The sequence below is a fragment of the Dromiciops gliroides genome, chromosome 4 (assembly GCF_019393635.1).
Source record: "Dromiciops gliroides isolate mDroGli1 chromosome 4, mDroGli1.pri, whole genome shotgun sequence".
Classification (NCBI taxonomy): domain Eukaryota; kingdom Metazoa; phylum Chordata; class Mammalia; order Microbiotheria; family Microbiotheriidae; genus Dromiciops; species Dromiciops gliroides.
The window spans coordinates 86,724,694-86,796,782 of NC_057864.1; positions in this window are offsets into that span (position 1 = coordinate 86,724,694).

Below are 72,089 nucleotides of genomic sequence, written 5' to 3' on the forward strand. Positions count from 1 at the left end.
CTTCGTGATCTATATTTTTAATCTTTTATGCTGATGGCAAATAAACTGATTCTTCATACTTTCAAATAAATTCCTTAAGAACTATAAGGACTTTTAAGAAGAGCAATTGAGTAGGCTTTGTGCAGAGAACTATAACTGTTAAACTTTTGAGTGCATTTTAAGTGTTTATTTTTGCCAGTAACTAAAAGATTCTAACTGGTTTCATGTAATTAACCTTCATTCTTCAAGCCCATGTTCTTCTGTTAGCATAATTTATGAGAAAATAAATGTAATCTGCATTTCTCTAATGCCAATTAGAAAGGTCAGAGACACAGGCCAGTGTTTCTCAGAGTCAAGAAAAGCTCTGTTGCCTAAGGAATACACAAGCCTGCTTTTACTGATTAGGATTCTTAGTTTCCTTTCCCTTTCAATCTGTTGGGTAAGACATTTGTTTTTCAGCTACCTTTTTTTAAATAAGTTGCTGCTTGAGTATCCAATACATCCATTGCCTCTTCCCCACATATATTCCTAAGAATAGCTACTGATACAACATTATATGTATCTGTGTGTATGCATATTTATACATATATATGCATATGTATGTGTGTATATGTGTGTTCATACATATATGTAGATATATTTACCTATATATGCATTTTTCTGGTAAATTAAAATACAAAAATTAAATTGAACTGTGTGCTTTTATTAAGAAAGTGGTGATATATATTTTTCACAAGGTTAGCAACAAGATTTTTTCCATTAAAGTGATTGTGATTATCAATGCTGTAGGAACTGTTAAAGAAAAATGCCTGTGAACTTTTACAGAAGCAACCCCAGACACAAAAAGAGGAATCTGGAATGAACCAGAGTCCAATTTTAGTCAACACTGATAATAAATGCACTTATTGCCCAAGAATAAGCTTGCAAGCTGGAACAATGTCTGTTCTGACATGTTCAAAGCCTAGTTGGAAAGAGTGATATATTTATATATTTCAAACAAAGGGAGCCAGAGCATTTGTGGAGAAACATGGGAAATAATCTCCTTTCCCAAGGGAGGGGAGATCTAGGAGGAGGAGTAAGGAATTCCAGATGTCAGATATGTGTTGCTTTGATACACAAATAGGCCTGACTTGAGCACAGATCAGCCAGGCTTGAGCATAAGCAATAAGATAATGGGACACAAAACAGGATATGTCCTAGAGCCCTATAACCAACAATGAGGGAACTCTCTGAAGATAAGGATGTCTCTTGAAGGTCCATAACCAAATGGCTCAGGGTCTACTTCAAAGTTGGGATGAACTTAATTGTCTTCATAGTTGCTGATTTTCTTCATATTCAGCTAGGTTTACTCTTGGTATGTATGCAAAGGATTTTTGGTATGTCAAGCCAATACAACCAGTCCTCATATAGTTCTTCAGGTAACCTGGATAATTGGGGGTGGGGGTGGGTTGAGGTTTAAGCTAATCAAGATATTCATTTTCATTTAACCAATCCTTGCTAGTCATATATAAGTTAAACAACTTGGAAACAAGTGGCGCTTCCATTAATGCAGATAACCAATTAAAAATATAATATACAACTCTATCAGTAATTTTGAATTAAATTACAAATCAAAATATGTGTTAAACAAATTAGGAACCCTTATAGCTAAAAGTACAAAAAAAAAAACCCATAATTGAGACCCTAACCTGAGGCCATTTGCTTCGAAATTCTTGATGATAGAGTTGTTTATCAATTTTTTTTTTTTTTGCACTAGTATGGACCCTTGTGTTCCCACCCTTGCACTTGTGTTAGATCAAGAGCAGTGCTGATTAGTTGATGGAGATTGCTGGACAGAGAGAGCATCATGACCATTTAGATGCCTAAGATCACCCTATTTCCAATCATATAAGAAAGGAACTATTGGAATATCTAAGGTGACAGATTAGTTATTTTGTTTTCAGGTATTTGAGTGCTTTGATTAATAGTTTGGTTGCATTCATTGAGAAACATTATTCTCATTAGTGTTTCATTCATGCCTATTAGCATATATAACAGTAAACTGTCTATACTTGAGTACCATATGTTACAATAGAATGTATTTATATAGAATTTTAAGATTTACAAAACACTTTATCAGTATTACCTCATTTGAACCTCCACACCCTGAGGGACAGATGCTCTTATTTTCTACCACCCCATTTTACAGAGGAGGGAACCCAGATAGAGAGAGATCAAAGGACTTGTCTAGCAATACACTACTTGTACATGTCTGAGGCAAGATTTTAATTGAAATCTTTCTACCTTGGAGTCTAATGTTCTGTTCACTAAGGCTTATTTGTTCATGCCCATTGTGCCTAATATGGAGACCCTCCCTGCCTCAACCTTTGGAGCATGTCCAGATTGCTTAACATGGAGGTTCTGGACCCCGTAGCATGGGGGTGTTGCCAGTGTTCTTAAAACTGGTGAGACTGAGATTGTCACTCCCTTGGTCCCAGTTCACTTGCAGCATGGGCACTGTGATCTGAAACAGTGAGGGAGTAAAGACTCCCTCTCCCTGCTCTCCCTCTTTTATCCAGGCTTTGAAGAAATAGGTCTGGTGGTGGTTTGATTCTATTGTGCATTGTTTGTCCTCAGTTTCAGGTACCTAAAAAAATTCCCTTGAAACCTAGGAGTTCAAGTCATGATGACCTTGGAGCCAGGACTGCAGGCAGGATGGTGCAGGCAGCCAGTCCAGAAGGAAATCCTTAAAAAGCCATGGAGTCTGCGACTTAAGCCTGAGGAAGGCTTAGGGTTTGGAATTAAGACTGGACTCTATAGGAATCTGGCTAAACTGTGAACCTAATCTCTTCCATTTCCAGAGGCTGCTGGGAGGAGGATTATTTATTGGGGTAGTAAGTTTATATATTTGTAATTATGACTTTGTAGTAAATGTTTCTTTGTAAAAGCTAGTCAGACCTTGAGTGACTAATGGAACTTGAGGACAGGGGATCAACCCCTACATACAAGTGAGGGAACACCATCAGTGGGGGACTGTCTAGACTAGGGCTTCTTAAACTTTTTCCACTCTTGACCCCTTTTTGCCCAAGAAATTTTTACACGACCCCGGGTATATAGATATATAAAATAGGTACATATAAACTTTTACTGTTGCCAAATATTTCAGGATCCCTACATTCAGTTATGTGACCTGATTTGGGGTCTGAGACCTACAGTTTAAGCAGCTAGGGTATGGGGCAGCTAGGTGGCGCAGTGGATAGAGCACCGGCCCTGGAGTCAGGAGGACCTGAGTTCAAATATGACCTCAGACACTTACTGGCTATGTGACCCTAGGCAAGTCACTTAACCCCAATTGCCTCACAAAAAAAGGAGAGAAGAAGAAGCAGCAGCAGCAGCTTAGGTCTAGATACTCCCAAATGAATGCTTAGACACTCCCAGAAACCCTGGGTGTGGAGTGAGATGTTTCATTCCTGGCCTTCTGGCTGTGGGGGCCAAGGTAGAAAGTGTTACATATGCATTGTCTTACAACTTCTTTCATCTCTAAAACATTTTCTTTGTGCAATAAGCCCCCCTTTTGCTAATGCTAATGTATAGAATGTAAGCTGCTGGAGGGAAGAAGTTGTTAGGTTTGTGTCTTTGCACTTCCAGGGCATAGTTTAGAGTCTTAATCCTAATAAATAGTAAAGCAGAGAAATTAGGCATAAAATACTTATGCACAACTTGCTATCCTTTCAAATATATAACAAAATTATCATGTAAATATCTTTTTATTTTTATTTTTTTCCTTCCCTCCACATGGCTACCATTAGACAAAAATAGGTACACATACACAGACACACAGCCACATACTTCTATTTATTAGTTCTTTCTCTGGGTGCAGATAACTTCTTTCTACATGTAGCCTCTATAGTTATTTTGGGATTTTGTAATAGTTGAAAGAATTTATAAAAAGCATTTTATTTTTATTTAAAATTTTTTTTTTGGTGGGGCAATGAGGGTTAAGTGACTTGCCCAGGGTCACACAGCTAGTAAGTGTCAAGTGTCAGAGGCCAAATTTGAACCCAGGTCCTCCTGAATCCAGGACTGGTACCTTATCCACTGTGCCACCTAGCTGCCCCTATAAAAAGCATTTTAAAAATCTAGGAGTTTTTCTCTTTTTCTTTTTTGATACTCTTTATGAAGAAATTATCCTTTTGAATGGATTGTATTTTGAGGTTCAATTTTAGCTGGTTTTAGTAAAAGAATCCCCTGAATCTGAAGGATGAATAGGACTAGGAATGAAGCTGAAAGAGAGAAAAGTGGATGGAATGTGCCTATTTGGATGGAGTGTGCTGGGCTCCACCATTTGCCTGGAACAAACTGAGTGAGCCAAGTTAAACCAGGTGGAGGTCGTCAGAGGTCATTCAGGAAAGTAGTTCAAAAAAGGCCAGCTGGCAATTAGGAGGAGGTGGCCCACTTGGAGGGCAGTGAGAACTAGGAGCTGGAGTGAGTGGATTTGACCAGGAATAACAAATGTGAGTACGTAATTGTTCAAAAAGTCAAAGTTGAGGCTGGGAGGAAATGGTGTTTGAAATGAAGGGAGAGGGATATAAATTTCAAAAGGAGACAAGAAAACAAGTATTGCAATGAGACAATTGTTCAGCATGGCTGATGAGGAGCATTAGGCATTGTCAGCAAGCCATGAAGGCTTCCCAGACCCCTCTGTTCAACTTCAAAATGAAAACAAAAATAATAATAATAACATATATTCACACAGCTCTTTCCAGCTTATATTGAAAAGTGAATATTCACATAAATGCATGTCTATATTTGAATATACATAAGGCAAAGCAAAAACCAAAATCATGAACTAGTTACTGCAGTTAAAACCATTCCCACTTTATAGCTTAGGAAATCAGAACCAGAAAGGAACCTACTGCATGTCCCCATTGTTCTCTGATTTTTTCCTCTAGTATAGGAGTTTCATGGAGATTGAACCAAATACATTGAATTTGCCATCCCTCAAATCTTTGCTATTGGGACAGCCAGGTTAACCTACTTATTCTCTCTTTCTCTCTCTCTCTTTTTTTTCTTTTTGGGTGAGGCAATTGGGGTTAAGTGACTTGCCTAGGGTCACACAGCTAGGAAGTGTAAAGTGTCTGAAGTCGGATTTGAACTCAGGTCCTCCTGAATCCAGGGCTGGTGCTTTTTCCACTGCTCCACCTAGCTGCCCCCTTATTCTCTCTTAAAGAAATGTGCAACTAACCCACATGAAGCAGTGGATAGAATAATGGACCTAGAGTTAGGGAAACAAATTTATATATGCCCCTAGAAACTTAATTCTATGATCCAATGTCACTGACTTCTTTTCTAGTACCCAAATACAACACTCTATTTCCAGACTCTGTGTGTTTTGACTTCTCCTCATTCCCCACCTTCCATACCTAGAACTCTCTCCTTCCTCATATCTGCTCCCTAGGTTCTTTGGCTTCAGCTTAGTCTCATCTGAAGTCCCACCTTCTGCAACAAAGCTTTCCCACGTCCTCTTTAATCTTAATGCCTTCGCTCTGAGACTACCCTCCATTTTTTTCATATATATATAGTCTGTACATAATTGTTTGCATATTGTTCCCTACATTATGCTGTGAACTCCCTTAAGAGAATGGACTATTCCCTTCCCTTTCTTTCTCTTTCCCAGAGCTTAGGACAGTGCCTTGGCACATAGTAGGTGATTAATAAATGCTTGTCAACTAAATACTTGACCTTTATGTATAGTCTGTGTTTCATTTTTTGTTCACCTGCCCTCTGAAACCTTGCTGTCTTCAACTCTAGCTTCCAGATATTTGTATCATAGGGTTATTCCATGCCTAGACATTTTCTTTCATTCCTCACCTTGTTTTGACTCTGTCAGTACTGGCTTCCAGCCCTGCCTCTGTGATTTATTTCTGTCCATGATCACAGACTACTTAGAGAAAAACAATATCTCATTTAATGACATGCCTGAAATTAATGACTGAGGTATATGAGCAGGAAAGTCCCAGACACGAAGTTCTGTGGTTATAGCTGCTGGGGGAAGAGCTAGTTTAGAGGTGTGTGATTCATAGTTTCTAAGGCATACAAATGCTATCCAAATAGAATGGTCAGTTTCTTCCAAGATCACACTAGAATCATAAGATTGATGAGCTGGAAGGAGGCTCAAATGATATTTATCTAGCCTCACATCTCTCAGTGTAGATGATCTTCTGGATTGGGAGGTAAGGGGATGTAATTACTATGAACAAAAGACTCTACCTAGTTTTCCTATCCAGGGCTGTGTATTTTTATGGCCTCCACTTAGCACTGGCTCAGAGTCTGCAACTATATACAGACATGTAAAAGTTGTCTGTCCCAGTTAGTAAGCAACTTGAGATCAGAGACAATTTTTCTTTTGTTTATGCATCCCTAGGATCTAGCACAGGGCCTGGAATATAATAGAAAGTTAACCATTGTTTGATGATTGGTCAGTCAGATACTTGAGGGGCTACCACCACTTTGTCAGTGGCTAAAACCCACTGCCAAAAAGAAGGGTAGGTTGGTTGCAACTTACATCCAGGATAATTAATTTTAAATATATAGAAAGAGCCGCAATTTCTCCTTTTAGATTGTATATGCTTTGTATGTATTTTGCATCTGTCTACTTACTTGTCATCTCTCCAATCAGAATATAAATTCCTTAAGGGCAAGGTTGTTTGATGTTTGTCTTTCTGACCCCAACACCAAGCACAAAACCTTATACATAGTAGGTACTTAAAGTACTTATGCATTCAGTGACTCTTTGAACTGCCATTGATATGAATGCATGCATTCATGTATGCAAATGTACCTTCTAGTAAGGAAAGTCACAAAAATATTTGCATAATAAATCAGGGTATAGCCTGGGAAGGAGTAAGGTCATAGTAGAAATAATGGTATAGCCTGAAAAATTAAAATGATTATATTGTTAGCTGCAAAAAATAATTATAAAAAAACAAAAAAACAAAACAAAACAAAAAAGGGCAGATAGGTGATGCAGTGGACCTGAGTTTAAATCCAACCTCAGACACTTAACACTTACTAGCTGTGTGACTCTGGGCAAGTCACTTAACCCCAACTGCCTCACAAAAAAATAACAAAACAAAACAAAACAAAAAATAATTATAACCTGAATTCTATCTTATCTACAAAATTTTGTTGTAAACATTCTTTTTTTTTTTTTTGGTAGGGCAATGAGGGTTAAGTGACTTGCCCAGGGTCATACAGCTAGTAAGTGTCAAGTGTCTGAGGCCAGATTCGAACTCAGGTCCTCTTGAATCCAGGGCCTGTGCTTTTATCCACTGTTCTACCTAGCTGCCCCCTGTTGTAAGCATTCTTATTAAGAATGTTTCTAAACTTTATCAATGTTTTTTTTTTGTTTTGCACAGAGCAGTAATGGTTAAGTGACTTGCCCAGGGTCAGACAGCTAGTAAGTGTCAAGTGTTTAAGGCTGGATTTGAACTTGGGTCCTCCTGAATTCAGGGCTGGTTCTTTATCCACTGTGCTACCTAGCTGCCCCATCAGTGCATTTTAATGCTTCAGTAAATACCATATAGAAATGATACCTTACTTTAAAAATATTATATATATATAGATTTAGATTTAGATATATATCTTACAATGTTATATACACACATTACTGTGAATATCAATTCACTTTGCAGAATGCTAAATAAGTTTTGTTTCCTGAAGGTATATCATGTAAGTTGTTTTATGCAATCCCAAACACAAACTTGATTTCTTGTATTGTGACTCCACCTTCATATAGTTCTATATAAACATTACTATTGGTAGAGGGAAACGTCTATGTTCAGGCCTTTTTCCCTGACAAAAGAGGCAAAACTCAGGACAAGGATAATCAAAAGGAGCTTATTTTTTATTATTTTTTTTATCTTTTTAAATTAAAAAAAAAAAAACATTTGTGTGTGTGGGGCAATGGGGGTTAGGTGACTTGCCCAGGGTCACACAGTAAGTGTCAAGTGTCTGAGGCCAGATTTGAACTCAGGTCATCCTGAATCCAGGGCCAGTGCTTTATCCACTGTACCACCTAGCTGCCCCTAGGAGCTTATTTTTTAAAAATCAAAGCTGACAGCATGTGTTGATGGGGACTGGTCAGCAGGGACCAACCCTGGGACTTGGAACTGGGTGTTCTTTTAAAGAGAATCCTTATACATAATAGTTTGTAAAAGGAATGGGCAATTGTTGCACAGCGTCTTTCCCATTGCTGAGTAGCTCCTTCCTTTTTGCTTCATCATATGGAAATAAGGTCAGATGCAAACAGGTGGGATTTAAGCACATGTGACTATGTGATAACTGACACGTAGGGAATAGGATCAATGTTCATGTAGTAGCAGAGTTGATGATACCCCATTTAACAGCCTGGTTAACACTACCCAGGAAGACAAATCTCAGTAATTTCCCTCTTATTTTGCTACACTATTCACAGTGTATAGCACCACAATTAGAACTAAATATCTTAGCCAGTGAAAAGTTCTGTAGCCCAAAACATATCTGTAGCACATATATTTTTGCAATTCAGTAGTCATTCTGAAGGTGCTTAAATGTCAAGGCACCCTTTTCCACCCTCCTGTTATCACAGTTTCCTTCCACTAGGAGTTAGATTCTTGACCAAAAAAAAAGGCAGTTAGAGACAACATGAAGGGGCTCTGCATAAACCCCATTAGCTATAAGATTTACAAAATCATAATCCCATGTTCCCCTCAATGACATAAAGGTTGAAGAAACTTGGATAAACAGTCACAATCTCATATTAATTTGAAGAGGGAGATTTCCGTATCACCAAGATCACTGAGAAAACCCAGTAAATATAAACACCATGAAACAAAAGGCCAAAGAAATACAATCATAATAACGTCAAATCTCCTTGCAACCTGGAATCCATTTTCAATGTTCATTTAATTAGCACATTTCTTCTTGAGTCCCAAATGTCCCATGTAGTCCTTGGAAACATTTTCCCTTAGACGTTTTAGAAAAGGCACTGTCCTCAGGGTAGCTCCTGAGGGGCTTCTCCTAGCAGATCTGCTTCTCTGGTTCTAAGTCACTTGCAGAAATTCTTAGATAATTCTACTAATCTTGCTACTCATAAGGCTTTGAACAATTCAGTACATTTTGACAAAATCTAATCAGCTTGACTTTCCACTGATTAGTTTATGTGAGGAGAACTAACTCAAATCATATGTATCTAATCCTTATTTTTTGTTGTTGTTTTTTTGGTTGGGCAATGAGGGTTAAGTGACTTGCCCAAGGTCATACAGCTAGTAAGTGTCAAGTGCCTGAGGCCAGATTTGAACTCAGGTCCTCCTGACTCCAGGGCTGGTGCTCTATTTACTGTGCCACCTAGCTGCCCCTATAATCCTATTTTTAATAACAGAGCTATGAGAGAGAGAGAGAGAGAGAGCGCACGCGAGAGCAAGTGAGAAAGTATGAGCCCACAAATATGAGCAAGGGGATTATGGCAAGCCTAAGAACACATTTACCTAGTTATAAATTAAATGGAGTTGACCACAGATACAGATTAACAGTGGTAAGATCCAGGGCAGCTAGGTGGTGCAGTGAATAAAGCACTGGCCCTGGAATCAGGAGGACCTGAGTTTAAATCCAGTCTCAGACACTTGATACTTACTAGCTGTGTGACCTTGGACAAATCACTTAACCCTTATTACCCCACAAAACAAAACAAAATCCTCAGTTTTAGGGGCAGTTAGGTGGCACAGTGGATAAAGCACCAGCCTTGGATTCAGCAGGACCTGAGTTCAAATCTGACCTCAGGTACTTGACACTTACTAGCTGTGTGACCCTGGGTAAGTCACTTAACCCTCATTGTCCCCCCCCAAAATAGTAAGATCCTTCATACTTGAATCCTATTACAAAAATTCAGATATTTTAATATTAATCTATCAATTGGTAGATTTAATATTGTAAGGACAAACTTCTACTCTTCACCTACCTTGATTATAGAAATTTGCTATGAAAGGAAAAAAGGTGGGACATGGTTACTATAAAATCAAAACCGTTTCTTCAATGGCACAGACTGATCTGGCACTAGATATCAGGAGAAAGAAAAACTCCCTTAGTTCTATTTCATTTCAGCCAAGGATCAGTTAACAGACAATCACATCGCAAACTTTCACATTATTGACAGGGTATCAAAGCCAGGCTTAGAATTAACCAGGTGGGACAATTTCCTTTTCTGAAAGGAAATAACACAATGGGGAAACTTAGTCAGAAGTTTCACCTATGCAAGGTCTTCCCTTCAATTTTACTAGTGATAGACATTTATAACAGTTCTTAGACCACACTTCCTTTAAGTAGCACATGGCATTGCCCTCAGATGCTAGACAATTAGTTTGATAACAATCCAGACAATCGTACCTGAAATCAAAACTTAGAAAAATATCAAATTGCAAGAGATTTTACCTCAAATAGCAAAATTTCACAACTCACAACTGAGCGCTAGCATATTTTTCTCATATTTCCCTAAAAGTGAACGATGAGCAAATATAAGGGTGTTTTATTTATTTTTCATTTACAGATTAGGAATATTCACATTCTGGAGTTTCACATATGCAGCAAACACATGATAGTTGGCTCACACCCTACCCTTTCCCCCCCCAAAAAATGCTAAGTACTGTAAGTCTCCAGATGAATCAATATCCATGTTGCTTATTAACCTCTAAGGTAAAATAAAATATTTGAATTTTAAATCCATTGTTACTGAGTTGGTTCAAAGATGTAACTTCAATATATACTACTTATTAATAGATAAAATTTCATGATTTACATAAGTGATAGCCAAGTTTCCTCAGATGAAAACCACTCTTCCCTCTAAGCAAATTTGTAAATTTCCCCACTTTGGCTGGGAGAGGTCCTAGTGTCTCAAACTTCAGTACAGTCAGTTATCATTGAACCAAAGTGAACAATTCATAACCTGTCCCCTTTCCTTCCAGCCTGGCAACCAGAGTTCCTCTAATGTCTGTAAGGGAGGACTCCTGCTATGGGGCTTCACTAGCACTGATGCCACTACTATGCCCTGCTGGCAAATCTACCCAGAGCTGCCAGGAAGCTGTCCTGCCACCTGTCTGTCAGGGAGCTGAATTTGTGTAATGTAAAGTGAGAACTGTCTATACTTGAGAATTTTATCACACATGGTCAGCAAGGCTGATAGGATCCTATGACCTTGCCCCCCCCCCAAAAAAAAAAATGTTGTTTGGTCATTTTCAGTCATGTCCAGAGATACTGGAGTGTTTCGCCATTTCCTTCTCATTTTACAGATGATGAAACTGGGGCAAACAGGGTTAAATGATTTGCCCGGGGTCACACAACTAGTAAGTGTCTTGAAGCCAGATTTGAACTCACCAAGATGAGTCTTTCTGCCTCCAGACGTGGCACTCCATCCACTTCACCATCTAGCGGCTCTAAGTAGGAACCTTTCTGATAAGGATAGTTTAAGGAGTCTGTATCACTTTTCTCCCAACAGTAAGTTATTTTCATCATCTGATTTAAAGCAAATATACCCCATTAAATACTTACCCGTTTTCAGCCATTTTACCATATTTTTAACTGAAATTTATAATCTAACAGCATTCAGAGTAAAAGAGGAGTTACTCTTCTAATAGCATTTAATTACAGTGGTTTCCCAAATTTCACAACAAAAGAAAAAATTTGAGAAACACAATAATAGCATACATGATATCATGTATTTAAAATACTGGTAGAATGAGGCTAATATAAACATATTCCCTTTTTGCTATTTAATGACACCCCCAACCACCACCACCACCATCTCCTTGCAGTGGAATGAATTATTTTAGTGGAGTGTCACTTTCCACTGCCATAGAAAATGATAATGTCAGGGAAGGGCAAATATTCACTGCAATTCTGGTCCTCTTCAGACTGTATAAAATGTCAAAATGGCCACTATATCTTTGAGAGTTCTCAACTGTACACTCCAGCCTAGCAAAGTACCCTATGGAAAGTAGAAAACATTAGAGAACTAGTACACTTAATCTGAAATGAGGAGAAATGAGATTTAATTGAGGATAAAATGTTACAGCTCTAGGGCCAATACAGTCTAGTTTGGAAGAAGTAATATGACTTCTGTAAGATAAAATTATACTTATGTAACCTGTTAGGATTCTTTGAAAAAAATAATGAATGTGATGAATACAATTTTCTTATCTTTTGAAGTATATTTTGCAGTTACCATGGAAATCATGTTCTTCCTTCTGAACCCTAATGAAAGTTGAAAGGACTGGAAGTGGGAATCAATTGGCGAAGGAATGGTGTAGAAATACAGAGGGGTAGCTGTTAATTTGCTGTGCCGCTCCAGAGAAAAGTGCTCCATCAATGCTAATTTGTAGGGAATGGTAACAAGTACACTCTAGAATAGATAATAGACATCTGATTTGAGGCTTAAATGACTGTAATAACACCATGCCCATCTAATTCATTGCCATCATTGCAAAGAGCTGAATGTGCTTTCCTCACATTGTCATGTTTACTTTCAAATCAAGCAGATGAAGTTGCAAACGGTGTCCGTTTCTTTCTTCACTGTTTGCAGGATAGAAAACTTGATTTACAGAGAAGTTAAGTGATTATATTTAAACTTACAAAATCTCTTAACTTATGCACATGAATATTGTATTTTCCACTGAGTTTAGGAGACTTTTGAGGGCAAAGATCATGCCCTACTTAATTTACTTCCTTTACAACCCATCAGGCTTTAGATTATACAAGTATTTACTGATGCTCCCAGCTGCTAGTAACAAGGTAGTAAGGGGCTAGCCCTATGAAGATGGTGAAATGTTAAGACATTGGATTTCACATTTGATCCTAGATGAAACAGGCAGTCATAGAAGCCCAGTGATGTTGGGTGAAGGGAGCGATGAAATAGTTTCATGCTTTTAAAAATGTACCTTATCAACTAAGCACAGCAAGGATTGGAATGGAGAGAAGATTGAAATAGGAGTACTGGAAGGTTTTTGCTATAGTCCAGGTGAGTGGTATTGAGGGCAAAATAAGTAAATATTATACATCAAAGACCTATTATATTTATTTATTTATTGCAGGGCAATAAGGGTTAAGTGACTTGCCCAGCATCACACGGCTAGTAAGTGTGAAGTGTCTGAGGCTGGATTTGAACTCAGGTACTCCTGAATCTAAGGCTGGTGCTTTATCCATTGCACCACCTAGCTGCTACTGGGCCTATTATTTTTGAAAATGGGAGAAATTTCTCTATCAATATAAAAATCTGACCCATATCTAACGTAGTAGATGGATTTTAGCAAGTTACATAACACTCAGAGAAATTAAATAATTTACATAGGGTCAAACAGGTAGTTAACATCAGAAGAGAGATTTGAACCCTTCATCTTCAGATTTAACACACTCTCCAGTAAATCACTGTCCCTGTGACACATTTAAAGTACCTGGGGAAAAAAATAGCAGCAGATAAAGTTAATTGTAGGAATCTATGTAGCTCAGTAGCTCAGCACCTGGTCTGGGGTCAGCAGGACCTGAGTTCAAATCTCTGGCCTCAAACACTTTAATAGTTGTGTGATCTGGGCAAATCACTTAACCCTGTTTGCCTCAGTTTCTTTATATAACCAACTGGAAAAGGGAATGGCAAACCACTCCAGTATCTTTGCCAAGAAAACCCCAAAGAAGGGTCATGAAGAGTTGTACACTACTGAAAATGACTAAACAACACCAAAGATCATTGTATTATTGGAAAATTAATATGAATCTTCTATTCACATATGTACACATAATGAAGATTATCTGATTATCTGAGTAACATAAATGTAGTAACTAAGTTTATAAATAATTTCACATAACACATTATTATGGATTGAGATTAAATTGGAGGGAAAAAAAAAACAAGCAAAATCCTCAGCTGGTGAAAATCTACATGAAGCCCAAATTCTGTCAGAAACAGATAAAACCTTATCTTTAATTCTGTGTGCCATCCTGATGAATGGATAACTTTATCAGAATATTTGCTAGGTTAATGCTACAAGGGAAAGCAGTAGCTAACAATATGTGGCTATATCTCTTATAGACTTCCTTTTTTTTTTTTTTTTTAAGCAGGGAAATGAGGGTTAAGTGACTTGCCCAAGGTCACACAAGTAGTAAGTGTCAAGTGTCTGAAGTTAGATTTGAACTCAGGTCCTCCTGAATCCAGGGCCATTGCTTTATCCACTGCACCACCTAGCTGCCCCCTCTTATAGACTTCTGTCACAGTACATGCTTGCTTAAATAGGTCATCTGCTTCTCATAAAAATCTTCAATGACTCTCTATTACTTACTCCGTAAAATCCACATTCCTTATCTAGTTCAAAGCTATCACCAGAAAACCCTTCTAAGTCCCCCCACCCAGCACTCTCCATTTATTTGTCCTAAGATTAAAGTCAAAGTGAATTCTTTGCTCTTCGTCAGCCATATGTAAGCATTCCTGCCTTTAAATTGATACTCAGATTCTTCCCACCTTTGGGAATGCTTTTCTTTGGTGCTTCTGCCTATTTATCTCATACCTATCATTCAGAGTCCAGTTCCACAGGACTATAGATAAGATGGTTGTTAACATCAGATTGGATGACCACTTATTAGGGATTTCTATGTGGTATGTGGGATTCCTGATCAGGAAAGGGTTGAAGTAGATGGTGTCTGAAGTACTATTATAAAAAAGCCTTTTTTTGTTGTTGTTTTTGCAGCTTGCTAGAAGTAATCTCTCCATCTTCAAAACTACCTTTTTATAAATCTTTGAATTCACTTATTTTCATTGTAAGTTTCACTATATGTTGCAATTTTTGGTAAAAATGTTACTTGTCTTTAAATTCCTTTAGAGAAAGATTTATTCATTTCTTGGTGTCATATAAATAGTGCTAATTAGAAAAAAATAGATATTGGTTCAATGATATCGAACACAAGTTTCTCTTTTAGTTCCTGTTTTTGAGTAGACTAATTGTATACTGCCCCTATTTGATGCTTGCTTCTCAGAGAAGTATAATAATATGATATTTCCTATAGTTATTGAACCCTAGCTAACATGTAGATAGATATATGTAGATAAACAGATCATTACTGAACCCTAGCTCATATAGATAGATAGATAGATAGATAGATAGATAGATAGATAGATAGATAGATAGATCAGACTATTATTTTTCATTCAGATAAGAAATATAAGGCTTTATGCTACATAACTCTGACACCAATAATATGTCATGTCAAAATCTTAATTGTTGGCAATCATTACATGTCACTTTGTGTTTTTTTTATATATTCTGTTTTTTAGTTCCTTCATGGGGATGCCCTATGTTGTTATTATAAGGAGGTGGTAAAATACAATGACAGATTTTTTTTCTTTTGGATCTTTCTTTTTGTTAGGGGCAATTTAGTTCCATGTAGAGTTTCTCCAACTTAAGGTTTTGCTCTATCTTTTTCTTCCTTCAATTTATTGTCAGTGTATATAACACTATGCCGGGGGCAGCTAGTTGGCACAGTGGATAAAGCACTAGCCCTGCATTCAGGAAGGCCTGAGTTCAAATCTGTCCTCAGACGCTTACTAGCTGTGTGACCCTGGGAAAGTCGCTTAACCCTCATCCCTCCCCTCCAAAAAAAATAACACTATACCAAGTGTGTAACTATGTACAACTTTCCATACCCTGAACTCACAAAAGTGTATATACGGAGGACAAGGAAGTATTGAGATCGTTATAATGAATTTATAAAGTAGGCTGACTTAATAGCAATGCAAAGTTTCCATATCAGAGAAATTGTTATTCTCCATCTACTGATATAGTCATTTGCGTCTGCTGGTCATAAAATTTTAGGAGGGATATTGACATAAAGATCATATAGGTTGACTAGGACGGTTAGGAAGATCAAAACCATGTTGTATACATATTGGTACATTTATTGTATATGAGAGAAGGCTTTGGGGAACTGTGATATCTGCTTTCAAGTATTTGAAAGACCTTTTTGAAGAGTAATTAGAGCTGTTCATCTTATCCCAAAAAGGAAGAACTATGGTGATGTCATTAGAATGGAAATAACTATAATAAAAATAACCCCAATAATGCAAAAATATATTTCTACATTGCTATAATGTTCGCAAAGGTCTTCTGCATACAGTATCCCATTTGATATTAATGACAATACTTTGATATTACATTCCTATTACATGGTTGGATTTGAACTCAAACCTTTCTTGATTAGAGGGCTAGTGCTTTCTTTTTTGTAACACCTATGAAATTCGTCATAATTTGGCAAATCTTAACTATGATCACCTGCATATATTCCCATCATTTAGCATAGTACTTGGTACATAGTAGGTACTTTTTAAATGTAATAGCATTTAAAATTTAAAATTTACTAGTTGATTGACTGGAAATTGGGTGATCATGTCAGGGGCATTGTAGAAAGAATTCATTCTTTTGCTAATGGTTACAACGGATAACTTCTTAGGTCCCTAAGGTGTTCTACGGTTTGTAAGAAAATTCAACTGTTTTTTTTTTTATTTTCAGATTTTCATAGCACTAATAAAACAGAGCCAAATAATTGACAGTATACTCATTCATTCATTCACATACACACACACACACACACACACACACACACACACACACACATGCTCAATAAATTTATTTTGTATTCTTTCCCAGGTTCATCTATAGCAGATGACAAAAACAAAACAAAATAAAACAAAAATAAACAATAACAACAAAACCAACAACCTCCATTTGGGAATCCACATTCATCCCAATAAATAGTCATGTAATATAGCCCAGAAGACAAAACTGTACATATAAAGTCAAAGAATCTAAGGAAAAAATCTTAGCTACAAGAATTTATAATCAGTATGACCTTTGGCAAGTCCCAAAATCTCTGGCTCTCTCTTTCCTCATCTGTAAAAATTGAGAGTTGGATTATATATTTCCAAATTTAGAATTTTATAATCCTAAATCATATTTAATTACATTCAGTATGTAGAACATTAAAAAAAGATGACCAAGATGATGCATGTTTCTGAAATGTTGCTTAGAAATATTCAACCAAAGACTGGGTGAGAATTTTAATTTGAAATAGAAGGTATTCTTGTTCAGGTGCAGGTTGAATGACTTGGATTCCAACTATGAGTTTCTGCAGTACCTTTAACTTGGATCTGCCTTCTAAATTCTAAAGTTTTATACACCAAATTTTAAATACCTTTGGATCAAATGATACCACTCCTGGGACTACCTACTCCCCAAAGAGAACAAAGAAAGAAAAAGAAAGGAACCCAAATGTTCAAAAGTATTTGTGGAAGCTCTATTTACAATGGCAAATAATTAGAAACTAATATATTGTCCATAACTTGGGGAATAGCTAATCAACTTGTGTCATATGACTATAAGGATTACTATTGTGCTATAAGAAATGATGAAAGGGAGAGTTTCAGAGTAACCTGAGAATACTTACATGAACAAATGCAGAGTAAAGTTAGTAGAAATACTAGAACGATTTATAAAATAACAACATTGTGAACATAAATATCTTTGGAAGAGTTATGAATGCTAATCAATACAATGACCAACCATTATTTCAGAGGAGTAATTATAAAGGATATTACCCATCTCCTGACAGAGAGGTAGTGGATTCAAAATGTGGAATGAGACATATTTTTGGTTATAGTCAATGGAAGAATTTATATTGTTTGACTTCATATTTAAGAGCTTTACTTTTCATTGTAATGGGGCAAGAGTAGGAGAAAGAAAAAAACATATTTTAATTGAAAACAAACTAAAACAAAATTATATACTTATGTTAACAGAATTGGGTTTTCTAGTAAAATTTCAGGGTAGCTATGTGGCTTAGAGATAGGTTTAGAGTCAGGAAGACTTATCTTTCTGAGTTCAAATCTGGTCTCAGACACTTACTAGCTATATGACACTCATTTATACCTTTTCCTTATCTGTAAATTGAGCCAAAGAAGGAAATGTCAAACCACTCCATCTTTGACAAGAAACCACAATATCTTTGCCAAGAAAACCCCAAATAGGGTTATGAAGATTTGGATACGATGGAATAACAAGTAAAATTCCATCTGTACTTTTTGTACTAGAGCATTTATGTACAATGTAAATTGTGAAGAAAGGATATAGAAATTCTGGCTAAATCCCTTGTTATATAATTGAACTAAAGTAATCAAAATCAATGAAATTTTAAAGTATGATTTTTCCATTAATAATAGTAGAAAACAAGTAGTTTCAGACACATTGACATGTTAAGTTCTATAAGCTATAGGTCAGTGGCCTTAGAAAGCATGTGATATACCTGGATTTACTGCTTTAATATACTTCCCATTTCCTGCCTTTATGACCTAGTTTGCTTTTGCCAAGAGCTTACAGGATTCTGTAAGTCAGGGAGAATAATGTATACTGAAATTGTGTGGTTGGTATAGCTTATATACTAACCAGAAAACTGTGCAGAAAGCAATTATATGTTCCATGAGATTTCTAAGTAATTTTCTTTTCAGATATATAATTTTTAATGTTAACTATCAAATTCAATTTTAGATGTCTCATGACACTATGAAATATGTCTATCTTATATACTTAATTTTTGCAAATCATATCTTACACTAACATACTCTTACTGAACAGTTAATTATCGTCTTGTTCCTAAAACTTCGTCAACCTGACTGTATATATTTGTCTTTGCCTCTTATAATGCCTGTGCATTTTAAGCAAGCTTTATAATATATACAAATAATGCTTTGGTCTTTTGGTTAAGTAAAAAAAGAATGGTGTCATTAATCATGAAGGAGAGTTGAGACAGTCCCCAGACCAATTGTTTAGCATTTCTCACCCATGTATGGGACAGTGTGTTTTCATCCCTGTATTATGGGAAAGATAGTGATACCCCAAAGACTTTTCATGATGTGGCACAAGCAAGAAAATATTTAGCTTAGCCATATGTCATTTACAGGTTGAGGGGTTTTGAGACCACAAAATTAATTCTAGGTCTAAAGTAAGGGCTTAAGTACATTCTCATAGTGATGTGGTTCAGTGTACAGAGTCAGCTTTAGAGTAGATAATTGAGCCCAGAGTCAGTAAAACCTGAGTTCAAATCCAGCCTCAAACATTTACTAGCTGTGTGTTCTTGGGCAAGTCACTTAATTTTTATCTGCCTGTTTCTTCAACTCTAAAATGGGAATAATAATAGCACCTACATCCCAGGTTTGTTGAGAAGATCAAATTTGTAAAGTTTACTTGTAAAGTTCTTACCACAGTGCTTGGCACACAGTAAACATTATATAAATGCCAGTTATTACTATTGCTGCTGCTGCTGCTGCTACTGCTGCTACTACTACTATTTTATTATCCCAAGAATCTTTAAACAGCATTCCCCGTTTTGTCCTAAGGTGGAACTAAAATCTCAGTATAAATCTGTAGCCAAATTCTGAGACTCCACTAAAGAGACAGTCTGTATGCATTAATAATTATGCAAATTCCCAGGAAGGAAATTCTTGTCTGGGGCAAAATGAACCAGACAGGAAGAAAACAGACATTATCCAAAAGGCCAGCCATTCTGAGTTGCTGAAAGGTACTAAGTTAAGGTGAACAGAGAAAGCTGCTACAAATCAAAATAAAAAACAGTTTAGGGAGGTTCCACATTTACAAAAAATGGCAAAATTTTAAAAAAAAGCAAATGGGTTTTATACTGACTTTGGAAAGATAGGCATACTTATATACTATTGGTGGAGCTATGAGTCTGTCCAAATATTCTGGGTATCAGCATGCAAGAAAAATGACTAAATTGATCATATACTTTAACCCAATGTTTCTACTATTGAGCTTCTATTCTAGGTATTAAAGATGAAAAAATCCATTTTATACCAGAATTTGCAGAGCAGTACTCTTTATCGTAGCAAATAATCAGAAATAAAGTTAGCCAATATCAATTGTGTGATGAATAGAAAAATAAATATAAATGCAATGGGATTTTATTATATAGCAAGAAATTATGAATATGAGGAATTTAGAGAAATATGGCAACAATTGTCTGAATTAATACAGAAGAGAAAAAATACATACAATGACTACAAATGTCTAAATTAAATGTTAATAAAAATATGAAACTCTCAGCAATAAAATCTCCCTGGAAAAGAGATAATGAAACATTCCTCCCTCATACCAGAGAGGTGGGAACCTACTAAAACAGAATGTTGCATATATTAGCCAATGTATTCATTGCAACTGGTGATTTCAATTAATTACTACTTTTTGTCACCAGAGAAAGTTGAATCTGAATCATTGCAAATATATCAATTAAAAAAAAGTTTATAGAGGTCAAAAACAAGAAGCATCATGGATCTTTTGCTTTGTCAGAATTCTCAAGATGCTCACGCTTTTGTATAATGGAGCTTGTGTGCCTTGCTCAAACACACACTCATTTTCTTCCATGTGCTGCTAGATGAATTATCCTTATATCATCTTGTGCAGGGGCATGACTTTATTGGACTAGAGCTGTATTAAGATTGAGTTACCAGTCTAGGGGCATCTCCAAACACATATATTTGAATGAAGATCAGAAAATCTTGGGTAAGATATAGTCAAAAAGCATGAAGACCAAATGATTCTATAGAAATCTTTAGCTATAACCAACTAAACCATGTACAAAGGTACATATAATTGGAACCAGAAAGAAGGCAACAAATTGAGACCAAATGAAATAGAACTTCAAGTCTTTCTATAATGATCTATTTTAATTATCTATTATTTCTGGTGCCTTCAGATTCAGATTCTATAATCTAAGTACCTGATTTAAAAAAGATTAAATGAAGAAAAGAAGCTGCCTGACTAATTGCATACAAAAGAAATTTATGCTTCAGGTGACATAGTTTAGTTTACATTTCTAAAGAGTGGTATTTTCAATGTATCCAAAGAAGATAAGGATTATTAAGGAATATTAAAATGGTATTTTTATGAAAATAAAACAAAATGAGGTGACAGAGGAAGCATAATCAAATTCCATTTAACATGCCTACTTTGCCATCTCCATAAATTTATTTTTATTATTTTATGAGAATGGTCTGTACACATATTCAGATACCTGAATGCAAGCAGTCTATTTTCAGATTATTTTTTGAAGCTTCCTGTAGGGATGGCTCAATGTTATCCATGCTGACTCAGAAGAAATTGGTCCATAAGTCCAAATTGGAAAAAATATAGAGTAGAATAAATATTGACAAGATTATGATTCATACTTGGATGGATATCCATTGATGTTTTCTGTAAATGTGCATATAATATACATATACATGTATATATGAGTATGTGCATATACATAGCTAGCTAGGTATCATCTTTAACAAATGTTGCAGACAGTTATCTGGAGTCAAAATTGAAAAAAGATAAAGGGAGTAGGATAAATTGCATTTAAGACATTTTAGTGCTTTCAATGACTGAGCTGAAAAAGTCTTTCTTTTCAAGACCCATGCTCTCGACAATGACATTGCTACAAATCATAGCACACCATGGTTTTTGAAGAATCAAAATTGTGAGACAACTTAAAGTGACAGAGATAAATAGTTGGTGAAAGCAAACTGCAATGTAATATTTTCACTATTTCCTAATAGTTTAAGATATGCAAAAAGAATGATTATAGAAAATAGATAACCAGAAAAAGAGACTGGTAACCCTGGAAAATAAAATTTGGGCAAAGTATTGCACACTTAGTATTTACAAAATATAAATATCTAAACAATGACCTCCTGGATGCTTAGTAGATTGTTTAAAAATCATACATGGAATGTCATGGACAAGAATTTCAATACAATGAGAAGGTACAGAAGGGTGGTGATCAACACTATTTAGTCAGTCAATTAGCATTTATTATATGCTTACCCTCATAAGTATCATTAAAGTCTCTTCAAAGTATAAAATTTACTACCCATTCTAGAACTTCATTATAAGATACTTGTTCTTCCCCATTTAATGATACTGTTTTAATCTAGAGTAACATGGGTAGGCCATCTGCTAAATTATGCCAGATTTGTTTTAACATAGTGATTTTAAATTGATTCAATAAAGTCATCACTAGGACCCCTGTAACTGTTTATTTCCAAAGTACAATAATTTTCCCCTTGTTTTTCTATTCTAATATAGTTTCAGATTGTCTTCATTTACATAACTCTTTACCTTTGATTGTAATGTTATACTATATATAATTCCTCTATCCCCTCCTCTACTTAGCAACTTTTACCTATCTTTCTGAGCTAATTATATTTCTTTTTCCTAGAAACCTTGTGATTCTATCCCACAGGAAACTATCCCTTGTTTACACAAACCCTCCATTGTACCATTATTTAAGCACTTAACTTTTGAAACTCTTATAAATGCCTTAAGGTCAGGGAGGGTTTTATCTGTGTCCCCAGAATCTAGAATACTGCCTAGAAAAGGAGTTAAATAAATGCTTGTCGAATTGATTTATTGTATGAGTTTTACTTTTGTCTCCCTAAATTGCCTAAGCTAACTTGAGGCAACAGCCATCTCTTAAATTCTCTGCATAAATCATAGCACCTAGCAAATACATGAGGACATTGTAGGAGCTCAAAAATACTCATTGGTTGATTGATTTTTAATCTTATTTTTATTGATGTATTTTGCTTTTACATCAAATTCATTTCTGTATACCTTCCTCCCCCCTTTTCTACTCAGTGAGCCATACCTTGGAACCAAAATCTAAGAAGAAAGAGGGGGGAAAAGCAATTCAGCAAAACTAATCAAAACATTTTCATGATTGCTTTTTAATCATCCACATCTTCTGATAAAAAGGTCTCTTTCTAGAGCTATCTGTGTTATTTTAAACACGAGATTTTTTGCATTTAAAGGCCTTCCATTCATCCATTTGTATTGTTGATTATTTCACATATACTGAACTCGTTTATTTCCCATCCTTTCAAAAACAAGGAATCAAACAATCTTGAGACTACATAAAAATACCTTTGGTGCTTTTAAACATTATTTAAAGAAAGGGAACTGTTCTCCCAACACAGTGATCCAGTAAGCATTCATGGTTATGTGATATACCCCTTCCAAATGTTGGCAGGAAATGTTTACCTGGACAGAGGCTATTTCTTGATTGTTTGTTTTTATAATGAGGTTAGAGACAAAAGGTACCTAGACACATTCATCTTTCTCCAGCTCTTGGAGCACACATTGATTATACAAGTGTTAGAAAATAACCATTATTGTGAATCCTTCAGTTCAATTCAGAGCAGTTTAATAAGCATTTGTTAAGTGCCTACTATGTGCTCAACATAAGCTGAGTTTAAATCTCACCTGCAACACTATCTGACTGTATGATACTGGGCAAGTTAAACGCTCAGTGTCCTAGGCAAATCTTTAAGACTACAAGTTGTGTATCTGCTCTAAGGTACTGACCAATACAACTTGAATAAATTTTTCTCCCTTGGGAGTTTTCTATTACAGTGAAATCACAGGCCCAGTACCTCTTATCCAGAATGCCAAACACAATGCATTGCACATAGTAAGCACTTTATAAATGTTGATTGAATGGAACTGAATTGAATTGAAGATTTTATCATAGTGGTCATGTTCCAACACACTTGTGTAACCTAGTCATGCTCTGGGAGTCAGGGAAAGATGGATGTGTTTATGGACCTCTATTCCCTCACCTCCCAAAATTATTTACCTGGGTCAGAAACTTGTGTAGCAGCAGAAATATTTCCCTTAATCTGTCCTGAGCATGAAATTGCCTGTACAAAGTGGCATACCTCTCCCTGTCATGTGGGTACACATTAGTGTAGAAGTAACACAATTTTTATATAAAGCAATGGTAGTATAATTAATATTTACCCTTCTGGAACACAATTTCTTCACTTAATATGGGTTCTAGAAGGATAATGTTTCCCCCAATAGTAATAGGGAAGGAAAATTTAACAGAAAAGCTAATGAGTTTGGTTTTGGATATTTAGCATTTAAAATGTCTATTGGATCTCCAGTTTGAGATGTCTGAGAGGCAGCTGGAGGTTTGCAGAGAGGTTGGGACACAATACATAGATTTGAGAAGCATCAGCATAGAGATGGTAATTAGATCCATGACAGTTGATAAGATCACAAAGAGAAGTAGTATAGAGAGAAGATCAGAGGGGCTAAGACATAACTCTGTGGGATCCCTAAGGTTAGAGGGCATGAGTGATCTGGACAAGGTTTCAGGAAAAGAGACTGAGAAGGAGCATTCAGATAAGCAGGAGAAGAAACAGGAAAGAGTAGTATCTTGAAAATCTAGAGAGAAAAGAAAAATATCCAGGAAAAGAGAATGACCAACACTGTCAAAGCCTGGAGAGGATGAAGATTGAAAACAAAAATGCTATTGCATTTGGCAATTAAAAGATCATTGGTAACTTTGGAGAGAGCAGCTTTGATGGAATGATATAGTCAGAAGCCAGATCTTAAGAGTTAAGAAGAGAGGCAGAATAGAGAGGGTAGAGACACTATTGTTGGTGGCCTTTTCAAATAGTTTAGCCATAAAGGAGAGAAGAGATATGAGAATGGATAATTAGTGGAAATGAAAGAATCAAGTGAAACTTGTTTGTGTCGGGGAGAAGTAGGCATCTATGTAGGTTGTAGGGAAGGATAGGGAGAGACTGAAAGTAAGTGATGGAGTGAAGATGACAGAGGGTACAATCTGTTGGAAGAGATTGGATGGAATTGGATAGCTTATGTACATAGGAGGATTAGCCTTAGTAAGGAGTAAGACCACCTTTAATGTAAGACAGGGGTGAAGGAGGAGATGGTGACAAAAGGCACAAAAAAGAAGGAACTCATAGAAACTAGCCTTATTTAGTTGTGTTTTTTCCCCCTGTAAAATATAAGGCAAGGTTCTGAGCAGAAAACATGGGGCAAGGGGAAGCTATAGGAGGTTTGAGGAAGAAGGAAAAAAACTTTAAAAGAGCCTCTCTGGAGAGTGAGATAGTGAATTAAAATTAATTACATTAAACATATTAAAAGGGACATATAATTCACTGATTGATCACATTTAAAGGGAAATTATATGAACAATTTTACCCTACCTTATACAGTATTTTGTCCTTGGGCATAATTATGTATGTATATGTTTATATATACATAAATATACACATATATACATATATATCTTCTTTTCAAGAAGTTCTGGGAGCAGCTAGGTAGCACAGTGGATAAAGCACCGGCCCTGGATTCAGGAGGACCTGAGTTCAAATCCAGCCTCAGACACTTGACACTTACTAGCTGTGTGACCCTTGGTAAGTCACTTAACCCTCATTGCACTGCAAAAAAAAAAAAAAGAAGTTCAGTATTAGAAACTATAGGAACAATATTAGAACTATAAGGAAATATAGACAGACCTTTTGAGAAGCAATTCAAGATTGATGTAAGGAAGAGCTTCAAATCACTTAGTTGATCCTAAAATGGATTGGGGTGTCCTAGATTCCCCCATATTAAGAATCTTTAAGTAAAAGTTAGATAAATTATTCTTCAGGGATATTGTACAGGAAATCTATATTTAGGTATGGATTTGATAAGAGGGCCTCTGAAGTGCCTTACGAATCAGAGATCCTATGAAATACAGGATGTTACTTCTGAATGTGGGAGGAAAAGAAATAGAGGGTTATATCTTTTCCAGTCCCACTTTCAAATAGGGAAGGTATTTTCCATTCAGCATTTTGGACTGGGACCATAACTTGCTTTTGTTTTTAAGAAATGAATCAGAAGTAGCCAGGGTTACAGGATTAAATACATACATATATATATATATATATATATATATATATATATACACACACACACACACATACACACATATATATATATATACATATACATATATATATATACATTATATATATATATACATACATATATATATATTGATGCTCCCTATAAAAGCAGCTTGGGTCTCTTCATAGAAGTAATAAATTCAAATAACTGATATCATCAACATTGGGCCCATTTGAATTGGGGAGCTAAGCTATAGGTGATGCAGGAAAACTGCTGGGCTCATATTTCTCAACATTTCTAAGTGTTCAACAAAGTGATCTGCAGGATGCTTTATGTACTGTTTGTTGTATTTTCAGAAAACAATGCAATAAATTATTCCTTTTGAAGGTGCATGTAAAATCATGCATTTTAAATGAAGATATAGCACTATGAATCTCACACTGGGTGGTAGTATATGTGTATATTTGAGGCATTGTTTATCCCTTGGACATATTACTGTTAGTTTATATTTCTAGCCTGCATTGGGTCTTGAATCAGATTATTGTCTTGATTTGTATCCTAGCTAGAGTTTATTACTTTACTAGGCTAATTCAACAAATGGCTGCCGTGCATCTGTCCAATTTTAGGTCTACTTTATTGGGGTACAATGACATTTCTTTCTATTTATAAAATTGTAGCATATGGTTTTCCCAGTCTAATAGCATTTGCCCACTGATGGTGTCCTTATGGAGAAATCTTCTGTTTATTCAATTCTAGTAAAACCTCTGTGACTTGGAACATTTGGAGAGGAGTGTATGAGTTTTTGAAAAGTATAAAATATATAAAATGTTCTAAGCTGAATGATTTTAATGTTTTTAAATGCATACTTTACTAAAAGAGTATTGCCAGATATATGTTTTGTCTACCTTATTTTAATCATTGATTTGTAATTAGTACATTTCTTGTGATTCTGATAATGTGTGTGTGTGGTGGGGGTGGGGGGGTTTAAAGAATATATTCTCATTGTAATGTAATGGGAAGAGCACTGGATTTAAAGCAGATTCATAGTTAGCACTGGGTAATAAGGCCATTGAATTTAGTGGGTAAGGACAATCCCTAGAATCCTTCAAAAGTGTAGAAACTGCAGAACATAAAACCCAGTTAGAAAAAAGAATAGCTAAAATGGGAAAATGACAAGCATTGAACTAAGGTGAGCCCCTCTCTCACCCCCTTCAGTACATATCTTCCTGGCTTTTTAAAAACCACCTTGCAGAAGCATACTCTTGTTTCTGTCTCAACCTATGGTGTGATGCCTAATCTATCACTTCATATAAGGCTGCCTTTCATATTATTCAAGCAGGGTACAGTATAAAGACTATAGTCTTTGTCCTGTATATAAAATTTTCTCATCATGATTTTGACTTAAAGTCAGGAGACCTGAATTTGAATCCTAGATCCTATACCTACTAAACATGATCATGGAAAGCACCATGCTCTGTGAACTAGAGGAATAATAATAAATAATAACAATATATTTCCATAGAACTTGATACACACTTATATAAAACTATACTTGTAATGAACTGGATTCATAGGTTAATCAAGCACCGAAAATATATACATACACGTATCAGTATATAAATATACATATTTGGAATTTTTAAAGTTTGAAGAGGACTACGGAGAGATTATTTAATTTGATCATAATAAAACTCCTATGAGGTAGGTATTATCATTATTCTTATCTTAGAGATGAGGAAACTGTGGCTGAAAAATTTTAAGTAAGTTGCCTAATGTCACACAAGTAGTAAAGTGTCCTTAGGTGGGGTCTGAACTCAGGTTTTCTTGATTCCAAATTCCATACTTCTACTCACTATTGAAACTAGTAGGGGGTTGCTAGGTGGTGCAGTGGATAAAACACTGGCCCTAGATTCAGAAGGACCTGAGTTCAAATCCAACCTCAGACATTTGACATTTACTAGCTGTGTGACCCTGGGCAAGTCACTCAGCCCTCATTGTCCCACCAAAAAAACTAAAACTAAAACTAAAAACAAAACAAACTAGTTGAGTTGAGTTTAGGATGAAGGACAATAATACAGAATATGAATACTTGGACTACTGACAAACTTACTGACTAAAAACTTACAAGTTTTTAAGGAGAATAGTTTGTTTTTAATTCAAAAGCATTAGAAAAATATCAGTTATCTTCAGTCAGTTGGTATTCTAGCTAAAGCATTTCACCCTATTTATTTTTATTGCAAAATCTTTGTTAATAGGACAATGGTAACCTTCAGTCTAACCTATCCTCAAATTATAATAAATTCCAAACTATTATATCTCAAATTCATAAGGTGTTACTGTGTTTTTAATAATGTAATTTGAACCAAACTTTATGTAAATGTATGTATGTAGACACATGAACTTATATTTATATTTGTATGCACTTCTGCAGATAGCATTGCTTAGGGTTTGGTTTTTGTTTGTTTCATTGAATAAGTTTAAATATAATTAAAACAAAGAATCGTGATATTGTTTAGTCTTCTTGGACAAAAACAAGAACGATAAGTATTTATCGATTGCCTACTGTTTACGGATGTGTAGAAAAACTGGCTTGCAAGAGCAAGTTGTTAAATTTTGGGTATGATTAAACCTCACAAATTAACAATGGCTATAAATCATGTCCGTGATTTATTGTCTATACTTTTGTTATTGTTGTTGTTTTTGGTGAGGCAGTTGGGGTTAAGTGACTTTCCCAGGGTCACACACCTAGTAAGTGTGAAGTGTCTGGGGCTGGATTTGAACTCAGATCCTCCTGACGCCAGGGCCGATTCTCTATCCACTGTGCCACCTGGCCCTGTCTATACTTTTTTTTTTAAAGGTTAATAATGCAGATTAAGCTTAAAAGTGTGGGCAGGGTCAGGGGGCAGTTGTTCAACATTTATTGGCATACCCCTCACACTGCTCTATAAACACTGTTGGATTGTTGTAGGATCATAATAGAAGGTTCAGGGAATGAATTCATCACAAGACTAGAAGCCTGGTGCTTGAATAGTATCATCATCAACAACAACAAACAACAACAACAAAACAACAACCACAGCATTTATATAGTGTTTTTAAGATTTGCAAAGTTCTTTACATCCATTATCTCATTTGATCTGTGCAACATCACTAGGTATAGTAAAGGGAGGAGAAGGAATTCTACAAGACATCATTAAGGTTGTCACCCATGATCTGAGCTATGATGACATGTAGGGATGCCAAAGGCAGACATGATAGGAAGAACATTTGGGCAAGGAACCAAGATGCCAAAAAATATATTTTGAAATGTACCCCCTTCTCAGAATTTTGTTTCTACTTTTTAAATAGAATAAATTATTTATTTAGGAATAAATTATAAATTCAGTACCACATTGTATTCTGAATATTTGTGTATTTTTCTTGGCTCTCAAATCAACCCTAATCTCTCTAATGTCAGAGATTCTGTTCTTTTCATACCATTAATTATAATAACTATAATTTATATCTCACTTTAAAGTTTACAAAGCAATTATTTCACCACCACCTTGTGTGTTGCAAGTATTCTTACCCCAATTTGACAGTTGAATAAAACAAATTTGGGGTATTTTAAAGGACTTTCTTAAGGTCCCATAACAATGTTTCTGTTAAATTGCCACCTCAAAGGGAACTAATAATATAAGATCGAACGGAGTGGTTTGAGAGGCCACCTTTTAAATCTGCTCCTCTTGAGCTCCTAGCAGCAAGTCTACATCTAATAGTTAGTAGACAATTAGCTCACAGCTAAATATTTAATAAGGTAGTATAGTAAAACAAAACAAAAATCACTAGAAAACATCTCCCCATATTTAATACACCTGGGAAGCACTTTCCCTTCTATATAATCAGCCCCTGTGGAGAAGAGTGGGCACAGATCGAGAGTACAAGGGTAGAGAAGCACATGTCAGGAAAACATGTGGCCAAAGGAAATGATGCTTTTCTTACTGCAGGGCTGCGATGTCCTTTCTCTTCCCCTGGAGTCCTCAATTACTTCCAGTTGATTGTAATCTCTACTGTAATATGTTCAGCTGACTTTTTTTAGGTCTCTTTTCTATAGTCTCATTCACAACTAGGTAGCCTAATTTCCTCTTGAATCCATAGTTAGGTCTCTTCTCTGCTTCCAGAGGTCTGTGATTCTCTAAACTGCTGCCATCTGGAAGTGTCTCCTCCTCTGTGAATAACTCCCCTTGCCTCCTGAGAGACACCATGTCCAACAGGAGGCAGGGGAGAAAAATCCCTTCCCTTCATTGACCTCTGGTAGGGGTAAAGGGTTCATACTTCAAAAAGTACCTCCCAGTTTTGAATGCATCAAACTCTTGGACCATGTTGACTGAATTTTAAGAGCTCCCTGGGAATGACCAATCATTTTTACCCTGGCAATGACCAGGCTCTTTCTCTAATTCCATTAGGAAGAACTCCTTCACACATAACAAAGCAATAACAGGATGTTGGAATGCCTTTGTACTTCATTAACTATTAATACCTCATTACCTCTGTTATTTGTCCCTTGATTTCTATGATTTATTGATCACCTCGAATTGTGGCCACCAATCCCCACCCCAATCATCACCCTTGAACATTAGTAAATGGCAGAGTAAAGATTCAAATCCTTGTTTTCTTATTACAAATTTAGTATGTTTTTTTTCTATTTCACTACTCCATGCTGCTTTGCAATTATTTATTCTTCCATGGCAACTGAAATGTTGCTTCGTCATTGCTATTCAATAGTATGTTTGTTAAATACATAAAGACTTTCTTTTATTGTAACTCCCCTGTTTTTCCTTACCCTGCAGGGTAATTCTGGCATCACTCATAATAGAACATTTCAAATAAGGTCTTATCATACAGCCTTAAGAAAATGCTATCAGCTAGGATGCTTATCCAATGTTAGTAGAATTGTGAAAAGATCCAACCATTCTGGAGAGCAATTTGGAGCTATGCCCAAAGGGCTATAGAACTGTGCATACCTTTTGATCCAGAAATATTACGTATAGGTTTATATCCCAAACACATCACCAAAAAGAGAAAAAGACCTATCTGTACAAAAATATTTATAACAGCTCTTTGTGGTGGCTAAGAATTGGAAATCAAAGGAATGCCCATCAATTGGGGAATGGCTAAACAAATTGTGGTATATGATGGTGATGGAATATATAAGAAATTACAAGCAGAATAACTTCAGAAAGGCCTGGAAAGACATGTATGAAATGATGTATAGTGAAGTGAGCATAGCCAAGAGAACATTGTACACAGAGATGAAGAACTGTGAATGACTTGACGGTTCTCAACAATACAATAATCCAAGACAATTGCAAAGGACTATTGATGAAACATACTATCCACCTCCAAAGAAAGAACTGATATTGATGGAACAGACTGAAGCATGCTATTTTCACTTTCTTTCATTTTTTTTCTTTTAATCAAGTTTTCTTGTAGAAAATGACAAATATGGTAATGTTTTACATAATCACACATGTATAACCCATATCTGATCATTTGCTGCCTAAGAGAAGGGGGGAAGGGAGGGGAAAAGAGGGATAAAAATTGGAACCCAAAACTATAAATAAAAATGTTTATTAGAAAAGAAAAAGAAAATGCTATCAGGTCTATAAAGACAATGGTGATGACGATAGCTCTTCAATAATTCTTTGTCATTAGGTGGCACAGTCACATCTTAGTATTATTATACATTACTTACAAATAGATATGTTCTTTGTAATACTTCTCTTTTTGTTTCATATTGTTCAGTGCAACTGAAAACAAATTAGCCTATGTTGGTAGGAGGGATTCAAAGAGACTTGTTAAAATGTCGACTATTATAACATAGATTCACACGTATATGCATACTGCCTCGATAATTGTATTCTGAGGCTTAAAAGGAGAAAAAAGCTGATACAAAATAATTACCTTATAATGTTCCCCAACAATAGTGTTATGAAAGGTTTTTACTATAATACTTATTGTTAGCATTCATCGAACCTATTTTGTGTCAGAAAACTTTAAAACATCAAATAATTTGGTCTCCCCAAGCGTATTCATGAGCTATATGGAACAATCACACAAAATTTTCAACTGTAGAACCAACAATCTGTCAAAAAAGTACAGTGGAATGTTCCTTCCAGTGTAATATCTTCAATAAAACCTTGATTACACATCAGGAATTGTGAACAGCATTCCTAGTATCCAGAGAATGAACCTAGTTGGCACCCCTCTGAAAGTAATGGACCCTACCTGTCCTTATTCACAAACACTCATTTGGAGACTTTTCTGGAGGTACCATTATTTAGAGTTGTGGCATTACTATTATTTATGTGACTCTACAAATATGTGAGGTGGTATGCAATAGAGGAGATTGTGCCAAAGAACAAAATCCGTCCCCAAGGAGCCTGTAATTGAAGAGCTTGAATAGCCACGTTCAAAGAAAAACAGAATTAATAGTAGCCATTCCTCGAATATTACTTTGATGAATCTAAAGACATTTTTGCATTTTAAATAGGCCTGATTTCAGATGGCTTCCTATCTGAAAATTATTACTGGGATGTTTAGAATACCTAGAAAAACTCCAAAAAGCCCAGACTATTAAGTGCAGTCTAAATGAGTTTAAGGAAGTAGAAATATTAAATCCCCTGAGAAAAACTACTTATATTCATTCATCTTAATAAACTGTTATCAATGAGTACATGGATCAAACCTTAAGCCTTGTGAATATGTAAACATGCACATATATCCACAAATATAAATATACATATTTGTATGTAATTCCATATTTATATGGACATATATATAGGCACATACATATTCATATGGTTCAGTTTGGATATTCTGGGATGTAATATAATTTATTCTCCAAATGTATTACTCTTTTGTGTGTGTGTATACACACATTCACCTATGTTTATGTACATGTATGTGTATAAACATATACATATCCACATAAATATATAGATATAAATATGTATCTATAGATATCTATAGATATCTATGTCTAGCTATCTATCAAGTCAACAAATCAGCAAGCACTTATAAAGTGCTTACTATCTGACAGGCACTTTGCTAAGTACTGCGAAGGCAAATGCAAACAAATAGAAGCCCTATCCCTGCCTTCAAAGAGCTTGTCCTATAATGGGGGGAGATAATAAAACTGTAAGTAAAAGTACTTGGAAATTTTGGGTGGAAGGCATGTACGTGCTGGAGAAAGAATTCAGCAGCTTAGCCCAGATAGAAATAAATAAATGTGGCTAGCATGAGTACATTCCTTAACGTGCAGATTCTGGGGAGAAGAGGCCACAGTGGCAGAATGATCTTCCATAGTAAGAATTTCGTTTAGGCCTCTATGCTTTTTTTTTTTTTACAAATGAGAAAACTGAGGCTCAGAGAAAGAAAGCAGCTTGCCTATGGCCTCAGCATTATTATCAGCATTATTAAGTGTATCAGGCTGAATTTATAGGATCATAGATTTTAAAGTGCAATGAAACTCCAAGGTCACCTAGTTCAACCTCCTTATTTTATAAATAAATGGATACTTTTGGATACAGGGTAAATCTTGCCCAAGGTAATATGGATGGTAGTTGTCAGAGGCAAGATTGGTACTTAAGTCTTTTTTTATGCAAACCCAGCACATTGTACTTGTTCTTGGGTTGGTGATACATGGCATTTTTAGCCTTATATCAACTTTTGTTTGGGTATACTATAGGAAGTGGTGGGATTCTGGTCTTTTAGATACAAATCCATAAATCTGTCCCCTCTTCTCAGGAGCAGAATGTATATAATTTGTGTGTGTCTATGTGTGTGAGGCAATTGGGGTTAAGTGATTTGCCTAGGGTCACATAGCTAGTAAGTGTTAAGTGTCTGAGGCCAGATTTGAACTCAGGTCTTCTGAATCCAGGGCTGGTGCTCTATGCACTGTGCCACCTAGCTGCCCCTAGAACGTATATAATTTTAACCAAGTAGAGTGAAAAAAAGGGAGGATATTTTAAATGACTGTGAAGTCATATAAACCCACTTTTTATTTTTTTAAGACACATGAATGTTTATTTGTTAAGAAGCCACAGTTTGCCACACTTTTCAATTCTAGGCATTGTATAAGATCCAAAGCAAGATCCACTACTTTACATAGAAAGGAAAATCTTCTGGAGAGAACCCCAGGGTCATGTAGTAACTGGTCAAAATGTAATGTATATGACACATAAAAAACCATTGTGAACCCAAATAATTTAAACTGTGGCTATATTCTCCTGAAATAAATATTCATTATCTTATTATAAGCATATTGCATAGTCAAGGATTGTAATTTAACCTTTTTTTGTGCAATTATTGAAACTTTAAAAAGCAAAATGTAACACTTGATAAGGGCATAAACAGTAGAATGTGATTGCCCTGGCCCTGGGCTTTGTGGATAGGGTGTCTCTTCTTAATTGGGCTTAACCTACAAAAAAAAAAAAAAATGGTCTTAACCTGTGCTTGAAATTTGGAATGACTGATCCATTGGTATATCACTTTTTGTAATGAACTCTATGGTTGCATGAAAATACATGATTTCATAAGCATCTAAGTAAGTCAAGCTTAAATTTTGTGAGCCAGCAGAAGAGGGCAAAAACTCAGTCATAGGAGCCTTGTTTTTCCTTTTTGCTTAAAAAACAGCATCTTTATTTGTGTATTTGTTTAGGCCACTGGTATCTATATAAAAAGAAACAGAGAAATGAATAGTACTTGAGGCACTCATCTTTACCACAATTTACCATCAATGTGGAAACAGGATGTTAATGTAGCATTGTTTAACTCTGCTTAGGACAGGCACATACTGAGCAGTTGGTCTGGGTTTTTTTTAATTTTATTTTTTTAATTAAAAAAATTACTTTAATTTTTTTCTTTTATTCAAGTTTTCTTGTACAAAATGACTAATATGTTAATGTTTTAGATAATTGCATATGAATAACCCATATCTAATTGCTTAGCACCTCAGGGAGGGGTTGGGGAGGGAGGGAAAGAGGGATAAAATTTGGGACTCAAAATTATAAATAAAAATATTTATTATTTAAAAAAAATAATTCTTTATAAACTCAAAAAAAAAAAGAGTGAGTCATTCCTCTATTGATAAATGGCCAAAGAATATGAACAGGCAGTATTCAAATAATCAAAACAATAGAAATTGTTTTATTTTTATTTTAGAAAATCATATGAAAAAATGCTCTAAATAATTATTGATTAGAGAAATGCAAATTGCCTCTGTGGCATCAGTTGTGTTTTTTGTATACAACATATTGTAGGATTCTGATTTTTTAATCCACTTTGCCATTCACTTCTATTTTATGGGACAGTTCATCCCATTCCCATTCACCATTATTATTACTGTGTATTTCCCTCCACCTATTTTTCTGCTCACTCTGTCCATAGTTGTCTCCTCCAAGATGTGCTAGAGTAGCTGTAGGGGACGCTCCTCATGGTTCATCAACTGAGGGAGCCAAAAGCTCCTGAGTCAAACACTCTAGAAAATCCATCTCCCAGAATTGACTTGTAGCCACCTAACATCACACAGCCATCTCCTCCTCAGGGCTCCTGCTGGGGTGCTTCTGCCCAGCTCCTAATCCTACTCCTTTTCTAATTCCCAAAAACTTCTGCAAGGCCTGGAACTCAGGATGACCTATTTAGCAAGGAGCCAAGTAACTAGGGAGTTCAATTAAAATGAACTGGAGAAGAGAACGGCAAACCACTCCAGTATCTTTGCTAAGAAAACTCCAACTAGTGTCACCAAGAAGTTGGGCATGATTGAAAAAAAGGAACTGTTTTTAAACAATAGTCCTCAATATTGCTTTGAATTTACAGTTATGAACCTGGAAACCAATGAATCAAATGGAGGTGCTAATCTTGGTTCCATATAGCTATTGGTAAACTTCTCATGGGCATTTAGATTGGACACGCTTTTATGCCTTAATACCTGGTCCCTTTCCCTCTATTACCAAGAACTAGAATAATCCTGAAACCTACTCCCAAAATTCCCAATTTCCCTTAGTGCAAACCCCAAGGAGAGAGCTTATCAATATAATTAAAGAAAGGAAGGGAGGGGGCAGCTAGGTGGTGCAGTGGATAGAGCACCGGCCCTGGAGTCAGGAGTACCTGAGTTCAAATCCAGCCTCAGACATTTGACATTTACTAGCTGTATGCCCCTGGGCAAATCACTTAATCCCAATTGCCTCACCAAAAAAAAAAAAAAAAAAAAGGTAGGGAGAAATAAGTGAGAAGGTTGCAAATCAAGTCTTTAGTAATTAGGACAGAAAATACATTTAGTATGTGACTCATTAGGGAACACAAGACAGTGAAACCACTTATAAATACCATATAGTCAAAGTCTATCCATATTAACTGAGGAGAAAGGGAGCATGTGGATTTTTTTGCATATGCATATATGTATGTGTTTAACTATATGTGTATACCTATATTTGTATATAGGAATAGAATGTAGTTTAATTGGTATAAGTAGATCCTAGTAAGAAACTTCCTTTCTCATTGTAGATCAATACTTTGAAAAAATGTAGTTCAAAATTTTTTCTAGAGCACTGAGACCATAAATAACTTGGCAAGGGTCATTCAGTCAATATGTATGAGAGTTAGGAGATGGACTAAGACCTTGACTCAGAGCTCAGCTCTCCATTCCCTATCCCTTGCTACTTCTCTTATGTATATTGTTAATTGTGGCCTCTTCATTCTTTAATATTTCTCCATATCTTATTTTTGGTCTGGTACCATTGCCACGTGTCAGGGAAAGGTGATATTAAAGATGAAAAAGTTTGTAATTATTATATCCTTAATTATTACACATATCCGTAAGTGTATGCTTTATGTATATGTAAAAGTACTCACAAAATAATGTGTCAGTGGATTTAGTCAAGAAATGAAATTGGAGAGGTGATGTTGTAGAAGGAAAAGGTAATAACACATTCAACAAGTGTACGAAGTACAATATGGAATCATTAGCTATGAAAATTAACTTTTGAAATTAACTAGGTCATGTACCTAGAGCAACGGTGATAGCCTCTCTGTATATCAATGGCTAAAGTATACTGGTATTAGGGAAGAGACAAAAAAAGATCAGGAGTGAATTATTTCCTTCATGTATTATAAGAAATTTTAACAAGTACTTGAAATCAGAGTATCATAAGTGAATGTACTCATCATGCATAATTTTCATTCCTTTACAGCTGTCATTCAGTCAATGGCAGTTGCTATTTCCCTTGAAGAAGTAAACAAGTATAAAATATTCCAGAAGTTCCTTTCATGCATAAAAGGGAAAAAATATAGCTAGAATTTGGACATTTTAAAAGGCAAGGGAAGAAAAGCAACCAGGATTTATTAATGGTTTAATACAGACAAGATACTTTGCTAAGTATTGGGGATACAAATACAAACAAAAATGAATGCAGTTCTTTATCTCAAAGTGCTTATATTTTAATAGGGGGAAACTAATAATAATGAATAATGAATAACAAAAACAATAATGGAGCTGAAAAGCCTGGGCTGGGGTTGGGAGAGAAGGTAACTGTATGTGGGCATGTTGTTGAAGTCCACAAAGTCAGAAACATATTCAGAAGGGGATAGAAGGTTGTCTGACCTGTGTCCCACCCAAAATGGAGGCTCCAGGAGGAATGCACCAATGGGGCAAGGGGTTCATTATGGTGGGAGTATACTCCATGATGTGGATGTGAAGGTGTCAGGGATAGATGTTTACTCCAAGGACAAGTAAGCCCTCCAGGTACTGAGGGAAGTTCTGGGCTTAGAGTGCAGTTTAGCAATAGTTTTGAAGTGTAGAAAGTTATAATTTTCTTTGTTGTTTCTATGATGTGCTCTTTGATCCACTCATACTTTAATACTGGATGTCTACTTTATGTGTTGTACATACCAATATCTACACATATATTGATACTTAGCATAACAGGGTTAGTTTGTATGGAAGGAGAGACTAAAGAATCATGGAGACAGCACTGCTTCACACTTCTCTTTGTATCTGCCTTTACTGTTGCACATTGTAAACTCTTATTAATTGCTTCTTGATTGGTTGTTTTGTTCATTTAAGTCTGAATACTTTCTCTTTATTTTCTTAATCTTTATTGCAATGTGGTCTGTAAAGAATCTTTTTAATGTTTGTTTTTTTCCACTCAGTTTTTTATTAAACAGGACATGTTCAGCATTTGTAAAGGGGACATGAAAAGCTGAAAAAAAGATATTATAATACCATGCTTATTTAGTAATTGTCAGATGTCTATCATATCTATTTTTTTCTTAAATTATCTTTAGGTCCTTTAAATGTTTTATTTTATCATAATATGCTGTTACTCATATCTCTGCCTATGCCTTACCACTCTAAAGCAAATTCTTTGCCATTTTATAACTTCCAATCTTTCCAGGACCTCAGTGCTATCCCAGGCTGTTACCCTTCATTCTCTTCCCTTATTGGTCTTGTTGCCATAGTTACCCAAATGCATTCCCCCTAGTACTCTTGTAACCTCTACTTCATTTTACTATTGCCCTTTACCATTTGTCAAACTCCAACAATGGGTGATTCCCACCCTCCACTACAGCATTATTGAGACACTGCTGAACATTAGGAGGAAGTTGCACAGCTACACTGATAGGCTACATGAAAAAAATGTATTTAACCTCATCTTGGCACTCATTATAGCAAGGTGAAACATTCATTCCTCCAAATTGAATATCTACATCACCTCACGCTGAAGCTATTTCAAATAACCTCTTCTTTTCTCAAGTTTCCCAACACTTTCCTACTCCAAATATATCAACCAATGATCTTGTCTTAGTTTACTGAGAACACTGAGATGTTTGCCACTAGCTCCTTTCCCTTCCTTTCTTTTCTACTCAATACCTCTTGACACAATCTTACTCTCTTACATTTATCCAGTCTCTAATAATAGGGTGGACTTTCTCTTTTCTAAGGCCAACTGTATCATTTGTGCCCTTGATCACCAGACCTCTGAAAGCATTCCTCCCACCAAATACATTTCTGCATGCAACATAGCAAATGAATGAGTTACCCTTTTACTTTAAGGAAATGCTGTTTTAGTGGCCAACTCAATCTATACCTGGGACAGATCATATAGCATTCCTCAGACCTATCTCTTTATTGGGTCCAACTTCTGCAGCTATGGGCAAATTGTGCTATGGACTCTAGTTTCTAGAATTTGGTGGATCTTCCTAAACTTTTTAAGCTCATAGCGTCATTACCTGATTTTTTTCATCTGTGATCATCCACCTTAGGTCAGAAAAAAATAGAAAGACACAAGCAAAACTAAAACTAAAAGCATTGCCATCCATTCAGTTGTAGGCCAGAGCAGGGAGATAAAGCAGGCAAAACACTATTCCTCTCCTCCATCCAGCAGCGTATACTGTTGTTAATTTTTTTCCTTAATTATTCTAAAGTTGCCAGGAAAAAAAGTTATTTCACCTGTGCATGCTTTTTATAGGCTCAGTTCAGGCACATCAGCCAGTTAAAAAAATCTTTGCATCCCAAGGTTAAAAACACTATTTTTACATATGTATCATTTTTATTCAGATGACTCACATTTTTAGATATCTGGTCCTACTTTATTCACTGAGTTTCAAGTCTTGAATCATAAATTTCATATCAAGGTTTTCAAATTGGAAGCCCCAGAGACACATCTAACTCACCTTAAAACTTAACTCAACATAGAACTTATGAGATAATACATATAAATCACTTTGCAAATCTAAAAGCACTATAAAAATGTTAGCTGTTATTATATTAGTTCTCTCTGAGACCATCCCTTTTTTACTTCTTCTGTTCAAGGCAACACTATTTTTCTACTCATTCATGTTTGTAACACTAAGTTGATCCTGGGCACCATTACCTTACATGTCTAATGAGTGTCAAAAATTGCCTTTATATTTCTCCACAAAGTGTTCCTTATCCAACCCCTTCTGTTTACCCCCATAGCTATTCCATGATTTCAGATTTTCATCACATGTGGTCTAGGTCATAATAATCTTCTATTTGGTCTCCTGGTTTCCCTTCATTCCAGTTCGTATTACTGACACTAATGACAAAACGATTGTCCTTTAGCACTGATCTAACTGCATCACTCAGCTTCTCAGTAAGTTCTTTAGCTTTTTTATAAGCTCCAGAATACAAATCTAAATAGCTTCCTCCATGGAGCCTTTAAAACCCTTCAGTATTTCACCAACCAATTTTTCTAACCTCACTGACCTTATCTACATTCACACACATATCACTCTATCATCTGTGGTAAAAAGTACTCCAGTTTTTGAAGGACCACCCTTTCAGGGAGGAGACGGTGACGAACCGCCAGGTCTGTCTGCTAAGCACTACACTTCTGGGGTGCGAGCTTAAAAAGCAAGGAGAGAATGGAAGTGAGGTTTTTTGTCGGCTCTCCTTGTCTGCTGACTGGCGCTGCACACACAGACGTTGACTAAGGTTCTACTCGGCCTGGTTCCCCGTAACAGCACATGCTTGACGTGGCTCTCAGCTTCAGAGGTGGCCTTGGGTTTTTGGTGAGCCCTATAAGGGTTTTGGTGAGTTTTATACGGAATATAGACTAAGCTTAGATTTAAGACTATTTGTTTGTATTTCTACTTTCCTATCTCTCTAATCAACATCACCTTGTAATTTCCAAACAATAAAAGCTCTAACTAGAGACCAGAGGCTTCTTCCACTTACTAGTCTGGGAGATAAATAAGGGAAACAGGTAAAAGGGGAGGTTAATGCTCTAGTATCCAATTTTAAACCTCACACATCCATGTCAGTGTCTTCCTATTGGTACTTCTTCTTGCCTAAAATCCATTCTATTTGAGACTCACTGAATCCCCCTTTCCTTCAAAAAATTACCTTCTATATGAACCCCAACTGCTAGTGTTTTTCCTTCCAAACTACCTTGTGTTAACTATCCTGTATTTATTATCTTTTATTTGTTCTATATACTTATATGCATAGGGATAGGAGAGTGGACCTGTGGTATAAGGAACTACCAGATAAGGAAACTTCTTCTACCAAAGCAGGTGAGCTACTTTATAATTTATAGCCTTAAAGAGCAATCTAGAGTAATAACAGAGGAAAAGATAGAACCAGTATTTGTCAGATATAGAACTTAACATAGGTCTTCCTAGCTCCAAGGACATATCTCCATCTCCTACTTTGTACTCTATCTTGAACAACTAATGTCACTGCTGATTAATTTTGATCCATAGTCTTATTTGACTCTTAATTCCATGCATATTATATATTAGTAAGCTCTTTGTTTCTTTGAAATATGTTAATTCTTAATGAATATTTAACTTGGCCCTGTGTGTTGCAGTTATTTTCTTTTAAATAACCACACTTTCATTGGAACCAATTAAAAGAGTGCTGAATTCAATTACACTTTGAGAGAATATAAACTTTAACATTTTCCATTGTGTTACATTATTACTGTTTAGTCCTCACCATGAGGTGATTCTTCTATTTTGCTGACTCAGTTTCATCATCACATTTTGGTTTTGTATACTAAGCACTTCAGATGAAAATTTACTTGATAGTACTAATATTCATTTCATGGACTTAACAGAATTGCTTTTTATTTGAAGAAAACACATTGTAATCTGGCCTCTAAGGGCTGGTAAAGAATGTGTTTTTCCATCACAATTTGACATTGTAAGGTACAAAATGATCACACGAGGCTTGAATTGACATAGTTTCATTTATTTTTAACACGTTAATGTGGCCTCCATGTAGTTCAATTGGCACATTCCTGAATGATAATATCATTGTGACATTTGGGTAAATGGAAATAAATGTCATCAAAGATAATGACAAAATATTCTATGGTTTCAAGAGATTTTAAGAAATATGAATGCTTCAAGTGTTAAGCACTTTGTCAGTAAAATAGAACATTTAATATTAATGAAAGATAGCCAAATACATTACCAGTCATATTTCAGTTACTACTCAAAAATGATAATGTTTATTCTTAGAATAGTTGAAGAGGAGGTCATCTGATAGGTTGAAAAAGAAATGGCTATGGTACCCAAGTAGCTGAGTAAAAGGCAAAGATCAAATAAGATAGCTTCTTTGAGATTAATAGAAATACACACTATCAGTGAGATTAAGGCTCTCTTGATCTCCACACTCATAGATGCAAAAAGGCGACACATTTTAATCAGTGTAAAATGAGATTTCAGATTTAAAAATTGGAAAATTCTCTGAACAACCCTTGCAATAGGGAAAGGATAATGTAATGCCAAAGGTAACCCAAAGGGCTTAAATGTCAGTATGATATATTAAAAAAGGGAGATATTGAGAATATGCCTAATCATGACTCAGTCCCTGGGGAAAGGATACTCTGATCTTAGTCTCTATTTATAAAACATAAACATCTAGAATTATAAGAAGGGAATTCCTTTGGGATAATAATCCTTGTATTACCTACCTGATACAGTTATTAGGAGAAAAGCTATTTGTAATCTATAATGCATTACATACAAATTTTATGACAAAAATAAAAGAGATTATTATTATTTTTAATTTGAAAGACAAGGTCTTGAAGCAAAAACAATTACTGGGAAAATCAACACCATTTCTGAAGACCTATAACATTCCACAATAGTAAGTTTATAGATTAGTTTTATTTAGCTATTTTAGAATAAGTAATGTGCCTAATTCTTCCTTTTTAACTCCCTCGGATTCTTAGGAAAAAAATGTTTATGTGGCATCATTCCTTCTTTAAATGCTATATTTGACTGGACTAGAAAAAGATATGGCACCACTCTGTCTTACTGGCCTAATTTCATATTGTTTTCCTTTATGTGCTCCTCACATAGTGCCTTCTTTTGTATGTGTGGAGCATTTAGCATTATGCTTTTCTCTGTAAGAGGAAGAGAGGCTCAGAGGATAGAGAGCTAGCCATGGATTCAAGAAAATCAGCAACTTCTTGGACAAGTCATTTAACATCTAAGTTCTCCAAGCATCTATCAAATGCTACAACTTAAAGACAAGTTTTCCATCATCTTTGGTGAAAGGAATTTCCAAACAAGGATTTTCCCATGTGGAGATCTAGGACTGGGTATTTATGTGTGTGTGTATGTATGTCTGTTTACTAAAATTCTTTAGTTTATATGTTTCTAGTTTCTAAATCACCATGGCAGTGCATTTTGCTACAAAAAAATACCATAAAGTGTTCATAAATTTATCTGGATAACTTTTTAGTCAAAGATATAAAAAGGATACAATTCTTAAGTAATCATCTAGTCTAAGCCCCTCATTTTACAAAGGAAAGAAGTAATGCAGAGACAGGTGAAATAACCTGTCCAAGTTTCTACTTAATTAGTGGTTGAACTTGCATTCAAACCTATGCTTCTGATTCCTGGTTATATTTATAATACATATCTAACAAGACCTTGACAAGTCATTTTTTGCATGACCATTTCCTCTATACTATAATTCTAATTAAGATGAACAGTTCATTTTTATTTTTTTCTCATACCTATGATTAGAAGCCCTGAGTAGAAACTGAATGCCAAAGAATGTAGATAAACAGAAGATACCTTCTGGAGAACAAAATTTGGGGTCAGTGTCCCTAACCTAACTTTTTTATTTACTATTTCTGCAAGTCATAAATGTTCTCTGTATCCATTCCCTCATTTGTTCAAAGAAGGGATCAGATGAAATGAATTCTGAGGTCCACTGAAACTTCAAATTCTATGGTCCTACATTAGTCAGGTCAGTTTCATTGGTCAACAGATTCAATTTCATCCCTACTTCTGTACCTTAATTCAAGTTACTTTACTCCCTTAGAATAAGCTTTCTCCTTTCCTTCAGCTCTCTAAGTACTATCCATCCATCAGGACTTCAGTTCTTATATTTCATACTTCCCCATAGTCTTTTGTGTTCTCCTCTGAAATCCTATGGGACTATCAATACATCTGTGCTATGAATTGTGATTATAAACTGTGGCACTGGGAATATGTAATTATCTGTATTTTATATATATGTGTGTGTGTGTGTGTGTATACATGTCATATAAAATATGTGTGATATATGTATGCTATAAATTCACACACATTTATTTGTATGTATCCTGTGTTACTATATCTGACTTTGCTTTCCTCTTAGTGCCTACTCATTGTATGTGTCTGTGTATCTTACTCTGACACAGTCCTAAAAAATAGTGTTGCATGCTAAAGTTCATAATGCATTAAAGCTGATAAGGCTATCTCAGGATAGAAGGTTTTTTTAACATTACTTTTTGCTTACTTGCTTTTAGTTTTATTGGGAGAAAATGGAGAATCAATGAAATAATTCTTCTTGGCAGAGATGAGATGATAACTTAAAATAGAAAGAAGACAATTAGAATGACTTCTGGTCAGGAAATTATGGAACAAAAATAGTTAGAAGGGATTTTCTACCCAAGATTTGTAAAGAGTTATGAATATGACACTTGGCCCAGATGAATTACATCCTTGGATACTCAAGGAAGACTATAGCCCATTCCTGGGAGGGATTAAGCAACTGGGTTCTATATTCTCTAAGGCCATAAAGCCTTATCTTCACCTCAATCATTTTCCATCTTATCACTATGCACCTACCCTCTCTCACGTACCTTTTTTCCACTGACTGCTCAGAGGTCTATATCAAAACAGTATCATTGACCCTGGAAGAGTTATGTCAATCAATTGTCCTGTTGTTCAAGTAATTGTCTTTGCAACTAACCAGAACATAACTTCCCTCCCAAAGAACCATTCCCTTACAATTGTTTTCTCCTCAATTAAGATATAGTTTCCTTGAAAACAGATACTATCTCATGTTGCATTTTTATTCCCAGTGTTAGAACAGTGCTTGACACATAATAAACACATAAGAAAAGATTATTTATTGGTTCAGATATTAATATTGAACCATTGTCAGTAAAATTTGAAAGATAGTGGAAAACAAGAGAGATATCACATGACTGGGGGAAATCAAACATTCCCATTTAAAAAAAAAAATAAAAAGGAGGGAATACAGTCTACAAACTATAGGCCACTTGACTTTGATTCCTTGAAAAATTCTGGAATGTACCATTAGAGTGATGTCTGATGAACATCTAGAATGGAACAGAACATGCCAGACTAACCCTACATCTTTTTTGTTCATTTTTTTTTAATCAGGATTACAAAACTGACAGGTAAAGTGAATGTTGTAGCTATAGTTTGCTTATATTCAGCATAAACACATAAACACATAAATAAATAAATAGATAAATGAGTGAATGAATAAATGGACAGATGGATGAGTAAATAAAAATAAATTAATTAAATTAATTAATTAATTAATTAATGGATAGATCAACAACTAAATAAATAAATAAAATTTTACTTGATGTCATGGGGAATATATTGACATGTGGATTAAATGACTTTCAGAACCAGTTTGATGGCTATAGTCAAATATTAGTTGTTAGTAGTTCAGTGTCAACATAGCAAAAGATATTTATGAAAGAATGCCCAGGAGTCTATGCTGAATGAGGGTGTTGGGATCCAAAAAGTTCTTCATTAGGTTAAATTTAATAAGTTTAAATTTTAATTAATTTAAATTCCTTCACTTTGGTAGTCTCCTTATCTCTGTGTCCCACCCAACAATAAAAACAGTAACAACCACCAAAATATAAAAACAAACTTCACAATTACAAGTTGGGAGAAGCAAAGTTTTAAATCATTTTATTTTACTTTTTGAGAAAGAATTGGGAAATTAAATGAACTACAAGTTCAATATGAGTCAGAAATATGATGGGAAAGCCAGAAAAGATAATGACTTCTTGAACTGCATCAAAAGAGGCATAGTTTCAAGAAATGAAATGGTGACATTACCTCTGTACTTGTTTTTGTCAGATGTCATCTGAGTACTATGCTCAGGTCTAGACACCACAATTTAAGACAATCTTTGATATTCTGGGGATTGTACAAAGGAAAGCAAGCAAGATAGCAAATTTGAGACCATGTTATATGGAGAAGAGAAAAATAAGATGATTGAGCTTCCTTTAAGAGTTTGAAGAACTGTCATGTGGCAAGGGAATTATATTTGTTCTGTTTGGTCCTGTGTTGTTTCTAAATTGTGGGTTCTAATCTTCCCCCCGCCCCAGTCTTGGGGGGAAGCTGGCTAAAATCACTGATAAATTCAGCAAGAGTTTAGGCTTTTAAAGATTTATTAAAATATATATTATAATTATAAGTTAGTGAAGAGAGATTGAGAACAGATTCCTTATAGCATGGAAATCCTAGCTCAGATCTAATTCGGTACAGCCAGAGAGAAAGAAAGCAATTTCCTTTCCTAACAGCCCACATGAAATCTCTCACCACCAAGCCAGTGTCTGAACAACTAAGAGGGCCCCTCACTGTTACCCATCTGCCACCACACTTGTTCCTCCTCACCAGAAAAAGAGTTCTTCTATGAGCAAGCATCCTCTTCCTAGTTCCTCTCTCCGTCCCCACAAAGGGGAGGCCCTTCAAGCTGGTTGGTTGAGAGGGGTGTCTTACTGATATCAGTAGTACACCAACACATCACTCAGGGCTGGCCAGGTGTGGCCTCCATCCAATCATCCTTAAGTAGATACTTAGTTTCTCATTCTCACTCAATTCAAACAATACTAAATCAATCAGGTAGGGCCCCTGGGCATCTGCCAAATTCCATTATTTTATCACAGCCCCAGGGGTGAACGTGGGGAACCAGGAGCAATGGATAGAAATGGAAAGAAGCCAAATCAGTCTTGTTATTAGGGGAAGAAATAAACCCTTCCTAATCATAAGAATAGAGAGAAATAGGCTATCTCAAGAGGTAATAGGATTTCTGTATTTGTATATCATCTAGCAAAGACTGAATGTCCATATTTTTGATATATTATAATAAAGATTCCATCCAAATATGGGTAGAATGTAATGGTCCCTGGGTTCCTTCCAGTTCTTATTGAATTCTGTGATTTTGTTATTCTTCAATTCTGTGACAATACATTTTGAATGACTTGTTTTATGACAAAGGACAAGTTTTCTGGTTTTTATTTTTCTTTTGTATTTGCATTTGGGAGTGTATGGATCTCCCATCTAAGTAACTCACACTCAAAATAGGTACTCACTAAATATTATTATTGACTATTAGTGTTGCATTATATATATATTACTATATAACTCGCTGATTCTAAAAATAATATATATATCTTATCTATGCATCTATCCATACATGTGTGTATTATGCACAGCATGGGAATGAGGTAGGATGCAGATTCAACTTAAGTATTTAGAATTAGATGTGAGCATCTATTCCAAGATATACATGGAAATATTTGAGGTTTTGGAATGTTTTCCTTTGTACTATGTCTATATTTCACAAATGGTTTGAAGTTAATTGACTTATATTCTAATCTGAGTGGTGCTGAGTTGTTGCTGAGTCTAAAGAAATGACACACAGAGGCCTTTTTATGTTATAATTGTACTGAAGATGGGTTCTATGAAGATTCAAGTGTACTTTCTACTCCCACACTAGGCCACTGAGCATGGCTTAATTTATCTGTTAGATTGCCTTCCACTGTCACTGGAGGGTTAAGTCTCACTTAGGTAAATTGCATACTTTTATGTGGCAAAAGAGAATGGAATCTGTTATATAAAAAGAGATACCACTGCTATAGTAATTGGAAAGACATGGCTGTTAAGCTGTCTAGAGAAATTAGAATAAGTAAAATGCATGACAGAGAAATGAATATGCATTGGCAACAATCCTTAATCCACATTTCAAATCGAAAATAAAAGCCTGGTTTCATAGGGCAGAGACAGTAGAAGGAGGCTCTTAAAAATAAAGGAATATAGATCAGGTTGGTCCCCTCCATATTTTTCATGGGTTGGCCATGTCCTCATGAATATGTGTTGCAGGTGCAGTAAAAAGCTTTAAAGAGAGGATATAACAGGAAGGAAGAAATATCAGCAAGAATCAGATTTATTCTGAGCATGTATGATATTTTGTTTTGCAGGTGGCATTGAAATAAAAAAAAGACCTCCTCATTATAGGAGGATTTGAGATGTTTCATTTTCTTTTAAAAAAATTAATATATAAATGAAAGCATTCCTTGATCATAAGCATGCTATATAATCTAACTACTATAAACATATTCATAACAAGTCTCAGAGATATTGTCTCATTTGAACTTTCTAAAATACCTATGGAGTTGGTAGCAAAAGCCTGGTTATTCCCATTTAACAAATTATGAGACAAAGTGGTTACAACTTTTTCAGGATTATAAAGCTAGGAGAGAGCAGAATCAGAATTTGAGTTCATTTTCCATGTCTTAAATGTAATTTTTTTATATAATATCACAGGGGTTTCCCCAAACATTGTCTTGATAGGAGTCCTCTTTTCTCATTCTTCCCAAGTACTGGCGGTTAATGATTCAACATTAGTTTATTTTTCTTTTCTGCTATTTTGGAATGCAAACCTTAAAGTGCTATATAAAGGCTATCCTCCTCCTCCTCCTCATCGATCATCCTCATCCTCATTCATCTTCTTCATGATCCTCATTATCCCCATGATCCTCATCCATTGTCCCTCATCTGTCATCCCTCATAACCCCCATCATTCCCCACTGCACCCCATCAATTCATCATCATCATTGTAGTCATGGTCTTCATCATCAGCCATTGTTTTCCATCATTGCCGCCAATCATCATAATCATCATAGTCATAATGTACTTTCATAGATATTGATGACCTTAGTCACTGACTACCTTTTATCTGGAGGAAATAATGTGTTTATGTATGCATAAATACACAATAATTTTCTGGTGAGAGGAAACATATAATATATTACAAATATATTAATGGGGTGGTAATAATATAAACCAACATGCAGTCAATATTATTGTGCAATTAACACAGTAGATTATATATTAATAATGTATATTTATAGAATATAAAACTTTAAAATATGGCATGTTACATATTAATTGTATATTGTATATTAAGTATGTATTAATGTGATTAAATATAACTATATCTAGTATGTTATATATATTATTGGTACATTATGTTGGTATATTAATATAATATATAAAGAGATTTGTTAACAATTGAAGAGGGTAGAGAGAGTACAAAGGGAAAGTAAGGTAGAGTAGGAGAGAGAGGTATCTAAGGGGCATGATATGAATGGGTGCAAGGGAGCATATGTTCAGACAAAGGCCTCTGACTTGTGCCACCTACAACTGAGTACTGGATTCTGATTGGAAGTCATCATACCTTTCTCAGTATTAAATGTATTGATTATTTGAATACCAATTGCTGACCAAGAGGTAGAAAGGTTATGGGGGTATGCACAATGGCCTGCCTGGTGGTGCAGAGAAGGGTGGGTGAAGTTCTGGAATTATTGATAATCTATATGAAAAGTCACCTCTCATTGTTATTAATTGTTCAGAGCTGGCTATAAGCAATGGTCAGATTTCTTTGGGGGCAGATTAATCAGTAGGCTACATAATATAATTTGAGAGAATTAGGAAAATCAAGCCAATTTCATTTAACTGGAAAAAAAAAGTTTTTCATCAATGGTGGCATTTTCTCAGCTTACTTTAAGTCTAATTCTCTCTTTCATTGTCAATAGAGGCCACAAAAGCTTTTCCTCATAACTATGTATTTTTATTATATCATCAATATTGTGTTGTAGAGTGATTGCTTTCAATTTATTCAGCCTCACCCCTAGTGGTTTGAGGGAGATTATCTTTTCTAAGGAACTGATGAATCCTACAAACATTTATCTTTTGCATTTTTTACCCATTTCTCTGTTGTCAAAGAACTTTGTGTATAGTAAAATTATCATCATTTTTCTATCCCCTTACATTGTGTGCTGAAAAGCTATCTGTTTACAAAATGATATCATTGCAACTTTTGATGTAAATTAGGTCATGGAAGAGTACAAGGAAATGAAATTGTCTACAAAGGATATTATTTAAAGTGATTTCAGATTTATACCTTCTTTGACCTTCTTTGCTATATGTTTTTTAAGCAATAAGAAACTCTGTGAGAAAGAAAATTGTCTGTTAGTTATGAATAGTGTACGATTTGTGACAGGAAACAAAACCAGTTTCTCTTTGTTTTGTGTATGATTCTTTTTTTCTATATTTAAGTCCAGACTTGATTGTGTTCCCTCAAATGACTGAAGATAAAAAAAAAAATGAAAAATAGAACTTTGCAATAATCAAATACTTCAAAGTTAAACTTTCAAATGATCTGCCAAACTTAGTCATACAGCAGATATCCCTGGCCTTGCACTGAGCAAGCTTTTATGAAATACTTATTGAATTGAATTGACATTGTAAAAACAGGTCTATAGTATACAGTAGAATTAGAGACAAAAGCTCTTGCAGGTTACAAAGTACTTGGTGAAGAGACCCTTACATGGAAAAGGAAAGAACAACAGCTTTAGAGTCAGCATTCAAGTTCTCTTGCTATTCATATGATTCAAATCATTATATATAAATAACCTTGATCAATGCATCTTACTTCTCAGTGACTCAGTTTCCCTATGTATAAAATGAGGTTATTGATGGTGATAATTCCTTCTAGTTTTAAATTTATGATAATTGGCAATATGAGAATGATGATGTAAATTATTTCATTTCTTTTTTATTGGGGGTTGGTACTGCTTGGTCCCTGTGTGGCTGTGCACATACCTTTGGTAAGTTTATGTCTTACTGTTCCTTATTTGATATTAATATTCAGAAGTTATTTAAAAAAGTTATCTTGCTTGTTACATCTTTCAGAGAATATTATATGATTATGAAGTATGCATAGCAAATAGTTTATTAGAGGAGAACAGTGTTTTACTCTTCTAATTTAATGCTTTATGAGACTGAAAAAACAAAGATGTCAGGACCTCGTATTCTCTGAAACTTTCAGTCAATTTTGAATATGTTTATGTGGCTTGCTATAGAGAATCCTTTGCAAAAGTTTGCCCATTCCTTTTTCATACATTTATCAAGTTTACCTTCAGTATATGTATAGATTATTGTATTAAATATTTATAGAAATGGGAAAGTAGGCATATTGATCAGGAGTTCTTGATATTTTCTCAATTGACTTTTTTCCTTTTCTATAATAATCCATTTGATAATAATGTGTCATATTTTGGTACTCTGTTATGTTAAGAATTAATCCCTCAATTTCCTCAAAATCCTTTTGTTCTTGCTATGTTCACAAATTAGATCTATTCTGAATATTTCTAGTCTGCTGTTCTTCTCATCTTTATTTCATTGATTCTCTTTCTGCTTTATAATTTTGCATATTAAGAACTTTGATTTTGTCTTTCAAATGTGGCAGGTCCACTGGCTGTTATGGAGCAAAAAGTTTTTTATAAAAAATTTGATAGATCTTTTCCAATTTCATTTCTCTATTATTTTCCTTTTATTTGCATGCATTAATCTCCTCAGAATTATTTTAATTACATGAATCACCACATTTTAAGTACCCCCCAATGTTTGGCACACTTATGCGGTAAGATTCATAGTTTTCTAGTGTTCCCCTCAGTAATATCTGATAAATGTGTTTATATTTTAAGGCAATGTTGCTCTTCACCATCATATCTTTCTGGTTGTCAGAGAAATTCAGAATCTGTTGAATTTCTGTGAAAGTTTACAAGCTATATTAGGCTTCTTATAGGATGATTCATTTATATTCGTTAAAAATTTTTAGAAATTTTATTTGTTCAGACCAGTAATTTTAGCATATTTCCCATTTCCTATAGCAACAGCTTATTTGAATGTCAGATAATATTTGCTTTTATTGTGTACCATTTTTTAAAAAATTGATACTGTTTAAGGCTAAAATTCTAGCTAGTCTGTCTAAAAGATCTAATGAGTGGTCACCAATAAATTATAAGCTTTAGCAAGAGTTAGACTTTTAAGCATTTATTAAGGAGAATAAGAATTTGGTAAAGAGAGAAGAAAAGGCCTAAATTCCTATCTATTAAAGGGAGAGCGCGTTTCTAGCTTCCTTCTCCACTAGCGTCCTCAGGAAGAGAGAGAGAGGCAGAGTGCCCAGCTCTTCCTTCTTCCTCCCACTAGCAAATGTCACTTCCTGACGCCAAAGAAAAGATGCATGTTCTTGCCCTCAAAGACCTTCCTTTCAGGGCGGAACTTTTCTACAGTAAGTCTCCAGCAGGTGGCATCATTCCAGTCATTCCAATATCATTTATAACTTTTTACTCTAACAAATTTATGTTCCAATTATATGTACAAATTTGATTCCAAAATGACTTCCATATAGGTAATGAGACATTTCTTATTTCTAGAAATAGACTCAAACTCATTTGTGTGTGTGTGTGTGTGTGTGTGTGTGTGCATATATGCACTTATGGAGTCTTTGCCATTTCCAGTGGCTTTTGATTTTTTTCTTGGAAAAAAAAAGTCTTGATATATTAAGATTAAAGCTCAATGGGAATAAATATTTTATATTACTAAACCTTTCTAAGATATTATGGTGGTCTTTATATTGCTCTTTATCATATATTTAGAATTCTTTTCTTTTAATTCCTCAGATTGAAGTTACTATACTTTCATAAAATGTCATCACATCTGTACATTATTTAAGCTACTCAAGACACTTGACCTAACTGGAAGGAAACTCAATTCTGAAATTACTACTATGTCTATAGCTACTCCTTTTCTGTTTTGAATATAGTAAATTTCATTCTTATTCCTGGAACTTTCAGGTCTCTTCTTTTTTTTTGCTTATTTGGTATTTTATTTTTCCCAATTACATGTAAAAACAATTTTAATATTCATTTTTAAAGCTTTAAGTTCCAAATTCTCTCCTTTCTTCCCCCCTTTGAAAAGGCGAGCAATTCGATGTGTTATATATGTGTAGTCACGAAGAACATTTCCATATTAGGTATTTTGTGAAAGAAAACGGACAAAACCCCTCAAAAAATAAAGTAAAAAATATTTAATCTGTATTCAAATATCATCAGTTCTTTCTCTGGAGATGGATAACAGTTTTTGTCATATGTCTTTCAAAGGTGTCTTGGATCCTTGTATTGCTGAGAAAAACTAAGCCATTCACAGCTGATCATCTTACAATATTGCTGTTACTTTATACACAGTATGTTTCATTTTGCATCAGCTTATACAAGTCTTTCCAGGTTTTTCTAAGAGCATTCTGCTCATCATTTCTTATAGCACGATAGTATTCCATCATAATCACAGCACAACTTGTTCAGCCATTTCCCAATTGATGGGCATCCCCTCAATTACCAATTCTTTGTCACCAGAAAACACTATAAATATTGTTGTACCTATAGGTCCTTGTCCTTATTATTTTTTTAAATCTCTTTTCCAATACAGACCTTATAGTGCTATAAGGTCAAAGACTATGCAGATTTTATAACCCTTTGGTCAAGTTCCAAATTGCTATACAGAATGGTCAAATTAAGTCACAACTCTAACAGTCTATTAATGTCTCATTTTTCCCACATTTCCTCCAATATTTGTCATTTTCCTCTTCTATTAGTCAATCTAATAGTTATGATGTAGTATCCCAGAATATTTTGCTTTGCATTCCTCGAATTCATAGTGAGTTAGAGCATTTTTATATGGCTATCGATAGCTTTTATTGCTTCATCTGAAAACTATTCATATCTTTTGATCATTTATCAATTTGGTAATGGTTCTCATAAAGTCATCTCAATATACTTCTCATGATGAACATATACAAAAATATCACCATAGAGATAAATTCAACTCTTTTTAATACTAGTATTATACCAGTATTTTTATATGGAAGTAAAGCATGGAACAGAACTCCACAGAAAGAAAAGACTTTCACATAGAGTAATGAAGAGGTACAAAGAGGTTTGTCAAAGGGAAATCCTTTGGCTTGGTAGCATAAAAAAAGTAGAAATGTAGGTAAGAGGAAACACCTACAGACATTAGCTGATGATCCTAATGTGCAACTTTTTCCAATGACTAGTGCATTGAAATGTTAAAAACAAAAATGAACTATATCTATATAAATCCTATTGTTATAAATTAAATGAGGTTTCAGTGAGAAATTATGGTTAACTGAGGAAAATAGTTTACTGGAGAGAAAAAAATAAAAGAATGGGAAGAGTCAAGTTTGACTGAGTTCCCTATGTGTTTGAGAAATGAGGCCTTTATCATAGAAACTTTCTTTGATTTTTTTTTTTCAGTTACTATTTTTAAATGTATTCCCCCTACATAATATTCCCTCCCCTCCCACCATTTATTTTATTCTCTCTCCTTTCTCCCTGTCCCTCCACAGCTCTCTTTTTTTTTTTTTAGTGGCCAAGTGACTTGCCCAGGGTCACACAGCTAGTAAGTGTCAAGTGTCTGAGGCCGAATTTGAACTCAGTTACTCCTGAATCCAGGGCCAGTGCTTTTTCCACTGCGCCACCGAGCCGCCCCCAATACATTTCTTTTCTTTTTTTTTTTTTTTTTGGTGAGGCAATTGGAGTTAAATGACTTGCCCAGAGTCACACAAGCCAGTAAGTGTCAAGTGTCTGAGGCCAGATTTGTACTCACGTCCTCCTGACTCCATAGCCAGTGCTCTATCCACTGAGCCACCTAGCTGCCCCTCCTCACATCTCTTTTTAAAGGCATCAAACATGTGTTAAGAACTTACTACATCTCATGCTCAGTAGACAGACCTGGTACTATATGTACTAACAAAAAACAAACATTTCTTGCCTTCAAGGGACTTTCTACTAAAAGGGGAAGTCAGTATAAAAAGGGAGAATTCCCAAGAGTAACTTTGGTATAGAAAATATTTTTGAAAAAATAAGTTTTGTATTTCCTTAAATTTTAACTTTAAACATATTGCAATATAGATGAGATACTGAAGTACTTTTAGAGGGATTCCACTAGCAAGAGTTTGAATTTTTCCTTACATTCTTCTTTGGAATTCTCATTAGTAAGTAATTTTTGGTGTTCTTATTAGTAATAATTTCAGAATTGGATATCTGTGTAGTTAGTTCAGCTGTCTTGAACCACCATAAAATAATGTAAAAGTATGATGACACACTATGAATATAATATCTCTAATCTGAAAATTAAACTGAGACAGACATAGGTCAAAGGGCTTCCCTGGGATTATACAACTAATAAGTGTCTCAGGCTGGAATTGACTCTATTCAGTGTACCGTATAGCTATTTCAGCCATATAAATCAGAATGCATTTCTGCCAAATCTAGGTAAGAATAAGTTCATAATAAATGAATAATTTTAGTAAGTATAACAAATATAAGCTTAGTAAATATAAATTCAGTAAATGTAATATTCGAGAAGGATTCCTTGACTTCTCTTGGCATTATGAGGTCATCCGAGGAGCAATATGTCTATCCATCTGTCTGTTATCCATTATTCTTGCAGAATAACCAGCTGATTTTTTTCTTCTAATCACACAATTCCCAAGAGTACTTTAACATAGAAAGAACTTTAAAAATAATATGTTTTACATTTTCTTAAATGCCTACTTAAGGTGCATTACAACACAGATGAGATACTGAAGGCTTTTTGTTGTTATTTTGTTGTTTGGGGCATAATAGCAAGCAGTTGTATTTTTCCTCTTTGGAGTTCTCATTGGTTATATGTCCTAGTCTATCAATAACCTCTTTGTACCTCTTCATTACTCTATGTGAAAGTCTTTTCTAACTCTTTCTGTGGAGTTCTGTTCCACGCTTTACTTCCATATAAAAATACTGGTATAATACTAGTATTAAAAAGAGTTGAATTTATTTCTATGGTGATCTTTTTGTATATGTTCATCATGAGAAGCATATTGAGATGACTTTATAAGAAAATGTTTTTTGTTCCTTTAGATACAAGATGAAATTGACTCCTCCCATTCTTTTATTTTTTTTTCTCCAGTAAACTATTTTCCTCAGTTAGCCATAATTTCTAACTGAAACCTCATTTAATTTATAACAATAGGATTTATATAGATATAGTTCATTTTTGTTTTTAAGATTTCAATGCACTGGTCATTGGAAAAAGTTGCACATTAGGATCATCAGCTAATGTCTATAGGTGTTTCCTCTTGCCTACATTTCAACTTTTTTATGCTACCAAGTCAAAGGGTTTCCCTTTGACAAGAAACTCCAGACTATCTTATAATTCTGCCTTTCTCATGCATCACCAGGCTCAAAAAGTTCTTCATGTGGTAACCATCATTCTCATAATAAATCTCACCTTGCTTTATTAGGATTGTCCTTAGAGAATAAGTATAGCCAGTTGCTGGATCCTATGATTCTTTGTATTTTTCATGACTAGAAAATGACTGATATTCATACTCAAAACATAAACCCCAAAGAAAATTACTCTAAGCCATTTATGAGCAAAACCTCAAAAAACAAAAACAAAAGAACAAGACTCAGCTTAGATAAAAGTTCAGCTAGAATTCCTAGAAAAGCTAAAGCAAAAAATGAAATAAAAAATGAAAAACATTTGAATAGATAAAATGAAAGCACCAAAGGGGGGGAGGCAGATTGGAAAATAAATGAAAGAATAGGAAAGGGAATTAAGCTTGACATAGTTACAAAACCTTTGCTTAAGCAACAAACTTATTAAAAATTAGTATGGAACAAAGAGAAGCCAATGGTTCCATAAAAGAACAAGAAAAACAAAGTCAAAAGACTGAAAAAAATAGGAGAAAATGTAAAATACCTCATAAGAAAAACAGCTGACCTAAAATAAGAAGATTGAGAAAAAAATGAAGAATTACTGGATTGGGACAGCTAGATGGTACAATGGATAAAGCACTGGCCCTGGATTCAGGAGTACATGAGTTCAAAACCAGCCTCAGACACTTGACACTTACTAGCTTTGTGACCCTACACAAGTCACTTAATCCTCATTGCCCCACAAAAAACAAACAATGCATCAATGGATTACCTCAAAGCCATGAATAAGAACAAAAAAAGAGCCTAGACATCACACACACACACACACACACACACATACATACACACACACGCATATACATACACACACATATAATCTTAAAAAACTGTCTAGATGTGTTAAAACCTAAGGGAAAAGTAGAAATTGAAAGGATCCACAGGGCATCTCCTGAAAGTAACCCCAAAGTGATAACTCTGAGGAATATTTCAGCCAAAATAAAGAGATTTTGGGTCCAGGAAAAGTATATCAATAGACAGAAAGGAAAAAAAAAAAGTAATCATTGAAGGACTAGAGTATGCATCATATACCAGTATAAAGGAATAGAGAGTTTGGAATATGATGTTCTGGAAGGCAAATGATAGGCTTACAACCAAGAATAATTTATGCAAAAAGGAATAGAAATTTAATGATTAAACAAAAATGTGTCTTTTAAATGTAAGAGAGGATTTACAAGCATTGCTGCTGAAAATACCAGAGTTATAAAACAATTCTGAATTACAAATACAGGCATCAAAGAATAACATAAAAAAGACAAAAATAAATCAGCAATCATAAAGGATTAAAGAAGGATAAACTGTTAAAATTCTAATATCAGAAGATAATACATGTGTCTCTTCAGATGTCTATCATCATCAGTGGTCATAGAAGGAACCTAAGTGGACAGAGATCATCAAAATGGCTTTACTATGTCTTAATGATCTTAAAAGAAGAGTGGAAACATAGAAGAGGAATACCCTAGTTGGGTGAAAGGAAAGGAAGGATTTGGGAAATTATCTCATATAATTGGGTGAACTAATAGGTCTATACAAACATGGGGTGGAGGAAGAGTTGACACTTGAACCTCACTCTCATCTGAATTTGTCAAAGGATAGAATACACACACACAAACATACACACACACATACACACAAATATACATACATATACACAGATTTTGGTACAAATATGCATTTAAACAAATAGGGAAAGAGGAAATAAAAGAGAAAAATAAAAAGGGAGAATAAATGACAGGGTAGGATAAGGGAGGGATTAGTCCTAAACAAACCAAATTCTAGCTAAGGCTGTAGAGAGCACATTTATAGGAGCTGTATCTTTTTTGTTTAATCGCTTGTTATAGTCCCATCATTTGGGGAAATGGGTAAACGAGTTATGGTATATAAATGGTTGTTCTTAATCAGTTTTTTCAGTCATGTCTGACTTGACTTCATGAATCATAGTGTCCATTATTTTTTTTTACCAAATTATTGGAGGAGTTTGGAACAAATGTTATGGAATTCTGTTGTGTTATAAGGGATGAAAGGGATAGTTTCAGAAAAATCTAGGAAAACATACAAATGGATGCAGAGTAAAATGAGTAAAACTGTTTGAGGAGATGAGAACAATTTATATGATAACAGTATTGTAAAGAGAAACAACTTTGAAAGACTTGGGGACTGATCAACGTCATGATCAATGTTGAGTCCAGAAAGACTTATGATGAAGTACACTATCTAATTGCTGATAAGAAAGCTGCCAGACTCAGAGTAGAGAATGGGGGATACTGTATATTTTTAGATATGCCCAATTTGACTATGAAGGAGTTTTCTTTTATTCTTTTTTAACCCCAATTAGGATGGGTTGGAGGAAGACAGGAGAAAGTTAAGGTAGATTTATGCTGACTGGAAATAATATTTACATGTAACTAGAATAATGAAGTTCCATTCTTTATTCTTTTTATAACACCCCCCCCAACTTACAGTAGTGCCTAACACATAGCAGGTACTCAGTAAATATTTATTTAATGAATACATAAATCATATTGAACTTTAGAATTACTTATATGGAAACAAAATAATAAATACACTACATGTTTGATGGAAATTTCATTGTATGGGTTTGTTATTGCATTAGGAATTGTATCATGGTAATAATTATTTAAATGCTAGAAAGATACAAAATAATTCTATCATATCAACAGATGGTATGGGAGAATAATAAATATGGATAGTTATATATTTTTTCTTTTGTTTTCCTTGCTACACAATTTTCATTAATTCTTATGTTTGGGGATTAAATTGCAATGGGTAAAGAAGCTGCTGTTTGGAGTTATTATGAGTGTATTGAAAGCTGAAATAAACTGTTAAATTTCAGAGAAGCAGCCTGAGAACTGTGGTTTGAATTGTCTGAAGTAATTCTTTACACTGCTGTGAAGGTATATATTAGGGCAAAAATGAGAGAAGGAATATGTCCTATGAGTTTTCAAATTACACAAGGAGGGCAAAGGATAAAATTGTGTTGTAAAACTGTAGTTCCAACATTACATATGAGGTGATTTTGAAAAGTGCATTAAAGTGGATGCCATTGTCTATAAGTGGAAGGAACAGCCATCTCTCCCTCAGGAGAGAAAACTGAATTTTCTTCCTCCTGATATATGGGACTACAATGTGGTACACCATTGAATGAGACCTAAGTTGTAGAGATACTTCTGTCTCTGATCTACGTTCCTGACCCATTTCCATCATTTCTCCCAAAGGGTAGAGTTATTTTCTTCTCCAAACCCTGCAAATATCCATAACTTACTAGAAAAATATTTATATTCACCCCAAAATGTGGTTATACTACTTAAAATTCTTAATTTAGTAGGTTTTCTTATTTGAAATCATGTAGCAATGTTCAGACCTGTCATATTAGTCATGTTTTGTGATATAACCTGCTATGTCATATTGTAAGATTATAAGCTGAATTTATGCAAATAGTCTTGTAGACTATGATTATTCTCATTTTACTTTTTCTTTATTTTATGGTTTAGAGATGTTTTATGAAAGTTTATATTTGACTCAAAGGAAACACCTATTTGCAATGTGCATATAATAATTATAATAGTTGACATTTATATATCACTTTACTGCTACAAAGTGTTTCCCTCATATCAACCCTGTGATTTAAGCAATCTAGTTACTGTGATCTCCATTTTACAGATGAAGAATAGTGAAATGAATTGCCTAAAGTCACACTGTAAGTGAAAGATCTGGAATTTGAATTTGTGTTCTGACACTGAATTTAATGTTCTTTCTACTATACTAACCTTTCCCCTATGGAATTTTTAATTTATAAATAATGTGTTCCAAATATTCATTTGTAATTCAGTTATTTGAAACCCAAAACAGATTTTCTCATTAAAAAACTAAAAAGTTGAAAATAGTTTGAGTTTCCTAGGTTTGTACATAAAAGCCTATTTTGTACATAAAAGCTGAGTATTTCAGCTATGCTATTGTCCTACATATATTATAAATTGAATAGCCTTTTTGTGAGTTATGCTAGGAATATAATCACTATTTATAATAATGTTCCTATGGGGAAATGAATTAAATGAGAGGAAGGGAATACAGAAGCTCAGGAAACTCTTGGACCCTAAATTGTAGTCATACTAGCCACCTGGTATGTGATAAGGGAAATTATTGGCTCCAGGAGCACTTCTCACTGCCCATTGGCCCAAAGTTAAAGGATTCCTGCACCTACCATAATGCAGACTATGAGTTCCTCTGAATAAATGTATGTAAATTATATATACTGAACTTGAGGAATAAAGAAAGTTCAGATTTGGGGGAAAAAAAAAACAAAAAAACCCCCTTCTTCAGCCCATAACTTAAGAGAACATTTCTCTTCCCCAACAATGAGCAGAGTCCTGTATTCTTTGTGGCAGCTGGGTGGCATAGTAGAAAGAACACTGGTCCTGGAGTCCAAATGACTCCACTTCCTGAGTTTAAATCCAGCCTCAGACACTAGCTGTGTGACCCTGGGCAAATCACATAATATTGCTTCAGTTTCTTCATCTGTTAAATGATCTGGAGAAGGAAATGGCAAACCACTCCAGTTTTTGTTGTTGTTGATGTTGTTGTTTGTCCTTCATTTTCAAAGAGGACCATGACATCAGGGTGCAAATTAATTTAATTTAAGTGAGGGAGGGCTGTGCAAAGTAACCAACCTCACTCTCTCTTCCAGAGCCATTTGGTCCAGTGGCAAGATATATATCAGAATAACTGGAGATGGCCCCAAAATGTTTAAGGCAATTAGCTAAAGTGACTTGTCTAGGGTCACACAGCTAGTGTCTGAGGTGAGATTTGAACTCAGGTCCTCCCAATTTCATGGTCAGTGTACCATCTTCTCTCCTCTGATATTGCCACCACTCTAACTTCACACTTTGATTATTACAATAGCCTGCTGGTGGGTATGCCTAATGCAAGTCTCTTCCCACCCCTATCCATCCTCTATTTAGCCACTAAAAACAGGTCTGATCAAGTCACTACCCCTCCCCACATTCAATAAACTACAGTGGCGTTTCTATTGCCTCCAGGAGAAAATACAAAATGTTCTATTTGGAATTCAAAGCCATTCATAATCTACACCCTCCCCCTCACCCCCTTACCTTACGAGTCTTCTAATGTCTTACTCTCCAACTATGTACTGTTCTGGTTCATTTTGTGATATAAAAAGGAAAATCAAGAGATTTAGGTTTCAGCATTGCCCCTGTCAATGATTTGCACAATAACCTTTGAGAAGACACTTAATCCCTTTGTCTTTATTGCCACATCTGTTAAAACAAAACAAAAAAACCCTGACAAATTTATGTTTGTCTTTCTGTGCATTTGTCTATCTATATGGATTGCACTGGACCCAAGAACCCTGCATGGCATTTTAAATGATATATACTCTTTCATAAGAGGAGTCTTCCTAGCCATTTATTCAGAAACAAACAAGAAAAACATGAGTGCATAAAGAGGTAGATAGAGTAGCAGATAGGGAACTTTGAAGACCTGAATTTGAATCTTATCTCTAACACTTACCAGCTATGTGACCCTGGGCAAGTCATTTATCTTGATTTCTTTCTCTGTAAAATGGGAATAACAGAGCATCTATTTCTGCTCTGTAGAGGAAAGGAGATAATGATAATAATATCTCTTTGTAACAAAAACTATATGGGTGGTTAATAATAATAACCATAATATGTATTGAACTGATTATGACATACAGTGAGATAAGCAACAACAATAACCACTCAAAGGGACAGGACTCAAGGACAAATTTCTTTCCAGGAACTACTTCACCATATCTTAGCCAGTCCAGATATTTCCTTATCAAATGTTTGTCTGACTCCTCCTATGATCCTTTCATACCACATAATTCTGGTACATTCAATAAGTATCCTAAAACATTCTAATGACACCTTCTGAACCAAGGATAATTTCATTCATCCATAGATTTTGGTTGTATATAAGGCCATAAATGGCAAGAAGTGAACAGGATTTTGCTTCTGGGCAGTAGCTTCCAGAAAGTCATGTTTCCTCCCTGAAATGACCACCATGCCTATGATTTGCCTTACATTCCTCTACTACCTAGACTTCCAACTTAAATGGTGATGTGTCTCTTGTCTGTAGCCTATCCTTCCAACTCCCTAAGACTAAAGACCATACTCTTTGTGGGGTGGGCCACCCCCTTTCTTAAAGTGACTATACCCTTGATAAGGGTACACTTACACTAGCAGTTTCAAATTTAAAAATATATATATGGGGGCAGCTAGATGGCACAGCAGATAGAGCACTGGCCCTGGAGTCAGGAGTACCTGAGTTCAAATCCGGCCTCAGACACTTAACACTAGCTGTGTGATCCTGGGCAAGTCACTTAACCCCAATTGCCTCACTAAAAAAAACCCAATAAACAAACATATCTATATCTATATCTATATCTGTATCTATATCTGTATCTGTATCTGTATCTGTATCTGTATCTGTATCTATATCTATATCTATATCTATATCTATATCTATATCTATATCTATATCTATATCTATATCTATATCTATATCTATATCTATATCTATATCTATATCTATATCCACCTCCACCTCCACCTCCACCTCCACCTCCACCTCCACCTCCACCTCCACCTCCACCTCCACCTCCACCTCCACCTCCACCTCCACCTCCACCTCCACCTCCACCTCCACCTCCACCTCCACCTCCACCTCCACCTCCACCTCCACCTCCCTCTCTCCCTCTCCCTCTCCCTCTCCCTCTCCCTCTCCCTCTCCCTCTCCCTCTCCCTCTCCCTCTCCCTCTCCCTCTCCCTCTCCCTCTCCCTCTCCCTCTCCCTCTCCCTCTCCCTCTCCCTCTCCCTCTCCCTCTCCCTCTCCCTCTCCCTCTCCCTCTCCCTCTCCCTCTCCCTCTCCCTCTCCCTCTCCCTCTCCCTCTCCCTCTCCCTCTCCCTCTCCCTCTCCCTCTCCCTCTCCCTCTCCCTATCCCTATCCCTATCCCTATCCCTATCCCTATCCCTATCTCTATCTCTATCTCTATCTCTATCTCTATCTCTATCTCTATCTCTATCTCTATCTCTATCTCTATCCCTATCCATATCCATATCCATATATATGGGATGACTGATCGATACATAAATCACAGTGGGTTGCATGTTGCCTTCATTTTTGTTTTTGTTTTTATTTTAATCTGTTTTATTTCATTTTAATTTAGTTTTCCAAATATTTACCAATTACATTTTAATCTGTTTCTGGTCTCTTTCAAGAGTGTCCTTGACCACATGCCTCCAGACCATATTTGTCCTCACTACACCCACCTACCCCTATAGAAAGGTTTTTCTCTGAGGAAAAAGAAATGCCATTTATACAATTGATTGTTCACCTTTAGTCTTACTAATTTCTGAGGTCTCTAAACATCTCCAGAGAGTTATAATCACTAGTGTCCTCTGCTTTTGCTGCAGGGGCTGCCACTGTCAAGTGGCTATTCCCTCTAATGGGGTGTATGCGGTGCTCTATGAGAACTAGGATCTCTGCTGGGAGGGCTTGCTGAGCCCTTTTTAGGACTTCTCACCTACCTTTGGTGTCCACCTGTCACTCGACTCTCACCTGTGCATCTATGAAGGTATAGCATGCATAGCAGTCTTACCCCAGTAAAGCCATGTCAGCAGACAGGCTAAACCAGGTTTTGGGGATCTAACAAGCCTCAGATCAGTCAGTGTGTTAGGGGGATGCCTATCCCAAGCACAAATGGGTGAATGAGAACAATGTATTTCAATGTGCCATCAAAGAGGTACTGGGCAGCACTTAGAGCTTGGTCAGACATTGAAGATACAAAGATCATCCATAGCATCCTGGGCCATCATCTGTCACTTGACTCTTGTCTTCCTGCTGGACTTTAGTGTATTTTCTGGTATAATCTAAACTACAAACACACACACACACACAGACACACACACAGACACACACACTATATATATATATATATATATATATATATATAGAGAGAGAGAGAGAGAGAGAGAGAGAGAGAGAGAGAGAGAGAGAGCGAGAGAGAGAGAGAGAGAGAGAGAGAGAGAGAGAGAGAGAGTATTTTCTGGTATAAACTAAACTAAATGTACACATATGTATGTGTATATGTGTATATATACACATGTAAAATACATATACATATATGCATATGCATACACATACATATATATACATACACACACACACATAATACACTTATGATAGCAGGAAAAGAAACATTTTATAAGAAGGAACTTGAATTCGTCTGATGGTCAGGAAAAGCTTCTCAGGAAGCCATGGGAAGAGACAGGTGATCATTTGAACTGAAGGCAAAAGCTAGCCAGATCATGTGTCTCGAGATTCTTTGATCAGTTCAGAAAGTAATCAGAGTAAGGGTGTTTTTACTAGAAAAATGTGAACAAGAGCTAAAAGTTTAGGACAAACTGCCTTGCGAGTTTGGGATAGCAAATTAAGATTCAGTGGGAGTTATAGAGGTTAGAGAAAGTTATGAGTAAATCCATTAGAGAAGTGCTGGACAGATTTGGTTTTATATTGTATATTTACTAGAGAGGTGAGCTTTCTGAATGTTTACATTGCATTACTAAATAGACAAATCTAGTTGTTTCAGTAAGCCGATTATATTGCTATTTACAACTACTGGGAAGCTCATGCTAATCTCTTATCTCAGGCCAACACAACATTTTACCACTCAGAACCACTTAGATGGTATACAACAACAACCATCTTGTATCACTGTCTGAAGGCAACATGGCTAAATTGAAGGGGCAGCACTTAATAGGTACATTCTTTACTTAAATGTAGAAACTTCAGGGGCAGCTAGGTGGCACAGTGGATAAAGCACCAGCCCTGGATTCAGGAGTACCTGAGTTCAAATCTATCCTCAGACACTTGACACTTACTAGCTATGTGACCCTGGGCAAGTTACTTAACCCTCATTGCCCCGCCCCCCCCCCAAAAAAAAAGTAGAAACTTCACCAACACAGGCATTACCTTTTTGAATGGTTTTGAATGGTAAATTTTGAATATGATGTAATGGAGTTACAGGATAATCGCATTCTCCATATAATCCCTTATGCATATGATCAGTTCCTCCATCCAAATCATTCAAAATGCAATCTTCTTCATAATTTTTTAAAGTCCTAGTACCAGAGCATAATTCATACAAGCTATCTATCCACTTCCAAACCATTTCCAAATCCACCTAACTATCCTAGAATTTATTCCTTAACTCTTCTTCTATGGTTCCTTGGAGATCATGAGAAACTTTGTCAAGGACCCCACTAAAATCCAAGTACACTAACTTCATGGTATTACCCTAATCAACACATATATAAATACTACCACATAAGGAAATTATGTTATTCTGAAGGGAAAATGTTTTTAATAAAGTCATGATGGTTTTTAATGATCACTTTTTTCTTTCCTCCATTTTCACAAATTTTCCATTCAAAATTCCTTTCTACAATTTTTATATCAGTATGTAAGACTATGCTGAAAAATGTGGAAAGTGTTTTAATATGTTAAAAGAAAATTCCATGTTTTCCTTTTGAAAATAAAGGTATTTCTTTGTCTCCTATCCCACGATTCCTCCAATATTCACCACAATTCCTCAAAGATCACTAGCAGTGTTTTTAGCAATTATATCCTTAAGTTCTTTCAGGGTCCTGTGATATCATTCATTTAGGAGATATGACAAACTCATTGAGAACAGCCAGTTATTCTAGTACCCACCTTTATATTGGTTTACATTTTTCTCTGAACAACTGTTGTTCTATCCATGCTAGTATGAATATTGTTCCCTCCTTACAAAAAACAAAAACAACAAATTAGGAATTGTGTTGCTCCTCATTCTTTCCAGCCTCCATTATTATGTATCTACCCATACTAAGATGGGCTTCTATTATTTCTTTGATCTGCCAACTATGTTCAACATAGCATTTTTAAAAACTACCTTCTCGGGGGCAGCTAGATGGCGCAGTGGTTAAAGCGCTGGCCCTGGATTCAGAAGTACCTGAGTTCAAATCCAGCCTCAGACACTTAACACTTACTAGCTGTGTGACCCTGGGCAAGTCACTTAACCCCCATTGCCCCGCAAAAAAAAAAAAAACAAAAAAACAAAAAAACAAACAAACAAAAAAAAACTACCTTCTCTTTTCTTTAGTATTTTTGCAAACATCAGCTGATAAAGGGTTTTACTTTTCTTAGTACTATTCATATAGGATTTTCACAGTATGTCTTACTTGTAGGTCCATTAAAATGTATTTGTGAATGATTTTTCTTATGACAAGTATCTCCTAAGCACTGGAGATACAAAGAAACATCAAAACTGTCCCTGTCTGAGAGAGAGAGAGACAGAGACAGAGAGAAATTGATAGGGACTGGGTTCTTTGCATTGTCCAAAGGGTCAGCCTATTGAGCTTTTCATTTTTCTACCTAAAAGGAAACTAATATACAAATTAAAAGATGCACTTCCTTACTACAACTTTAAGGGTGGTTATAAGTTGAAAGAGTTTGTAAATGGTTAGTTTAGAGTAGAAGAGGATCTGCCCAGCACTAGAGTAACAAGGACTAGAACAGTTAGGAGTAAAATAGTCTTAAGTGATGCAGATGTTCCTCAACTCAAAACCTGCAGCCAATCCAGAGTTGTGAGTTGCTTGGAACACTTTTCCTTCCTCACGGGTTTTCCTATAGGTTTTTGTGTGCGCACACCCTCCCCAATATTTAGTGTATTTCTGAGAGTATGGCACAGGTTCATGTGTGGATTATGATATATTTTTTATTCCAGCATTTGCTTTAATATATGAGTACTTATGGTTTTTCTTTTGCCTAATCTCTAAAAAAATAGTAATATTTAAAATATAAGTGTTTCATTACTGTGTTTTCATAGTGATTTGGAATCACATTGGAAGGAGCTACAAGAACTAAAGTGATTTGTAGGGGAAGTGTACAAACCTACTGTAATGTTAACACTGGAATCCTAAAAGGGTCCAGGTATAAACCACAAGGTGATGTTAAGGGCTAAAATTCTAGCTAGTCTGTCTAAAATATCTAATGAATGGTCACCAATAAATTATAAGCTTTAGCAAGAGCCAGGCTTTTAAGCATTTATTAAGGAGAATAAGAATTTGGTAAAGAGAGAGAGAAAAAGACCTACATTCATCTATCTATTAAAGGGAGAGCGCATTTCTAGCTCCGTTCTCCACCAGAGTCCAAAGGAAAGAACACGAGACAGAGCGTCAGTCTCTTCCTTCTTCCTCCCACTAACAAACGTCACTTCCTGACGCCAAAGAAAAGACGCATGTTCTTGCCCTCAAAGACCTTCCTTTCATGGTGGAACTTTTCTACAGTAAGTCTCCAGCAGGTGGCATCATTCCAATCGTTACAGTGATAATCTTTCACTGGGAACATAGACCTGCCTATGAAAGGACTTGCTGTATTGAATAAGCTAACCTAGAGGCAAAGAGGGTATATGATGCATTTTAATAGAATTGACATTATGGGATCTACCACAAAGGACATGTGATGTACTTGTTATATGGGTTATGAGTTCACTTTAGGTATACAGGGCAGGTATTACACTTGGACAAAATCATCTGGCAGGCATTGTTAGGGATGGGAGGCATATCTTTTCGCTGGCAGGGACCCATTAGAGAGATTTTCCATTTGAGATTTATTGGATAAAGTAGTACCACAGGGAAAAAAAATACTTTTTCTGATGTTTTCCTTTTATGTTTCAAACCCATTTCTGTGATGGAATTTTTATATTTGAATATTTAAAGTATTATTGTGTATTGATTAACTGTCCCCATTATTATGTATGGAAGTTGGCATTTATAATTCAGATGCAACATATTTATGATACTGGTGTTTAGTAGTGCAGAGTCACACAGAGGATTCTTACTTAAGGGTCTAAATAATAAAGCTATATTCAGGTTATTTTATAATATACTATTCAAAATGTAGATATATGTGAAATATTAATTAAGAGGTATAAAGAGAAAAATAAAAATGTATCATTTTTTTGGTAAATTACCAAAGGATACAGACCCTTCTAAAATTCCTAGTGGAATACATATTTTAAGAAGTGATTAGAGTCTAATTATAAAACTTTTCAAGAAAATGAGATGATATTTAATAGAGTTAAAATGAAGTTAATTAATGAGGTAGTAACTGGAGATAAAATATTAGGATTAATTTAGATGGAAAAGAAAACATTTGAAATACTAGAAAGAGTAACAGATGTTAATAGATTTCCCCACATGATCAAGTATAATATTATATCACAGTGGAGTCATACAGTTAAGTTAAAATTTGCTCCAGGGATGAGCTTTGTTCTTTTATGGAGGAAACACAGGGATGATTGGGTTATAAATGTAACTGAAGGCTTAGGTGATTGGAAAGTACTCAAAATAGAGAAAAGTGGTAGGTTGTTAGGCTGAAAGGCATAATATTTGGACTCACAAAAAAATATAAATACTTCAGTACCTGATGTCACTCATCAAAGATACTTGCAGAGTCTAAAAAGGCAACTTGATGTTAGTGAAACACTTTGACAAACATTTGCCAATTTCATTCAATATATTATCAAACACATGAAAGACTCTTCATGTATGCAATTAGAATTCATAGTTAACCACAATGACTTACAGGAGAAGAAAGAAACAAAAATCTGAGGAGGTAAGTGTAAGGAAAAAGGGAGAAAGTAAATCTGGGGGGCAGCTAGGTGGTACAGTGGATAGAGCACCAGCTTTGGAGTCAGGAGTACCTGAGTTCAAATCTGACCTCAGATGATTGACACTTACTAGCTGTGTGATCCTGGGCAAGTCGCTTAATCCCAATTGCCTCACCAAAAAAAAAAAAAAGAAAAGGAAAAAAAAGAAAAGAAAAGAAAGTAAATCTAGGCATAGCATACTACAAAGGTTGAAGAAATATTCGATTGGACTTGATAATAATGAGGGGGGAAAATACAGATTTTGATGAACTATTGGAAAGAGATAATCAGCTTGAGTATGTTTAAAATTCAACTAATAGCATTTTCAAAATATGTCAACAGGTAAAAATAACAGAACTTTAAGATAAGAATCCACTTCACATTGTGGAGTTTCAAGAGCTAGAGCCTGTAAATATGCTGTTGATACATGAAATTGTTCTGGTAGACTGTGAGATTTAAAATTGGATACTATAGCAATAACCTCCCCTTTCTAATCTTTTCCCTTATTTTATCTCCCAGATCGGCAAGTTAAAGAAGAAGCCTCTGGTCTCTAATTAGAGCTTTTATTGTTTGGAAATTATTACAAGGTGATGTTGATTAGAGGGATAGGAAAGTAGAAATACAAACAAATAGTCTTAAGTCTAAGCTTAGTCTATATTCCGTATAAAACTCACCAAAAGCCCAAGGCCACCTTTGGGGGGGAAGAGAGCCGCGTCAAGCACGTGCTGCTATGGCAAGCCGGCTGAGTCGAACTCCAGTCCTCATCACCCTAGACCAGCTCCCTGCTCTGGGATAGCTTGGTCCAGTAGCACTTGCCCTGTGGGTGGTTCTCTAGCTGGCAGTTTACCCTCTCAACCAGTCCTCGGACCAGGAGAGCAGGAAAGAGCTCCTACTTCTGTTCTCTCCTTGTCTTTTAAACTCACACCCCAGAAGTGGAGTGCCTAGCAGCCGGGCTGGAGTGTGTAGCCCATGCAGAGCCGTTGGTCTCCTCCCCAAAAGGGTGGTCCTTTAAAAACTGGCGTCTTTTTACCACATTCACTAACCAACGGTTAAAAACTTTTTACCACATATCTAAGCAGAAATAGGAGACTATGGGTATAGAACATTGCATATACTGTCAGACTCAGTTGATATGTTGGTTAGAAAAAACAAGTACACTAACTAGTATGATTAGTGTTTGATGTGTGGCAATATATAATCAGACTTGAAAAGATTGTGAAGGTTTTTAACTGCCAAATAGAGATGTTTATATTTCATCTCAAAGGTAATTGGGAGACACTGAAGCTTCTTGAGCAAGGTAGTGACACAATCATTTTCCACATTACAGGAGTGAGAATGAAAAAGGAGATGATCAGTTTGCCCATTAAAAAGTACACTTCCCAGAAAAGCTTTATTAGCAAAATGTATTTTATTTTGCCTATTCATTCAAAACTGATACAGCATATTCCTGTTATGCCTGTTACTACCACAGTTATTCCATTTATCTGCTTCCCACTCTGGTTACTGATTAAATCTCTCTCTGCTTTCCATCAACTAAATGAACCCACATTATGCCATCCTGTACATTTTCTGTTATCCCTACTTTTCTTAGCTTAGATGCAACTCTGATTGTGACCTACAGATAACTGACCCCCTAATCCCTGAAATTAATAGTATTTATAGACTCTTGGCTTCTCTTTTGTATCCCTTCGTGGTAATATTGAACTGAAATCCTCAGCACCTTTCCATTAAATTAAATCCCTTTTTCTCATTGCCTGGTGATAAATTCCCATGGATTCAGGCCTTGTTGAGCTCAGCCGTGTCAGCTTATTTTGGAAAGATCAAAAAAACTGCTTAACTACATTTTCTTGAAATTGTACATTTTCTTGGGGCAGCTAAGTGCTGCAGTGGATGGAATACTAGGCCTGAAGTTAGTGATACCAAAGTTTCAATTTAGTCTCAGACACTTAGTAGTTGTATGACTCTTGACAAGTCACTTAACATCTATTTACCTCAGTTTCCTTATCTGTAAAATGGTTACCATAATAGCACCTGCCTCCCAAGATTATGGGGATAAAATTAGATAATACTTATAAAGCACTTAGCACATGCCCAGCACACAGTTGGTCCTATATAAACAACTAGTAGTTTTTGCTGTCATCAACATTTCTCATATATTATTGCTATGCATTAACTTTGCATTATTCTTCTATATTCTATCCAAAAGATATTTATTTCAAAAGAACAAACAAACCGTACACAAAAGAAGAAATGTAAACTATTAGCAACAGCATGAACAAATGATAAAAATAACTAGTAACAGAATACATGTAAGTTAAAACAAACTCTTAAGGTTTCACCTTATTATACCCATAAAATTGTTTAGAGTTTGAAATAGTATTGATGAGGGTATGAAGAAATAGAAAAAGAAGAATCAATATTGGTAGAACCATGAATGGTTCTATCTATTCTCTAATATAATTTGGAATTATGTAAGAAAATCCCTACATTACTCATAAAACACTTATACTCTTTGGCCTGACAATCACTCGACTAAGTATGAACCTTAAACCCACACCCACCCACACACACCCCTGCTATCATACCAAATGTTCATGACAGCATTTTTCTTTCTTTCTTTCTTTCTTTCTTTCTTTCTTTCTTTCTTTCTTTCTTTCTTTCTTTCTTTCTTTCTTTCTTTCTTTCTTTCTTTCTTTCTTTCTTTCTTTCTTTCTTTCTTTCTTTCTTTCTTTCTTTCTTTCTTTCTTTCTCTTTCCTTTTTCCCTTCTTTCCTTCCTTCCTTCCTTCCTTCCTTCCTTTCTCTGTGTGATAAGATGATGGAATTTGGCAGACACCCAGGGGCCCCACCTGATTGACTTAGTATTGTATGAATGAGAAACTAAGTACCTACTTAAGGATGATTGGATGGAGGCCACACCTGGCTGGCCCTGAGTGATGTTTTGGTGTACTACTGATATCAGCAAGACACCCCTCTCAACCAACCAGCTTGAAGGACCTCTCCTTTGGGGGGAGGGAGAGAGGAACTAGGAAGAGGACGCTCACTCATAGAAGAACTCTTTTTTTTGGCGAGGAGGAACAAGTGTGGCGGCAGATGGAGAACAGGTGGTGGGGGGGGTGCTGCCCTCTTAGTTGTTCAGACACCAGCTTGGTGGTGAGAGATTTCATGTGGGCTGTTATGAAAGGAAATTGCTTTCTTTCTCTCTGGCTGTACCGAATTAGATCTGAGCTAGGATTTCCATGCTATAAGGAATCTGTTCTCAATTTCTCTCTCTCTTCACTAACTTATAATATATATTTTATTAAATCTTTAAA